Source organism: Excalfactoria chinensis, chromosome 1 (assembly GCF_039878825.1).
Source record: "Excalfactoria chinensis isolate bCotChi1 chromosome 1, bCotChi1.hap2, whole genome shotgun sequence".
Taxonomy (NCBI): domain Eukaryota; kingdom Metazoa; phylum Chordata; class Aves; order Galliformes; family Phasianidae; genus Excalfactoria; species Excalfactoria chinensis.
In genome coordinates, this window is record NC_092825.1 from 137,215,525 (window position 1) to 137,284,149 (window position 68,625).

At 43.5% G+C, this 68,625-nt stretch overlaps 1 protein-coding gene and 1 long non-coding RNA gene across 2 annotated transcripts; both read right to left on the reverse strand.

The window, feature by feature from the left end:
• Positions 1-903: 903 nt before the first annotated feature.
• LOC140247225 (uncharacterized) lies at positions 904-3,373 on the reverse strand. The gene is made up of 3 exons (XR_011902622.1): positions 3,310-3,373; positions 2,989-3,146; positions 904-1,538 (listed from the first exon to the last, which is right to left on the reverse strand). It is a non-coding gene; the product is annotated as an uncharacterized lncRNA (long non-coding RNA).
• A 23,201-nt stretch (positions 3,374-26,574) lies between these two features.
• Positions 26,575-59,401, reverse strand: RAP2A (RAP2A, member of RAS oncogene family). Its single transcript, XM_072348299.1, has 2 exons — positions 58,961-59,401; positions 26,575-30,623 (listed from the first exon to the last, which is right to left on the reverse strand). Exons 1-2 carry the CDS (start codon positions 59,272-59,274, stop codon positions 30,386-30,388), a joined length of 552 nt encoding a protein of 183 aa, XP_072204400.1. The 5' UTR covers positions 59,275-59,401; the 3' UTR covers positions 26,575-30,385.
• Positions 59,402-68,625: the final 9,224 nt, after the last annotated feature.

A 68,625-nucleotide genomic window follows, 5' to 3' on the forward strand; every position in this document is an offset into this window, starting at 1 on the left:
TTTTCGAGGCTGAGGTGCTTTAGCTTCTGCATAGTCCTGCTCATGCCTTTCAGTCCTTGGAGTCACCTTGCTGCTGTACTCTACAGATTTTTTCAAGTGCTGCAGTGCTGTTTCTTACTGAGTGGAGAACGCGGCTGACGACTGCTTTAAGGAGAGGTTGTTTTAGTTCCAGAGTGGCAGCACTGAGACTCTGTTTAGATTTTTCTTCTGGTGTCTTGTCTTTGGCTGCAGCCATGCAGAGAGGAGCTGTTTACTTATTTTGCATGGCTCCCAAATGTCATTTAAGCTTTATTAACAGGAGGGTTACTACCTCCCAAATTTCTAATTAAGGTCTTCCCTTCAGTCTATTAGCAGTGCTTTTGTGGACATATTCTTTAATTAGTTCTGACTTTCTGACTCCAGTGCAAAGTAGTTTTTAACTACTGTCTGCAATGCCCACGAGTGTTGAGTCAACCTATTAAAAATTAAAAATCAATTTTAAATTCAACCTATAGAGCTTCACCAAATGAACCCGGCACTATTTTGTCTTATTTTCATTATTGTGGCACCTGATAGTCCAGGCAGTGACAGCAGCTATACAAACAGAATGTAAAGGCAACTGAGGTGGGGAGAGGGAGGAGGGCACACGGGCACCATGTATTTGGTAGGACAGGGATGCTGGAGGTCCTAGTTTGCGCTACCCACCATGATGGGGGCTCACTAGCCAGTATCTCTGTGGGAAGGAGAGCCCTACAGATACCACGCTCTAGCTATGCTGCCCAACAGAAGCATCCTGTCTGTTCATAGCCCTTAAAAAACACATCATTAATAGGTACAGGACAGCAAAAGCTTCTAGATAACGTTTCACCTTAAACTCAGGTCACTTGTAGCTGGGTCCATATTTACCTTCTGAGAGCACAGTCATGGCTTCAGAGCACCCAGTTCAGGTCCATTTCATGCTATGGACCCTGTTCTGGGTGTAGACAGTAATGGGGAGTCAACCTCCATCTAATCCCAGCTAATGGCTACCAGCCACCAAAAGCTGCCCACGCTTTTTCCTCCTCATCCTGCTGGGTGTCCTTGCAGAAAAATCTTGTGTTGCCAAGGGACTTTAGCAAGGACACAGCTGAGCATGGGCAGAGTGAGAGAAAGCCACTCCTTTGCATGGGCATTAGAACATGAGTCACTTGGAATGAGGAAGAGGATGTCTGCATTAAAGGGCTGATGGAGGTTCATCCTCCGATTAATGAAAATTCCAAGGCACAAAGCTGTGGTTGGGCTCTTTGTTCATGCTGCCACAACTGGCTCTACACTGGTTCAGGAATCTGCTCAAAGCCACTCGCAAGATCAAGGCCTTTCTTTGTAACCTGCTGTGACCAAAGACAGTCTTATTTTTATAAAGTGCTTTGCATCCTTGTAGCCATGGCAGGCAGAACAGATTACTGCAGTCCACTGAAAGCTTCATGTGAAAAACTTTGTTGTTCCAATATTCACCTTAGTGATCAGTCTTGGTTTTCCGAGTGCATGATTATTAATGTAGTCATTAAGAGTATTTCCTGCTGTGTAAAAGCAAAGGAACATGTTAGAGCAGAGAGTAAAAAAAAACCACACCAACCCAAAAAACAATAAGAGTATAAGGTGCAAAAACATCTGCAAAAAATAGGTCAAGAGAAGTCTAATTACAGTGAGTTTTTTGAAAGAGACTCATTTATTATTTGGGGTATTTATTTTTAATTAAAGAAATACCTCACAGTCTATTAATTCTACGTTAACTACAAGTAAGTGTAGTCTTCATAGTCTGAAATATAAGGATTGTGTTGTGCATATCATTTTAGACATCCTGAAGCATGTTAGTGCTCCTTAAAAACGGTAAGCTATTCACAAATATTGAACTGTTTGTCAGGATGTAATACTTAACTGGATAGACAGACTGCTGCAAGAGTGACAAAAAATAATATGATCTAAAACACCTTCTGAACCATGACAAAATTCCCCAAGTATTTTTGCTATCAACAAGTAGAGTCTGAGAGGTAAAAATTACGCAGTACCAAATTATGAAATGCTGGGAAAGAAGGCTTAATTCCAGGGCCTTTACTGTAATTTTGGTGGAATGCTTTCAGCTCTAGGATCAGGGCCAGAAAGGATGGAGGACTTTCAGAGCTCTATTAATGGATTTGAAAAGGGCATAAGGAAGAAGCGATCAACTGCATTTGTGTCTCGATTTCAACTGGGATGAGTTGATTTTCTTCATAATGTCTGGTACAATGCTATGTTCTGGTTATAGGAGAAAAACAATGTTGATAACATACCAACATATTAGTTATTGCTTTGGTTTTTCAGCTTCTTGTACTGTCCTGCCAGTTAGAGGGCTGCAGGGGCACAGAACCAGAACAGCTGACCTAAACTGAACAAAGTTTCTCCTTTATCTGATTCTTTCTCCCATCTTATTATGGTGGGAAGAGTGAGCAAGAGTCTTTGTTAAGCTACTTGCCACAACAGTTTGACACTGGAAAATATTTTGGGTGAAAGAGTGAGGCTAGGGCTGACTGGGTATAAGGGAAAAGAAAATTATACTGTGAGGATAATAACGCAATGGGACAGGTTGCACTGACTGGGCAAGCAGTCACCAACCATGGAGGCTCCCAACACAAATGGGACGAAACAACCAAGTCCAACACCAGCGCTGACCTCAGCAGGAGGCTGGATGAGAGGTAAGAAGGCATATCTGAAGGTTGAAGTCACTCAGTGCTTCAGAATGGATTGGTCCACAGCCTGCAGTGGACATGGTCGTGCATAGAGATCCCTCTGTACACTCCAGCGCTGTTAGTTAGGGGTTCTCCAGTTCCAGTCATCTCAGAACAAGCTGTAGATCCCAACAAGGGCAGAAGAGTTCCATCCTGTACCAAGACAGGGCTGTGCATGGCTGTCACCACATTTGGTGGCCACTACTGTGTCACCTCACATATTAAAGAAGCCAGGTGAAAGAGGAAAGCCCATCCATTGCCTCACCTTCCAGACACCCCAAGCAGTGCTGACAATTACTCCAGCATAGGTTTCCAGGAAGGTTCTTTTGGCAGCTCCATTTCCTCCCATCCACAGCAGAGCATCCCACCCACTCAGTACCATTCATCACTGGTGGATATCAGCTGCATTTTCCAAGGCCTTCCCTTGCAGAAGAAAAAACATGCCATAACGGAAATGGTTTGTGTTTCTAAATCACAAACATCAGGGTTGAGTTATGCTAACAGCTATCATCTTTATTTTTAGGATATGTAATCAATTGGGATGGTTTCAGATATATTTTAGTCAGACTGGCTTGCTCCAACTTACCTCCCAGATCTGGTTGCCATGGCATAACAATGATTTCTCTTCTAGCTAAAAATAAACCTTCAGCTACAAATGTATAAGCCACACACACAAACCAAAAGAAACCCACCACAAAACAACAAAAATAACCAAACAAACCAGAAACAAAACAAAAACAACAACCCCAGGGCACCTTTCCAGGCACTGGTTTGTGTTCTGCCCAACAGGGCACGCTTGGGCACCAGCTGTACTAACCCCTGGGCAGGCACCACACCTCCCCTGCCTCCCTCCTCACATATCTTTATGTGGTCTCGCATAAAGGGGTCAAGAACCTGAAACAGTGCAAACAGACAGTTAAAACTTAGTAAGGTAAATTAAGCCTCCATCTTTCCTCAGCCAAGCAGAGCACCCTGCCCTGCAAGGCTCTGCCTGGAGACCACTTGGTACAAACACAAGCAAGTCTACATCCCCTACCAAAATCAGTGATAGGGAAAGCCAGGGCTTAGGTACCCTGTACCAAACACCAGCCTAGTGAAGAAGAAGACAAACTCCACTGCACTGTTCACCTCCTGGGGAGGTGTAACCTCTGTCACAGCTGTGCTATAAAATTAAGCTAATGGGAACTGAAAGAGAAACAGCCACCTGTACACATCCCCACCTGATTTGAAGGTGATAATTTAGAGGTACAGCAGGCCACTGGGATGTTTAGCTTGCATAAACAGCACTGGTGCATTCAGAGAGGCATTTTTATTGCTTTGGAGTACCAGCACCTCTTCCTGCTTCCAGCAATGCTGCTTTGGGCTCCCTGTGGCATGGAAAGGGCAAGTTTGGCCAGGTCTGCCCTGCCCTGCTGTGTCCCAGCCCAAATGCATCTGCATGCCACTGGCTGAGCCCTGGCAGGGACTGCACCTGCACCAAGGCATGGAAGAGAGCGGGCAGTTCGCTCCACTCCTCTCTACCAAAATGAGGCAGAATATAACACAGAAGTCTCCAACGTTCAGTTAAAAGAGCAAGGCAGAAGCAAGGACTCCTTTTTCTCCCTGTGCCTTTGTGGAAGCCTGCTCTCCCAGCCAGACAGCCCATGCTCGCTGAGGCTCTGCATGGATTGCTCTCAGGCTCCTGTTTTCAACACCTGCCAGGGCAAGATTTTCAAGGATCTCTACTTGATTTTGTACACACAGCCTCTCAGTTAACGCCGCTAAGTAATGGGGGGGCAAGTGGGCTTCTACCTGCAAATGTGACTGGGGCTGGCCGGTTCCTGTCTGTGCAGGAGAGCCACATGGCCTTATGTACTGTGCTGCTCTCAATGGTGCTGTGCTGATATATGTATACAAAGGAAAAAATATGTGTCTATATATAGAGACAAAACTGTATATACAAAGTTGCGGTCCTCTTTTGTGGCTGCTTTCATGACAGAAGGGTTTCTGGTGGTGTGACTACTCGCTGGTGACCCTATGCCCTCAGCTCTCGTGGTGGCAGCCAGCAGGTGACCATGGTTAAAACTCGATAGGTCTGGAGCAAGGAAGGGTTTTTCCTTCTGGATGCTTGAGCTGAGATTAGGAAGCTCAGTGAGTGCTTCCTGGCCCACAGCAGGGGCAAATACTTGCAGTGTGTTGGGGTGCTCAGTCCTTTTCAGACAAAACCAGATAGAGAAGAAGAGCTGTCAGTGCCAGCTCTCAGTCTGTGGTGTGCCCTCAGGTTCACCACTGGTGTATGGTACTTGACCCAGTAGGCTCACCAGCTGAATTCCCTGTTTGACCTGTTGCTAATGACAACCTTTTAATCAGAAAATACTAACAAGCCCTACCTGTGAGAAGAGTGAAGCATTGCCAGAGTAGAACTGAACTGAAATCCCATCCCAGATTTGCACCAAAAGCCCAGTGTCCTCACAAGCCAGGCTGCTATTCTTCCCACAGTGTGGCCCTCTGGCTTAGAACTTGCATGTGGATAAGGACCAAAGTTTTTAGGCAGCTACCTAATTTCTAAGTGGCAGGTTCTAGGTAAGCCTTTGGGCATCTGGTTCCAAGGGGAGCCTTGCTACACTTCTCATACCATCCTGACACCAGTGCCTCTACCCCTTGAAGAGCTGGGCCCATCCACGCAGCCTCTGCCTCCTCCAGTCTCTCAACACCAGGAAGGATGTTTGCCATGCCCAGGTGTTAGCAGACCTTTGCTGAACATGTACCAGAAGGGCTGTGGAGGGGGCTGCCTCATCCCTTCATGGATCCTGCGGAGCCTGGGCAGCAGCCCAGCAACAGGGGAATTTCTGGCAGGGCTGGCTAGTCTTGAAATTGCTTTAGGGAAAGGCAACAGAAAAATGCAGATCCATTTTCTGCCCATGCTCAGCAAAACCATCTGTGCTGGGCTTACAAAAATGCTCCTTTGCTCTGAGTTTCTGTTTTCCTTCAGAGCTCACATTTTTTCCTTTTGCTTTACCAGGTCAGCCTGCAATTTAACATGAGCTTTAAAACCCCTAGTGCTGCTTTTAATGGCTTTCCTGGATCATATCTCCTATCTTGTGTTCTATTCCTTCCCTTGCTCATCATATCCATGGTCTTTCCTAGAGTTTCTGTCTCCCATACACTGCAGAGTTCCCTTCCCCATTGCGGTTGTTTATCCCTGGCTCCTCATCTGGGAAGCCAACTGTTTTCAGGACCTGCTTTCAATGGATGAGGTCATCTCTCTTCACAGTGCTCCAAACCTGAGTTTGTGAAGAGAAAAACCTTTCTGTTGATTATCAGATCAGCACTGCCATTGTTCAGGCTTTTATTTTTATTGTTTCTTTCTACCTTTCTGCACAAAGAGAAGCTAAACCCTCTCTGATGCACTGCCTGCTTCTGCTGTCAACCGCTGGCACAGTCATGAGTTTCAGTGCAGCCAGCGGGATTTCTCTGCATTCAGCTAAATGCAAGTGCACGCATTTGTAGGCTTGAGAACAGAAAAAAAAAATGGCAGTCTCTGAAAACTCCTGATAACTTATGGTATAGTTGTACGCTCCATAACATAGTCCTTCTGGAAGGTGAAACAAATTCCAATGGGTCTGAAATGGGGTCATGGAAGCTAAGAGCCCTGCCTGCCCTGCTCTGAGCTACCCATTGGTTTTTGCTGTCTATCCAACCAGCAGACCCAAACAGCAGGAGCATCTCAAAAAACAGCATGTGAATGGTTAAAAGATCCATCAAAGCTATTTTATGAACCTCCCACTAGGTAAGCATTTATTCAATCCCTGTTGCCTTCCAAGCTTTACTGTTATTCCATAGGAGAAATAAATCCTGTAGAGGATAAAAATAGAGTAGAGTAGAGTAGAGTAGAGTAGAGTAGAGTAGAGTAGAGTAGAGTAGAGTAGAGTAGAGTAGAGTAGAGTAAGATGGGATGGGATGGGATGGGATGGGATGGGATGGGATGGGATGGGATGGGATGGGATGGGATGGGATGGGACGGGATGGGATGGGATGGCCTGGGATGGGATGGCCTGGGATGGGATGGCCTGGGTTGAAAAGGGCCATAATGATCATCTACTTTTAACCCCTTTGCTATGCACAGTGTTGCCAACCACCAGATGAGGCTGACCAGAGCCACATCCAGCCTGGTCTTGAATGCCTCCAGGGATGGGGCATCCACAACCTCTCTCGGCAACCTTTTCTGATGCATCACCATCCTCTGAGTGGAAAACTTTCTCCTAATAACTAACTTAAACCTCCCCTGTCTCAGTTTAAGACCATTTCCCTTCTCCTATCACTATCCATCCTCGTAAATCCTTCCTTCCAGTGTATCAACTGCACTGCTCAGCTTGGTGTCATCCTCGAAAACAGAATGAAACTAAAGTCTGTTGGAAGCACAAATATTCAGTGCTTTGCTGTAGCACTGGGAAACAGAAATAGAAAGACACAGAAATTCTCAGACAAAGAAAATAAAGTGTTAAAAAAACCCAGGGGGTATGTTTACTTGAGTTCATTTTTCAAAACCATCACAGTTGCTTTTTCTGTAAGCATGGCAGTGAATGAAAAGATTCCATACGCTGGTGCATGCTTGGAGATCCCACTTTGCCAGCAATCACCGCATTAAAAAAACCTACTGTGTCAGGTCAGAAAGACAGCAAATGTAGAAGAGTCTCACATCGGCCTCTCCAGGGCAAACCCATGTCATGTGAGTAATTTTTTCCATGAGCCACTTGCTTAGTCATGCAGTTATGCTCCCTCTCCCTGTCCATCACCCAAGGAATGCTCAGCCCCTGGCATGTCCCCAGGACAAGGTTGCCCTTTGGTCAGCATGATGTTGCTGGGCCGGCAACATCACCCAAGCTGCCATGCAAGCACTGCACCTCTGCGGGAAATACCCCATTCTGGTGTTTTTGCCAATGGCCTAAATAGTCACAGGTAGATCTGGTTGCTTGTATTATTCTTTTTCCTTTGGTTTTGCTCAAAAGCCTGTATTTCTGTTCAAGGCTGCAAGGGATGTGCTTTCATTAGCCTAGAAGTGTCCTTTGTAAAATCATTTCCAGAATAGGTATCTAATGAGGTCAGGCAAAATACAAGTGTGTTCATGTGCTTCAATGTCTGTGACTCACTATGATCATTAGTGAGACAGCACTTGCTATGGGTGTGACTACACTTAAACAGCAGGTAACAAACATTGAATATATATATGTGTATATAGGTAAATATAAGTGAGCATGTTTATATATATGCTTATGTGTGTATATATATACATATATAAAATACACAAGTACATATTTACATGAAACAAATGTGTACGAGACAGGAGTTTGATAGCATCACAGTCAAAGGGATTAGAGCTCAGCTGCAAAAGCATTTGTTGCTGACTGCTGGTATTGTGAGTAGCATGGCTATCAGTTGGACATTTTTGTGCATTGACATAGCTGCCAAATTAAGAAAATTGCTGCTTTCCCCTGCATAAGTTTGTGCAAAAATGTCATAATGGGATGTTCTAATGACCTTCGTCAGATAGAAATGAACTGCACGTATCTGATGGCACTTGCACAGGAGATCTGATGCCCAGGGCTCCTGAATCAGCCATGCCCAGTCTGCTGCATCACTAAAGGTAATTTCTGAAGGACTGATGAGCTCCAGGAGACCTCAGCTCTGTCCATTTGTCTACCTTCATTCCTTGAAGGTGGCAGAAGGGAACAGGGCAGCCCCCTCCAGCAAAGCCCATGGCTGTAGTCGCTGCTGGTATGGTGGGATGGCAGTGCCACCAGCCCGTTTAGAAATCTCAGACATCATTAACACACCTGGTAGGTTAGGGAGGTTTCTTGGCCAAGGCTGATGTCTCAAATCCTTTTATCAGGAGGTGATGGTTTTGAGCCAGTCTTCTTCTGTCTGATGCAGAAGCCTGCCGCAGGGCAGAGCAACCCTACGTGGCCCATTGAAATAACCTTTCTACACAGGCATCTTGATGAGCATCATCCTGGCTTCAGCAACTGCTCAAGTGAGCACACACATTTTCCTGATCTCTTTGAGATTGGGTGTAGCAAAGCCTCTACTGTTAAAGGATTAAATGTACAAAAAGCCTTCAAGAGCAATGGTGGTAATTCTGAATGTTGCTGTGTCTGGAGCATGGAGAAGAAGTGAGAGGACATGGGAAAGCAATCCCGTAAAAAACTTTCTTTCAGCTGTTCAGATCTACTTCAGTAAGTCTTGTGTATGTTTATGGGTATTGGGATGGAGACGTCTGTACATTTTTTTCTATTCTGAGATCATGCATCATTCCAGATTAAAAAAGGGGTGTTTTGAGAAATAGCCTCAACAATACTATTTATTTATTTATTTATTTATTTATTTTTGGTGTGTGTGTGTGTGTGTACTGCTCTTCCTTGATCTTGCAGTCTCATCTTTATTAGTAGATGTAGTGCAAGACTGAAACCTTAATTCTCTATATACTTATTGGCTACAGCAATGCTGTCTGAGAAGAAATTATGGCCATGCTAGGAAGGAGCTGCAGAGCTCAGAAATAATTGAGTGATGTAGCAGCAAAAGATCACACATTTTGGCCTGCGCTTTGCTAAAAGAGGGCCAAACTATTTTGGCAGTAATGTTCAATGAGGTGTGGGAGAGTCAGGACAATCAGCTCATAGCAGAATTGCTATGGTATACTGACAGTCTCTGTGCTGGAAGTCCTGTTTTCAGTCAAGGTTTTCCTGCAAAGAGTTACAAAATGTGAAGAATCTTTTGTTCAGACTGAGATTATTTGGGGCAATTAGCAAAAAACCCCAGATTTCTGCCTGGCATTCTGTATGCAGGAGTGGGGTATCTGGGTAGCCGGCACAGGTAAGAACAGAGCGATTGGGCACCATTTTGCTTCTTTCCTTTCCATCACGTCCAGCATCAATAGCTGTGTGACTCTGCCATACCACTGCACTCACAGAAGACCTACCACGGGAAGAAATGTTTATAGAGGTGCAATAGTCAAATGAAGCAACATTTCTGCATTAAATAAAGTCAGATTCATAAAACGTTGTCTGCCAATGGCTTCCAAAAAAGCAAGAAAAGAAAAATCACTCTTCATGAGCTACAGTAAAAGGGAAGAAAAGTTTGCTAATATTTATGTTAGTCTTGAATTTGACATCTGTGACTTTTTTTGCTGGCAAACACCAAGACTGTGTATATCAACAAAGCCATGCAAAGTTGAGTTATTGAGCACCAAAAATAAAGATAGGCTCTGTCAGTAGAGCTGAGCTCAGACCTTCCTACATAAACTCAAGGCTGTACAGTTGCTCAGAGCAGTGCATTCACCACCAACACCTTCCTCCCCTGTCTCCAGGGTGTAGTAGTCCAGGGAGAAGCAACAGCCTTGCTCCCAGTTTTACAACCAGCAACCTGCAGCTATCCCACATCAGCTGCTAGAGCCAGTAGGTTGGCCTTTGGCCATCCCTTGGCACAAGCTACCTTTTAGCCCTCCTTTCTACAAGTCTTAAGTTAGTGGATGGAGTGCTGGGCAACTTGTACCAGTGAGAGACAACCCTACACGTGGCAGGAAGTTGGAACTGGATTGCCTTTTAAGGTTCCATTCAATTCAAGCCTCTCTATGATTCTACTGGTTCCTTCAAAATTTGTTTTACATGATTGTAAACCTCTGAGGATGGATTAACGAGTGTGTAAACAGCTTGGATTGCTCCCTCCCTCTCATTTCCTACAATTGCTGGATTCCCGTCTTACAGTGTCTATCTCTGATTTGATAGATCAGAAAGCCTTACTATTAGACTGGCAATTTCATGGGCCAGTTCCCTCAGCATTGGGAATTGAGATTATCTGGTGTTTTTAACTGGAATATATTAAACTCTGAGTTTAGCTTCAATCTGCAGCAGGGTAATTTCCATTTCTCTAAACATTTCCATTAGTCATCCTGGCTCTGACCCTACAGTCTAGATAATTATTCTTATTGAATTGCGCAGGCAAGCTAGTCTCTTATTTTTTGAGACCTAAATAAATTGTTACTCCTTTTAACCTGAGCAGGAAACTGAATGTCAGGATCTCACAGATAATTTCATTTAGGAGGAGAAATCAACGGGAGAAATTGAGTGGCTTCGATGCAGTTGCTCTTGTCTGCTTGCAGGGTAAGTCCAAGATGAAAGGCTCAGACAGGTTAGAAGCTGGGGACTGCTGTTGCAGCAGCCCCCTCAACCCAACAACTACAAAACCCAACCACTAAAGAGCCCACACAACTTTTTGTTTGTCTTTGAGAAAATGTGCTCTTCTTAGCATCTTCTTTCCAGCCTCTTAGATGAGAGGTTTAGCATAGCTTAAGCAACCCTAAAACCTTAGCTTTCCTCCAGTCCTCCCCCTTGCTTCAAGAGTAGCCCATTTCTTCTTGTCCTGGCTGTACATGGTGTTTTAGCACTGTTAGAGAGTTCTGGGTGTATGTGACAGCTCCTGAGGACTCTACTGTTTATTTTTGATCCTTGCAGGTTTTCACAAGGCCTGATGCAAGATGTTTCTCATGTTAACCATGAACAGTTTGACCTCAGAACAAATGGGTATGTAGACATGGTGGTTGTGTCTTCCTGGTCTTGTCTATGTTCCTACCCGCAGCAGGGCCAGTCCTTCGTTCTCTGTATTCCTGAGCATGCTAAAACTTTTTTCAGTAGTAGTTTTTCTTTCTGTCCTTTTTTTCTTTTTTTTTCTCCCTCTGTTCTTTTATACACTGACATCTCTTTTTGAAATTATTTTCTCTCTCTCTCTGTTAAAACTAAACACACTAAATGGGAGTGGTAAAACAAAACATGTGGCTTCCCCAAGTCTCACCTCCTCCTCTTGTTCTGAAACTCTTCTTTTTCCAGGCCTGACAGCACTTATCCCACTAGACTTGTGGCTCAAGCATGCATGTAGAGCCCCTTTGCTCCTGGAATGAACCCTTCGCCTAGAAAGGCCTGCTCTTTCAGCAAGGCCTTGGTGGTGTTCAGTTCATGCCCTACTGCTAGGCGGGATGATACACGTGTTTTCTTTCTCCTGCCTCCCTGAAGAAGTGCAACTGCTTCTTTCCAGTGTTATTATTAATAACTTATAAGAAAATGCTGATTATCTGGGGCGAGCTAATCAAGCTGAAATATAGATCAACTATGTTAATCCACTTTCATTTAGATTTTATTGGAGTTTACTTCTGCTTCAGCAGTTAGCTGCTGAACTTGAATATTGCCTACTTCAGCCTGTGAGCAAACTGCAGTGAATTTGCCTCTGGTACCCCCCTGGGTTTTAAAGTTTAAGGCCATGAGGCGGGTGAAGGTGTAGGTGTAGAGGGATCAGCATCTTGGCTGGGGTCAGCTAAACACACCTGTCTAAAAGTAGATGACTACTGATGAAGCAAGTATCCACACCCTCACTGCAGTTATTGGAGCCTGGAGGATGGTTCAGGTGGACAGACTGAAGTGTCCACTGGAAGGTGGGAGGAATGAATTTAGGAGTCCACCACCTGGAACTGAATCTTGCTGTTGGTGGTCAATAAAACCTTCATCATTTCCCAGGGTATTCCAATGGGTGGAACTGCAGGCTGGGGAGCATTTGCTGTTTCCTTTCTTTTAATCATGCAGCTCAGTGTTTGAGGAGAAAGCCTGTGTGTTAGGGTGGGGATGGCATCTCTGTAGGTGTGTGGTCCTGTTCCTACCTCCATGAGCCAGGGCGCAGTGGCTTCATGCAGCTTCTCCTCCTGTCCAGGTGAGAGCTAAGCCACCAGGGAGGTGCGTGTTCCTTGCATTACTACCCTTCCAATCTATCTCTGTCCGAAAACCAGCTTCTGAACCACAAGAGCACAGGCAGGAGGGCTGCAGTGTTTTCTTTTCTGCACTGCAGTGCCAGCAAGGGTGTCTCATAGGGACATTTATCCCTGATTCTGACATTCAGACATCCATTTACTTGGAGACATGAACAGAGAGATTTTGATTTCCACAGTTTAACCTTCTTTAACCTTGATTGTCTACTAACAAATCCCATTTAAGTGCTGTTCTTTTTATTTTAGTTGCTACCGCACAGGAAAAGGTTCATCAACAGAGAATACTCTCTGCTTGTGCCAGGCCTTACTGAAGAAAAACAGTCTCAGAGCTTGGGTTCCATTTTTTTTGTTGTAAAGGGGCTGGATCTGCATGCTATGAGTCTCCATGGGGCAAATTCACCCCATGGGGAAGCTGTGACTGGCACATTGGCATTTTTGTGTATAAATTAAACTGCGCTGACTGCAAATCTCATAGAAGATTCTCACTGAATGCCTGTGCATGGCATGGAAATTGCCACTGGTGTCAGGGCAATTTCAGGAGGAAAAGAGGTGTCCTTTGGAGTAGGATGTTCAAAGCCACATCTTCTGTTCTGATGGTTTGCCTGGGGCAGCCCAACATGGGCTGACAGTCATGTTGAACACACACCAGTCAAAATGCTTTCACTGTCAACACCTCCTATTGTAGGAAGAGACCTGGCTCCATGCTGAGCACCAGGGCAGAGGGCCTTGGGTTTGTGATGTTCCTCATCAGGAATACTTATATATGCAAAGCAAGACAAGGGGTGGTAGAGGAGGCAGTGGGAAATGGAGCCAGCTGCCTCGCATATGGAAAGATTTGCCAAGCTCCCATGGTTAGATTTAATAGCTGGGTACTTCATGTAATTTCTGTCATTACTTCTAGCGGGATGATTTGATGGCCAGGGCTTCATTTGAGTTGCCTAAAACATTAACAAAAGGGAAAGTGAAAACAAACAGGAACGTTGTAATAAAAATGATGAGGATTTTTGGGGAGGCTGCCAGGCACATTTTTCCAGTGGTGCAAAGTTCTCTCAATTAAAAGCAGCTCATATTGTCTATTCTAAGTCTGAGACGTGAGGCTGGAATTAGGGGTAGAAGCAGGTAACTAGGTTCTGCTCTAACTACACAAGTTGCTGGGACATGAGTCAAGTCATCCTGTTATGTCTGAACAGAAGAAGTGATAGCACTATTTTTTCATTCAAAGTTAATTTCCTGCTCTTGAAAAATGTCTCCTTAGGTATCTTTCTGAGGTATTTTGGAGATGGGAATGGAAGGGTACAGAACAGGAGCAAAGAGGCCTGTTCCTCTTACAACTTCAATGAATACAGCTGTGCTATGCAGAGGGATACTCTGTTCAGGGATGCCGCATCCCCAGGCCAATACATAGAATCATAGAATCACAAGGTTGGAAAGGACCTACAAGATCATCTAGTCCAGACGTGACTTCATTCAGCAACAGGCTGCAGTGAGGTGGAGGGACAGCTGGTTGAGCAAAGAGCAACAATGTAGAGAAATTATTTGCCTGAGAGCACAGCAGCCCAATGTGAGGCTCAGATGCGCCATTTATTTGGCAGGCAAGGTCAGTGATATCTTTTGCATGTGGCATTTATTAGAATAACTCCCAGCCAAGCACAGCATCTCTTTCCCAAGGTGCTGCTTTTAAAACTTTAGCTGCATTTTCTACTCTTGTCAGAGATCATTTTGTGGGATGGGCCAGCAGTGAGCTTTTCAGATTCACGTGTGCAAATACTTGCGTATCTTTTACTGAGCTCTGATACTGCATTGTTTCAAGTTTTCTTGCTCTCAGACTTTTTGCCATTCCTGGGAGTCACTCACAAATTCCCCATCTGCTCTCAAGGTACAGGATGAGGGGATGCGCAACCCAGGAAAACCTTCACATTTTTCGTGATGCTGTATAGTTTCTCCCTCTCCCTTTTGCCAATGCGACTAACTCATGACATGTCTATTCTGTCCCTTTGGTGGAGATCTGTGTGGGGGAAAAGGCTGCAATGTTAGGTAGGGCCACCACGAAGTGGGCACTACATGGGGATCTCTGACTTGGCTAGCCACCAGCTGGCAAGAGGATTTGGTCATTAATAACCACAGTATTAAGCACAAAGCAGCACCATGCTTCCAGAACAAGATGAAACTCTTGGCCTTTCCTTAAAGGATCCAAACCAGTCCTTGGTGGTGCTTCTGGAAGGGGTGCAGCTCTCCTTCAGAGAGCCTGACCATGTATCTGTGCTGTTGCCAGGCAAGAAAGGGAGATTTAGACTGAATATAAGAAAAACATTTTTTACTATGAGGCTAGTGAGGCACTGGAACATGTTGCCTAAAGAGGTGATGGAAGCCCCATCCCTGGAAACATTAAAGGTCAGGCTGGAGGGGACTCTGTTCAACCTGGTCTAGCTGTAAGTGTTCCTGTTCGTTGCAGGGTAGCTGGACTGAGTAACTCAAACAAATCTATAATTCTACAATTCTAAGGTGGTCAGATAGGGCCCAGCACTGCTCCTTACATCAGCGTGCACCATCTGTTCATCTGCCTGCACAGGGCCATGGGCAGAGCACTTGGGTCTTCTGCCCTGTTTCCAGCAGCAGTTGCAGACTTCTCAGTAAACATCAGTCTGTGTATCTCCAGAGTCCCTGCATGTTGCTATGCCCTTCCTCCAGCTTTCCCAGCAGTACCATTCTCTGATGCACTCTGTATTTTACCAAAATAACCTGTATTCTCACCATCCATTTAAGTGTTGTCTCCAATTCAGTGTTATCAGTTCCTCGACTGTGGTTGGAATAAACTCCACTGCCTTGTATTGTGCTGCTTTCCTTCTCAACGTTGGAACACAGAGGTGAATGGGCTCTGCAGGACCTATGTTCACTATCACGTCTCCACCTGTCAGCCCCCTGTGTCAGTCCAATCTCTAATTCAAACAGTTCTCAATTTTCCACTGCTGACACCAGAGCTTTTATTTATAATTGATCCTTATTGGTCTTTTGTCTGACTTACTTTGCTGTTTTGATGGCTGTTTTGAAATGGCATGGTAATAACTCAAGTGGAGAGCACAACTTATTTATAAAGAAGCTTGTCAGCCTGTAGGTTTTCAGATTTCTATCTTTTTTTGAGGGCAGGTTACCAAACACAGTAGAATACAGTGATGGATCCAAGTGACTTGAATTAGTCTGGAACGTATGGTTCGTGTGAGATGGGCACTTTCAAGCCATCCCTTTCCTTGTGCATTTTGAGGAGTTTCACTTGCTGCTGTGCTATTTGTTTGGCTTCCCTGTCTGGCACCTGACTCTCCTCCCTCCTGTGGTTTTTGTGGAGTTAACAGAATGGAGATGCATCAGGGGAGGGTCAGGTTGGGAGGCAAGGAAAGTTCTTCAGCAGAGGACAGGAGGCATGGAACAGGCAGTGGGCACGGCCCCAAGTGCTGGAGTTCAAGGAGCATTTGGACACTGCTCTCAGACATAGGGTTTGATTTTAGGTGGTCCTGTGTGGAGCCAGGAGTTGGACTCAGTGATCTTTGTGGATCCCTTCTGACTTGGAACGTTCTGGAATTTTATCCTATGATTCTGTTTATTTTGCTGCCAGCCAGCTCAGCTCCAGTGCTGCTCTGCTCCAGGTCATTAACGACTCTGTTAATCACTGCTGCCAGTCCAGACGCAGAGCCTACCCAATTCCTCACCTCTTGCTGCATTAAAATGAATCATTTTCCCACCTCCATTGTCTCCTGCCTATTTTAGTTGATAATCAGAAGCATCTTTTGCCTGCTCTTGCAGTTCCAGCGTCTTGAGTATCTTCACCCAGTGAGTGGGATTGACAGGTCTGGCAGTGCCAGCAGCTCTCTGCCAGCAGGCTTCTGCTGACTCAGTCTCAGTGCTGCCAGTGCTTAGGAGGGCACACAGCCTGGCACAGGGCAGGGTGGGCAGTGGCAGGGGGATGAGCTCCTCAGCATCTGTCTCCTTGAACGTGTCCCCCATTCAGCTCTAGAGGCAATATTTCCTGTTTACGGCCAGATAAATAACCCAAGGATCATCCTCAAAGGCTCAGTGACCTCTTTATTTGTGTTGATGAAGGTGAAGGGCAGCTCGAGTTGGCATCCCACCCACATGCCCACAATTCCAGATGATGCATGCTCACTGCCTGCAGAGATGAGGGCACCCCAAGAAGACAAGACTACAAGATAACCCACAAGAGAGAGAGAGAGAGCTCATAGACAGGTGAATTTTAAGTGTCTGCACAATACGCGCTAGAAGTGAATTTCAAATTCATGTTAAGCATTGGCACAAGGAAATTCTTTCTAAAAGCCATGCTCAATCAGGGAATAGATATACTCTGCAACCTCACATCCCATCAGCACAACTGGGGTGACATGAATCTCAATGAACCACAGCAAGTCTGGCAGCAAACAGTGAGCGAGCATGGGCTGGGCTGGGCTGCTCACTCAAAACCTGTGATGTGAAGTAACAGATAACAGCATAGTCACCAGAACTTCTCACTCGTCTAAATAGGAGATAAACAAACCTCCCTTTTTCCCTGTGACCAGGCCCATTAAATGACCCGCTGCTGCTGCTGAGAGCAAAACAGTATAGTTTCTTGGAGCATGCCTGGCTCTGTATTTCTCTAACTTGCCTCCCAGGTCTCAGTTTGCTCCAAATCAGCACTGCAGACACATTACACCTGGGATGCAGTCACAGCCAAAGCCATAGTGCCCATGGGTTTACTCAGCAGTCATAGCCGGTTGATGATGATGATTACTTAATTAATTGGTAGCATTCGTCAAATAAATGGACCACAATGGTAAGTATCAGTTAATGCACAGCTGAGATTCTACCCCACAGAACCCCCTGGGGTGTGCTGCAGCACTGATCACTTAGTGATGACACTTGGTCTGATCTTTCTCTTCATCAGCTTCAAGGCAGGTGGGTATGGAAAAAGATGGATTTATTTTTCTATTTCATTTTCTTGGAGGCCATTTCAGACAAAGCGCTTTTTACCAGGGGATGGCAGCCAGCATCAGCCTGAACTTTTATTTTTAAATGTTTTTAGCAACTTTACAAAGTGTTTGCCTATAGGTATGTAGAGGCCAGTGGAAACTGCCTGCTTGAATCACCTCAACAGGACCTTCAGAAAAGCTCTTAGAACCAGACATCCCAGATGGTGAGAGCAGTCACCTCTGCTATTGCCTCTTTGTTTTCCTTTAGGATGGAGAAAGCATTTAGGGCTTTATTTATTTATTTATTTTCTCCTCCTCTTGGGTTTACAATGTGTTGCTCACTGCCCCAAAAAATCAAGGATCAAAATGCATGCAAGGAATGCATCCCCTCTTTGCTTCCTCTTTTCCCATTCACTGAGCCTGAATGTCAAACCAAAACCAAGTGTTTGTATTTCTCAGCCATGACAATTGTGAGCAGAAGTGTGCTGGTGTACACAGTGATGCCATTCTCCACTTTTGACAGCTGTTCTTTAATAATGCTGGCCAGTTTATTAAGCCCAGGCCCCTGTTTTCCTGGAGTCCTAAGAACTGACTCTAGTCAGTCCATCCCTTTCCAGAAGACTCCTGTCCCCATTTAAGCATTCAAAATGATTTGTGTCTTTCCCCACAGACAGCACTAGTAGGACTGGAATACAACTGATGTTCACCCAGACTGTTTTCACAAGTACTGATCTTAAAGAGCTGATTCTTACATCACTAGGAAGAATAAGACTGAAGATGGAACGACTTGTTGCAAGCAAGACTACGGCAAACTTAATTTCCCACCTTGTTGCCATACACTCATCCTCAGAAGCGGGGTGGCTCTAAAGCTGGTTCTTAACCTGGCATTTTTTCAAGCCCCTTTAGTTTCAGTTTAATTCTTATTGTTGCCACATTTGTGCTGATCGCAGGAGGGAATGTATCTCAGAGATAAGAGGTAGGGCTCCTTTGGGTGAGTAACTCTCTGAGACTTCCCACGAGCATAAAGAGAGGCTATAACTCACTCATCTTACTCAGAAGTTTAAAGATCGTTGCCTGACACCATACCAACATAGTCTATCAGCTCAGAAGCCAAAAAGCCATATGACTTCAGATAAATTTCCCTTCTAGAAGCGGCTGGGCCATTAAAACAAAAGACTACTGGTGATAAAGGTTACATACATGCCCAGATAAATTGCTGTTGGATCAAAGCATCAGCAGGGAACAAGATTTCTTATTTGCCAAGCCTGAGCACCACAAGTATGCAGAGGTCTCCCTGCCCTAACAGGGAAGAGAGGTTTAAAGCATGAGCCGTTTGAGATGCTTTGACCCAGGGCTCTGAATTTAACTCACCTCAGAGACACTGAGCTGACTGCCATTTTTTTTTCCAAAGACATTTTACAATGGTGGTACAGAAGGAAGAAGTTGGGAAAAAAACCCCACCCAAAACAGTCTTCTTGGCTGGAAACTAACCCCACTTTAGCTGCAGATCAGCTACTACCTACCTAAAACTGTTCAGCAGATGTTACCAGGGTGTTTTACCTTTCGTCACACTTTCAGGATAGGCCTTCAAAAGCCTGCTTTTACCATCAGCGGTTCACTGGTCCTGGCAGAGTGCGTTAAATGCTGCTGCACTGCAATCACCAGGCAGGGAGCAGAGCCAAGTTCTGCTCCATTTTAATTTGTCTCTTTAGGAGTTTCAGGAAGCCTTCCAGTCCTCGTGGTCCTTCAGTTAACTGCAGGAAATACTCTGGACTCATGTTGGAACAGCCAACACTGGTCGGCAAGTGATGGCGTTGCATTGTGTATGTTGAGGGAAATACCTTGTCCTCTGAACAACGTTGAGATAGATATGTCAGTAGGGAGGTGTAGAGAGGGGGAAAACAGCCTGCATGCTACCCTAACACACAGTTTGCTGTCATGAAGAGGCTGAGGGGAGGCCTATTGGCAGCTGCAGCTCAAACATTATTTCTCACATGGATTGAAAAGAATGACCTAGTGATCTTTGGATCAGTCAGAAAACAGGTGGTGTGACAGAGACTGTTCTGGTTAAGGCCTCCTACCCAGAAGAGATGTGATAGCAGTAGCAGTTCAGGCCCATACTGACACGCAGATGCTCAGGAACAAGCACTAGCAGATTGATTATTCAGCATACACTGGTTTTGCAGTTTCTGATGGACACTTTGTGCCCAGCCCATCTCTGTGAGGAACAGCACCTGTAGAAACATGCCCACCTGTGACCTGCATCAAATCTTAGCTGAAGATGGTGAATCCAGCAGCTGCTGCAATGCTAATCTGGCTTTCTTGGTGCTGGATTCACATGCTTCCATTTCCTGTGAAGGGAAACCTGTATGTGGATGAGAAGGAACTCTTTACTATTACCACTCGGTCCAGAGTGATCACTTGCTTCCAGAATCTTTCTTTGCTGGATCAGAGATCTTTATGGATTACTTTGATATTGCCACCTGAAGTCAGTGAGCTGTCAGAACCCATTGTTTTTTTCCCCCTGTAAGCCTTCCCTCTCCTTTCCTTTTTATTCACATTCACAGGTGAACAGCAGAAACCTCATTTGTGGCAATTAGGAAACCAGGATTGGACCTGGATTATTTTCTGTCTAATTTTCTGGTTGCGTTTTGGTGGTGTTGATTTTTAATACTTTATGCCAAGGCCTCATCTGGAATAGGCTGTGTCCAGTTCTGGGCTCCCCAGTACAAAAAAGACAGGGATCTCTTGGAAAGAGGCCAGCAGAGGGCCACAAAGATGGTGAAGGGCCTGGAGCATCTCCCCTATGAGGAGAGACTTAGGGAACTGGGTCTGTTTAGCCTTGAGAAAAGAAGTCTGAGAGGGGACTTGATCCAGGTTTTTAAATACCTGAAGTGTGGGAGCCATAGTGGCGAGGCTGGTCTGTTTTCAGTAGTGCGTGGGGACAGGACTAGGGGCAATGGGCTGAAACTTCAGCATAGGAAGTTCCGCATGAATGTGCGCAAGAACTTCTTTATGGTGAGGGTGACGGAGCACTGGAACAGGCTGCCCAGGGAGGTGGTGGAGTCTCCTTCTCTGGAGATATTCAAGACCCGCCTGGACGCCTACCTGTGTGACGTGGTGTAGGAAGCCTGCTTTGGCAGGGGGGTTGGACTCGATGATCTCTAGAGGTCCCTTCCAACCCCTACAATTCTGTGATTCTGTGCTGAAGTGCAGAACAAATGGAATATTTTAATGAGGATACAGCATTACAAATTTTGCTAAAGTGCTGTCTTCATTTCATGGAAAACTTTGCCATTTATAAACAAGCAAGCAACATGTATAATTTTAGTGAGGCATAAGCTCTTTGTGCATCGCTGAGAGCAGACCGAGTGGCTTCTGCCATCAGCTATTGCTTCCAGAACAGTTTGCCAAAGAATGGCTGCAAAGTGCAAAGCCAAGAAAGAAAAAATCAAAGGGTGAAATGGGAGAGGAAACTCTTTCCTCTTAACTGAATGAAGTTGCTTTTCACCTAATAAAAATGAAACGTGGGAAGAGGATGCCCATCCAGTGGCAAAGGTAACTTGCCTAGGGTGAAGAACTGCATAACCTTGATAATAAGTAAAAGAAGCCTGCCTTATCACTATTCTGTTTTTCTGTATTGACAAATCTGAAGGCTTTTTGCCTATTTTTCTAGACAAACCTCTGACAGTGTAACTTTGATATCTGGATGGGGGGAAACAATATTTGTTACTCTTCAGACCGTTTGTAAATGGGAGAAAGGACACAGAAAATGAGCAATTTGCTTTAGATCTAAAGCAGTGTTGAGGGCCTTCTCCCCACTCATCTCATAAAACCCAGTTCTTGGTAGACGGTGTCCTCCTGCATGAAGGATACCCACCTGATGGGTTTACCCTCACTTTAAAGACAGAGACTAGGGATAATCAGACAGTGGAGCAAGTGAACAACATGTTGGGCACCCACACTTAATGGTCTCTTAAGTATTTGAGTGAGCAGGTTCCCAGAAATCGCTACAGTTATCACCTTTATCAAGAAAAGATCCCTGAGTTCATTTTGTGGGAAGGTGCCAACTCTTAAGAAGTCTTCTGGAAAGCCTTGAAATCTTCACAGCTGTATCTTTCTCTGATAAATTAAGCAGAGCTGGCGGAATCTTCAGTTATTTCCTTCCATCTTAAAATACAAAACTAAACATAAAATCAATACTGCATTGGACTCACTGTGAGTGTTGTCTTCCCCAGAACAAATTTACAGCAGAGCCAGGAAGAGGAAAAATGTAAGCTTTAGCTAAAAATTGTTAGAGAAGCACGCAGGTCTTTACAGCATCCTACCTGCATCACAGCAACATCGGTGTGTTTCTTGGGTGTTCATGGAGCATTTGAGAAGCATTTTGTATTGACAGTCATCATCCATTCACTTGCTACCACTTGGACACTTGTCTTCCATCTTGCTTTGCGGAATCCCACCTTCTTTGGGTTGATCAATTACTAGTGTTCCTGTAATTAAAATCTCACACTTCAATACTGTAAAAGTTAATTTATCATCGTATTACTTTCAGAAAGCAAGATTTCCCAAGTAAAATTATCCCAATGCCCTTTGAAAACTTTTCTAGAGCCATCAGGCAGCTTATGATGTTCACACATTCAGACCAGTCCCCTACTGCTGGTGTTGGTGAAATCCTGCTCTGAATCCTTTCCTGAGGACTTCAGTGTCAGCAAACTCAGTTTCTGCTTCTTGAGCAAGATAACATTAAGATGCATGGTTGGGAATCTTCCCTGCTGAACAATCTCATCCTACTCTTTCCCACTCTATTTCTCAGCTCCCACCCACTGTATACAAATATATATTGCCATCCCCAGCAGCTTCACTGCAAATTCTTCATCCCAGCAAGTATGAGGCCGCCTGCACCTTGCCTTCAATCTCTTCTCATTCTCCCCTCTTCCTTCAAGGAAGATCAGCGTTATGCTACCAGCAGCAGGAACACTGAGGGCACAGCAAAGACTTTCTACATGACTTGTTCAAAGCACTGAAAGAGAGTGGGAAAAAATTGTTTTGCTCAGCAGTTTCCATTCCAGGATGAACACTGTCATGCACTGCACAAGGTGTCTTGTTCCCAGAAGTTTCTAAATACATACTACAAAGGGCCAAAAGCATAGCCTGTAGCAGCTGAAAAATTTGGATTACAGCTCAGTCCTGTTTTATACTTTAACCACTTTTTTTCCAGAGGCTTACAACATGGCTATGCTAAGAAATATGTCCTGAGACAGAATTCTTTAGGGCAGTTTCCTTATGGTTGAAACCAAAAAGGTGCCAAATCGTAACAGACTGTACTCAAGAATTTCACACGTGCAAAATGATGCATTTTCCTTTGGTTTATCATGAGAAAGAGCTGAACCATTTTGCTTTATATTTAAAGACACAAAACCAAATAAAATAAACCATAGTAAAGATAACCTTGAGAAAACAGGAGCCCTGTTAGTTTGGGGAACAACAGCAAAGTGAACATATTTTCTCATACTTGAAAGTATCAGTTGGCCTGTATTCTGTTTTGTCATCTATTTCATCTGCAAGAACAGAGGGTGAACAGTAAAAAGAAGCATAGGCAGTAAGCCCAAAAGCAGTGATCTAGAATCATTGAATGATTTGGGTTGGAAAGGATCATCCAGTTCCAACCTCCCTGCCACAGGCACTGTTGCCATCAAGCAGTAGATCAGGTTGCCCAGGGCACAATCCAACTTGGCAATAAATACCTCTAGGAACAGGGAATCCACAACCTCTCTGGGCAGCCTGATTCAGCACCTCACCAGACTGCCAGTAAAAAATGTCCACCTGCCATCTAATCTAAATCTAATATCTTCCTTTAGTTTGAAACTGTTCTCCCTTGCTCTATCACTATCTGCCCATGTTAAAAGTTGATTTCCCTCATGTATATAAATCCTCTTAAAATACTGTCATGCTGCAATGAGTTTTCCCTGCAGCCTTCTTTTTTTCCAGGGTGAACAAGCCCAGCTCCTTCAGCTTATCGTCATAGGAGAGGTGCTCCAGCCCTTGGATCATCCTTGTGGCTCTCTTCTGGACCCTCTCCAACAGCTCCACATCTTTTCTGTGTTAGCGGCCCCATACTTGGACACAGTACTCCAGCTGGGGCCTCACTAGGGCAGAGTAGAGGGGGACAATCACCTCTCTTTCCCCACTGGCCACCCTTCTGATGGAACCAAGGATACCACTGGCTGCAAGTGCATGCTGCTGGCTTGTGTTAAGCTTTCCATCAATCTAGTTTAAATTCTAAGTTGCAGGATGAAAGAGTTTTGCTTTTCTAAACTGTGTTGTACAGCTGGAGCAATATGTTCACATGTCTCAACTACTTGAGGATAACATTGGTCTTTTGGTTATTAAATTGTATATGGACTATAAAAGAAGTAAAAATCCAAATAGTCAGAATCTTTCCCATCAGCATCTCAAGAGGTAGCTTTGTATTCCTTTCAGCTAGAAGAAATTTTGCACAGAAGGCTCCATTTATGATCCTGTTCTTGAATATACTTATCTTGAAGTTAATACATGTTCTAGTGCAGGAATACCAAGTCTTGGTCTGTGATAAAGGCTGTACTCTTGTTCTATATAATGCTCTTAATCTACTTTCAGCATCTTTCCTGGGCAATCTTTCAGTTTTGAGTTTTTACCTCTAGCAAAATGCATCTCCACTCTTGCCAACCGCCCACCTCACTTCTCCATCCTTCAGTGAGGTTCTTCTGTGGCTGCCTGACCTGGCTCCCACTCCTTAGAAAAGCAGGCAGGCATGTTATCCAGTTGCTTTCAAACGTGGGCATCATACCGTGAGAACTGAAATAAATCCTCACTGATCCCCAAACTGTTTCACATTCAAGTCAAACCAAAACATGCTTGAAAGTATACAGAGAAATTACTTCTACCAGAGTAGGATGAAGATTTGCTGTTAGTGATTGCAGTACTATGTGGTGCCTGGTTTGCAGGAATATCTTTTCCCTGCTACCCACTTGCAATCCAGACTCTGAACGCAACCTCCTGTCTGAATGTCAGTATGGGCTCGTGTCTGCTCTGGGTCTCAGAGCTCAAACACTCGCTCCTGCTTCCATGCTGTGTGTTGGTGTCATGAGGCAAACAGGCACTAAGCCTAGTTAAGTTTGCACAGATACAACTCTGAATTACATGAGGTAGCACAGCCCTTGATGTAGGGCTTTTGCGATCACATTTCAAGCAGAAGTGCCACTTAAAAATGTTAAAAGATCATGTGAACTTTAAGATCCTCCCAGTTCAGGCCATTCTATGATTCTATTATGAACACAGTGTAGAAGCTGGAGCCAACAAGAAAAAAGGGGGAAGAACCAAGAGCTGCACATCTTTCTTGTGCTGAGGGCATCAGGTCTGGATGCAGTACTCCAGATGGGGCCTAATGACAGCAGAATAGAGGGGTACAATCACATCCCTTCTTTTAATGCAGTCCAAGGTATAGTTGGCTTTCCAGGCTGCAACTGCACATTGCTAGCTCACATTCAGTCTCTCATCCACCTAGTTCTTCTCCTGAGGGCTGCTCTCAATCCACTCTTCACCCAGCCTGTATTTATTGTCTGACCTAGGTGCAAGACTTGGCCTCGTTGAACACTGTGTGTATCATGTGGGCCCAACTCTCAAGACTGTCACTGTCCCTTCAGCACATCAACCACGTCACATAGTTTAGCATCACTTGTAAACTTGCTGAGGCTGCACTAAATCCCACCACCCTTGTTGCCAACAAAGATGTTAAATACTGGTCCCATTGCCAGCCCTTGAGGGACATCACTTGTCACTGGCTCCCGCCTGGACTGAAACTCTGAGTGTGACCATCCATCCAATTATTCATGTAGCACTAAGTTAGCACAGAAGTACTGTGCATACAGCACTACATTAAAATAATACCCCCAGTGTGAGAAGATAGACAATATTACATCTACATCCTGAAAGACAGATATTAATCAGGGACACATAGCAAGACATTCCTTTCCATTTAAAATACTTTAAGAAGCTTTCTCAGAGCCAACTAGCTTCCTGCAGTAACTAAAAAAAATAATAATTACTATAATTAAAGGGCTCGAAGAATGCATTTGTGAAGTAAGGCACCCAGATTTCTAGTTACTGAGTATTTGAGAAGTGCATATTTTGTAGACTCTTCTGGAACTCTTCAGAAGAGCCCAATGAGTTACTGCTGCCCCTGTATACACATCTTCCTAGGCACAAAGACCTTTATGTTAGTGGGACTGCAAGAACTCACCTGCGGAAGCTCCATTAAAACCATTTTACAGAATAAACCAGCAAATCGAAAGCACAAGATTAACATTATTCTATACTATTAAGACCTCTTATGATGTCCCAGCCTCAGGGGTCAGGTTCCTTATGGCAAACACAATATGGAACCAAGAGACCACCAAGCACCCACCATTACAGAAAACAGTGCATTTCAGTGATACTGGCATGACTAAAACGTAACTGCTGATCACTGCCAATTAGCCAGAATAATCCTGTTAGCATTAGCTCAACTATTCAATTATAAATCTCTTCAACGCTAATTGTATTTGAAGTCTTTTCTAACGCTAACTCCTTTTGTACCACGATGAAAGCCCGAGAAAACGCTCATCAATTAAACAGCTGATATAACAAACAATCCCCTTTTAACCCTGTACAACCTCACTGCTATAAAAAGAGCATATATTAATCATCATATATCGACTAAGGTCATACATCATTTTATCGCTTCATGGCAAACATTCTTTTGCCATGGCAAGATGCATATCTTAAACAATACCAATTCTTACTGACAGTTATCAGCACAAACCCATCTGAGAAGGCAGGAAAACAAAACCTTTGTTGTGGTTCTCTGTCAGGCATATAACTTAAATCAACGTGCACACCTATCTGTTAAAATGAAACTATGCTCACTTCTTTCTTAGTGCTATTTAATTTGTACAAGAACAGCATGTTGGCAAGAAACACTCAGCTGAATCCCAACAGAATGAACAGCACGTTTAAAATTACTGGGTTGCTTCAGTAAAGCTTTGGGTGGACCCTGGGTGACCAAATCGGAACGGACAACAAGAGGAATCCAAGGGAGTTTTCATTAAATAAATTTATTTGTTAAAATAATTTAACTCCAAATACAACTGCTGAGTTTGCATTGAGTTCTATGTACAGTTCTTGTTTTATTTGAAACATCAAGGTTTTAACAACTGACATTGTTACAAAACAAACTGTTGCCCCATTTTTTTTTTTAAGTTGCCAGTTGTATCAGAGCTCAACAGTTATCTGTGAAACACATTAATTCACCTCTGAGAAACTCCAAATCAACAGCGTTAAGCCTGGTTCCAGCACCCACCTCAGTCTTTCTTCAAACCCTGATCAAGAATCAACAGATGCACAACAATGCAGATAAAAGCCTTCCGCAGTCGTCAAAACGTTGGCTTTTGTCACGGAGTTTCACAATTAAAGCCTAACCAGTGCTTTGAGGGCACACTGGCAAAAAAAAAACAACATAAAGGAAAGGAAAAAAAAAAAATCAAAGTAAAAAACAAACATGCACAACCCCCCCCCCCAACCAAATGGCTGACATCTTTAGGCAACATTCTATACAGTAAAGCAAATACCAGTAGTTTTCCCACAGAGAAGTAATGGCAACTGTAGCACTGGGGTTAGGGAGAGAGGCGAGAACCCGAACAGAAAACCTCACTGAGTCCTTCTGATGCTCTTGAAAGGGGCAGAGAGAGAACAAAAACCACAGGAAAAAGCAACTATGTGTAACACTCCTGATTTGATTCCGTTTGCTCGGACCAGTTTCTTGCTTGTACTTTCAAGGGAAAGAGGAAACAGTTGCTATCACTATCATGGCTGGAAAGAATAAAAGTTGCAACGTTAAAAAAAGAAAAGCACAATAAAAGAAAAAATAAAAAAAAAAAGGAGAAATGCTGTTGTTGTAGAAAAGGACAAAGCTCTACAAGAACAGCCAAAGGAAAAAAGCGGGTCTTTGGAACAAACGATAACATTTTAAGGCATGTTGTAAGAAATTTTCAAAGATGGGAATTGGTAATGCTTTCAGGGTACAAATCAAACAACCAGCCTGACTCCCCACGGGGCGGCCACAGAAGCGCTGCGCGGCTCACACACCTACCTTCCTGCTACCCCTGGAGTCTGGAGAAAGTCTCTGTCAAGTGCAACTGTCATTGATTCAAGCTCCACTACCTTCACATTAGTGGAAATACAAATAGTGCATAACTACTCCCTCAGAATTATATGAAATAAACAACACTTACGCTTAACCACCCTCGCCCCCCCACGCACCCCCCTCCGCAGTACTGCGTGATAGCATACGCAGATCCAAGTTTCAGAGAATGTGAAAGCGTAATGCAAAAACAAGACCAGGCTCTATTTTCATTAGTATCTTCTGTTAGGAATTTCACTGTGCAATTTCTCTTCTATTAGAAGCCCATCTGTTTTATATTATCAGCTCCATGTTAGGCCATTCGTATTCTACTTCGTGCCATTTTCTTGGCCGATGAACGATCTACGAGGTAAGATTTTAACACCTCTGTAAATAACGTTGCGTAACACGCTCTTCTAAGTTTTATGGGGCTTTTAATTCCTTTTTGAGTGCTTATGCAGTGCATCTCCCACTGACAAGCTATTTTACAGATAGGTTGTGCTGCTCAATAACCAGATATCTGAAAAATTACAGTATCACCAATTCAGTATTTGAAATCTTGCTTAAGCATGTGGCTGAAACAGGCGGATGGGGAGGGGGGATGGGAAGAGAACATTCATACCATCTAGTTTAGGCATAGAAGTTGCGTGACTCAGAGGACCAAAGATAAAAGCCTAAGCTTTGCTATATAGTCAATGGAAAGAGGTAGGTGCCTCTAGGAGGGCAATTCAGAGCACCCAAAGCGGGCATTCAGATGCCAGAAATAAACGGTGTGAATATCTCTAGGAGAACAAAGTACAGTAACAAAAGTTCCAAAAGGTAGATGGGAAGAAGGGCTATATTAACGTTCGAGTAAGGCGTGATGTTTTGTGACATCTAATGCCCTTCGATGCATTGGTTGTAGAAAGGTTTTGAAAGATTAAGGGCAGAGATGGTCCGTTCTCTTTGATTAATATGATTTCCTTCGCTTACCATCCACTGAACTACAGTTTAAACGTTAAGAATGTATATGAAAACCTGCAAAGTGTGCTGTACAAAGTTTCCTTTGTAGAAGATGAGAGCGTTTTTAGGCAGTTCTGCAGATGAAGGCAAAACTCTCGAACCTAACTCCAATTACAGCATTTCTAAGGGCCATATACACACACACATACACACTCAACACACATACACACAGCCCAGCACCCCTGTTTTCACTCATTTAAACACAAGGAACTACACTGTTACTGCACAAGATTGAAAAACTAATGAACGCATGGTGTTATTTAGACCACAGGCTCAGTGACTCTGTATTTTTATGGCCAATTTTACCTATAAGAGATCCAGCTCAAGACAATCTCTCCAGCATGTAAAATCTAAACACTGTGATTGAAAACTTTTCTATACTTTGATTGTAAGACTTCAGAATAGGTACTTTTGTGCCATTAGTCATGCAAATGATAAATACTTCACTGCTATGAAACTAGCAAGCCAGAGCTCGAGCATCCTTTCAAAATAAAATACTTGCTCCCACCATTTAACACTCAAATAATTGGGGCAAACTCTGAATAGTGTGCCTCGGGCAATTAAAGAGCCATTTCCACACTCACTTAAGGAATCATAACTGTAACTATTTCAGCTCCGAACCAAATGATTTTACATGGTTATCCAATTTAAGCTTTCGTCATTAAAGCTGTGAAATAGCAAACTTGATTTTCAAAGGTTAGCTAGGGATCCCACCAGAGAACGTAGCCCTTAAAGGCAAGAAAAAACTGTTGTCTTTAACAAACTTAAAAATGCAGGATGTTCGTACTGTCCCATGAGGTTTCTGCAGAAGGGAACATATGGATGCAACATGGCTTAATTTTCCTTACAAGATGGTACTAGTTAATCTATTAAAGTTTTCCTTGTTAGTAAGGCTCAGCAATTTTTTCATCACAGTTGCTTCCTCCTGGTTCAGTAAAGTGATAAATAAAGATGCTTCCTGCTTTGTAAACAGAGGGTTTGTTTGGCTTTTTGCAGACCAAAACCTGAAGTGATCCTCCATTTTTGAGCAGCAAAACGAAAGATTTAAAACATTCCAATGCCGTACTGTTTCTTCACCTGTCACCTGCTTGCAGATCTTGCCTCTCACTTCACTCACTGATGCAATGTACTCTATTTCAAGATGTGGGATAAAAGTGTAGAAATGATAGCATCAATTTTGAAAAAAATCCAAACAATGTAGGTCTCTGGTAACCTCTTCCTCTAACACTGTCAGAAGTTCAGGTGAAATCAACACAGTTGAACAAACTTGGCCACAAGTGATAGCGCACGTCCCAAAGCACAGCAATTAGACGCTCAAAGACTTAGCTCTCCTTTTGCACTTCTGCTAGTTGCAAATGGTCTTCAGGGACATTCTCTCCACTGTTTTAGTTTCCCACCTCCAAGGTCTTCCAACTTCTTTGCAAAAAGTTGCTGTTGTTGTTGTTGGACACGATAACACGTATGCTCAAATGGAACGACCCTGTAGATCGACTGGCTATGCCATAACATTGCAGGTGCTCAAAGGGAAAAACGGGTGAGATGTGGTCATTGAACCCAATTATATTCAGAGTCAGTGATTGACTTTCAATGCTCAGCTCTGAGTTAATGTTGCTACTTCACTACAGATGTATTTCAAGTGACCCACAAACCAGGAAGTGAAGTAGACAGTTTTACCACCTTACAAAATTTCTGCAAATTTAAGTCCAGGTTAGGTCGTTTTTTAATGCTATTGTATATTACACGCAGAACAGCATGGATCATCTTTGTCTGGCTGTGCTGCATAGTTCATTTGTCTAACAATTTCCGCGAAGAGCTCATCCACCATTGTTTTACTTTTAGCAGAGGTCTCCATAAAAGGGCAGCCCCACTCTTCAGCTAAGGCTCTGCCTTCATTTGATGACACTTCTCTCTCGCTTTCCAGGTCCACTTTATTACCAACCAGAATTACGGGCACCTTCTCATACCTGCAGTTAAAAAACAAAAACAAAAAACCCACAGCAATAGTTACATTTCAGAGAAGAACATATTCAAATGTGTAAGCATCTATTTGCAAACAGTACCCAACATGAAAGATGTTTGGGCAATGAAATTTTTACACTGAAGAATATACTGCATTCTAGTGATTTATTGCACATCTTTTCTCCCACAGTTAAGTTTGCCTTCCACTATGAAACCTGTCTGGAGCACTTCCACACCGCGAAAACAGGTGCTATAATCATATTTTCCATGTTGTTCATTTCACTTAGGGTGCAAGAACAAGACTGAAATTCAAGTCTCTCTCCAACACCACATCCTCCTTCTCCGTGAACAGGCTGCATTTCTTGCTTCCAATAAGGGAGATGCATCATTCTCCCTTTCAAAGGTATATCTACTATTCGCTAATATATACAGAACTCTCAGGCAAGCAATAAATGAGAGAAAACCAAAGTGCCAGTAAAATTCATTTGAAATTTCAGGCAACCCATTTTCTACACACGTAAGTAGTGATACATAAAAACATGCATTAGCTAATACAAAAGATACAACTTTTCCTTGCAGTATTCATAGAGTTGTGCCAGTTACACAAGCTGAAAAGAAAAAGAAATACCAGACAGTACTATCACAGTTCCTTGGAGTTTATTACTTTGCACCACTGTGAGGAGATTCTTGCCTTTTCCTTCTAATTGAAACGCCTGTCTTTTACTATCTTTCCCCTCCATCCTCACGTGCATAAAACCCTTCTTCAGACACGGAGCTAAGCAAATGTTTAGTCAGGTTTTAAATTTACATATTTGACATAACAGAGAAGACAACACTGGGCCTATTTCCAAAATGCTCTCAACACCAGTTTTCTCAAAAAAAAAAAAAAAAAAAAAAAAAAAAAAAAGCAACAAGGATTGGGAGAAAAACTGATTACAGTTCTTAACATTTAAACCACATTAAGATCCAAGAGAAACAAGATGGCTCCCTCTTAATATAGACCCAACTTTCTACTTTGTGTTAGCTTAGTAGCACTGTTTTCAGTCACATGATTTGAGCAAGACCAAGCTGTGGACAGACAACAGTTATCGCTACTACCCGCAGCAGTTTATGATGTTATATATGCCACCTATATATCAACTATTTACCTCTTTCTTCCTGCTTCCCAGGCAGGGCAGCAGAGTGGAGCTGGTGCAGGTACCCCTACAGCTTGTGATAACCTATCAGAAATGAGGGAATTAAGCTAACAAGGCTCTGCATGGAAACAGAAACCCTGTGCTCCTGTTGACTCCATCACAAGGCTTGTGGGCTCCAGGTTGAAGGGTATAAGGACAGTGACTTCTTACACCACTCAGTATCTAAAATTGGTCCAAGTACTCCATAAGATGCAAGTGTAATTTTAAGCTTTTATTCTGCCCCTCTGCCAACTCTGAGCACGTCACTCAAATCTTGAGTCTAAGGCCATGGTCATTAACGGCAGAGGAATCCCCTCACTTTTTCACCATTTATCCTGTCCTCATTTAACCACCTGAACAGATGCAATCTATTTCTTACTCTCTAGATACACAGTATTTAGCACAATGATACCTCTGGAACTCTTAAAAGAGCTAAGTTGCCATTAAGTAACAAAACACACAAAAACATCTTGAAAATCTGTCCTCCCGCATTTAAACACGTGATAGCACAGTCTTTAATTACACGGATGGTGTTCAACAGATAACACAGCAATTATTTCTTAGTCTTTATTATCCAGGTGTGTGAATTATTTGCTGTACAGTCTTAAAGTTCTTCAGTGGAAGTGGGATTCGCTGTATGCCATGATATCTAAGGGCCCCAAAGTGCAAACTTCCTTCTACTTCTAGATATTCTCTACCGTCTCAATTGTACAAGTGAGAAAAAGGAAGAAATTCAAAGCAGTCACTTGAGAAGCATTCTGCAAAGTGGATGAGCCAGAGTTAAAACAACATCACTTCTCGTCCTGCACAATTGCTCCAACTTACTGAGAAACATGAGGGAAAAAAAGCCCACACACTTGTTGCAGATTTACAGACAGCTCCACTAAAATATTGAAGTGCTAGGAAAGGTTTAAGAACCCTAGAAAAGCTGGGCAACTAACTAAGGACCTAAGGCACTATTTTCTATGAGTGCTCAGCGTCTGAGAAGTGAACGGACGGAGATACAAATTTTGTACTGGAAGACACAAAGAGGAACTGATGAGCTGACAGGATAGATATAAAAAAAATAAATGTATTTACTTGCACAGGATCATCTAGGAGCTTCTACACAGAATAGACAGAATCACTTCTCTGTATTGTGTTTTCCTGCCTTTACAGCTTGTGTTTGCCTTGTTCACTGCCTACCTTCACCACTTAAAAAGAGAATGAAATCCTACAATCGATAGTCTTAATGTATCTTATAATCCACATTCATACTTCCACTTCATAACGTTAAGTTGTGTAAAAGAAAAGAGATTCTGCAAAATCCTCCTGTTGCCTTGTCAAATTCCTCCTCAAAAGGCAAAAATAAGTTTGGCCCTTGTAAAATACATCCTGTATTACTTTCATTTTTGAGTAGTCAAATTTTCAAAGCAAATACTATATAAAATATATGTAAATTCAGCGTGCCTTTTAAGATTTATATGAATTCAGAACATATACTATGATATATGTATATATACACACACTTTATATGACTCTTCATAAAGAACACAATGAAAAGCCATTATTCATCATCTAGATGAATGCAAATTGGAACATCACAGGATTCCAGTCCATGAATACTGAGCAGAAGACTTGCTGCACTACGGGTTTATTAGCTCTATTTCAGTACCAGCCCTACTAGACCAGATGTCTGTGTGTTATATTCTCCACATACCAAGATGATGACAGACAGACTGTGTTGGATGGTGCCATCTCAGATGTAGTAGGTCCTAGCAGAAACTACAGGGCTCCATATCTGCCCTGCTGACCTTCAAAGGCTCTACGGCCCCAGCTTTTGGTAACGCCACACAAACCCTCAAGCTTCCAGAATTTCCTGCCTCACTCCAGATCCTGGGCAAACCTATGTCTGCTGAGCACGGACAAGCTTCTTGGCTCAAGGCTGTCTTTACTGCTGGTCCTTCTGCACCAGGAGGTCGCAGAATCACAAGGGTTGGAAGGGACTTCTGGAGATCATCTTGTCCAGTCCCACAGTCAAAGCAGGCTCCCTAGAGTAAGCCGAGCAGGTGGGTTTTGGATATCTCCAGGAGACTACACAACCTCCCTGGGCAGCCTGTTCCAATGTTCCATCACTTACACAGTGAAGAAGTTTTTCCTTGTGTTCAAATAGAAATTCTTGCATTTCAGTGTGTGCCCATTGTTCCTTGTCCTGTTGCTGGGCACCACCATCCTCTTACCAATAGTCCCAGGTTGCTCAGCCTATCCTCTTACAGATGATGTTCCAGGTCCCTCATTCACCAAGCAGTCCTGGTTATCTGGAGAGGTCCTAGAGGACTGAATACTTGATAACATGACTCCCATCAACAAGAAGGGCCATAAGGAAGATCCAAGGAACTATAGGTCTGTCAGCCTGACCTCAGTACCAGGAAAAGTTATGGAGCAAATAATCTTGGGTGAGATCACATGGCATGTGTTTGGCATCCAGGGGATCCGACACAGCCAACACAGGTTCATGAAAGGCAGGTTGCGCCTGACCAACATCATCTCCTTCTAAGACCAGGTGACCAGACTGGTAGATGATGGAAAGGCTGTTGATGTAGTCTACCTAGACTTCAGCAAGGCCTTTGACACGGTCTCTCATTGTATTCTCCCCTAGGTAAATTTCCAGATGACACCAAGCCGGGAGGTGGCACTGATGTGCCCGAGGGTAGGGAGGCCTTTCCAGAGGGATCTAGATAAACTGGATCACTGGGCTGAGGTGAATGGGATGATGTTCAACAAGGCTAAGTGTAAGGTCCTGCACTTTGGCCACAATAACCCCACAGAGCTATAGGCTTGGAGATGAGTGGCTGGATGACTGTGAAGAGGAAAGAGACCCAGGGGTGTTGGTTGATGCTTGGCTGAACATGAGCCAACAGTGTACCCAGGTGGCAAAGAAGGCCAATGGCATCCTGGCCTGCATTAGAAATAGTGTGGCTAGCAGGAGCAGGGAGGTCATCATCTCCCTGTACTCAGATCTGGTGAAGCCACACCTCAAGTATTGTGTTCAGCTCTGGGTCCCTCACTACAAGAAAAACACTGAGGCACTGGAATGTGCCCAGGTGGTGACGGGGGTCTTGAGCACAAGTCTTGTGAAAAATGGCTGAGGGAGCTGGGATTGTTTAGCCTGGAGAAGAGGAGGCTCAGGGGAGACCTCATTGCCCTCTACAGCTTCCTGAAGGGAGGCTGTAATGAGGAAGGGCTTGGCCTCTTCTCCCAGGCAAGAAACAGAACCCAAAGAAATGGCTGCAAGTTGTACCAGAAGAGGGTTAGATTAGACATAAAGTAAAACTTTTTCTCTCAGAGAGTGGTCAGGCACTGAAATGGCTGACCAGGGAGGTAGTGGAGTCGCCATCCCTTGCAGCACTCAAGAGGCATCTGAATGAAGAGCTATGAGATATGGTTCAGTGGCTTTTGGCAGCTACAGTAATGGGAGGACAGTTGGACTGGATGATCTTGTAGGTCCTTTCCAACTTCGTGATTCTACGATTTTATGGTCTTCGTAGCCCTTTGCAGGACTATTTCTAGAACAAGTTCCCCATCTTTCTGAATAGAGGCTAGAACTGAACACAGTACTGCAGATGTGGTCGCTCCAGGGCAGAGTAGAGAGGTAGGATCATCTCCCCTGTTCTGCTGGCCATGCTCTAACGCATCCCAGGATACCATGGGCCTTCTTGGCCACAAGGGCACACTGGTGGTTCATGGCCAACACGCTGCCCACCAGAACACCCAGGTCTTTTCTGCAGCAGGTCAGCCCCTAACCTGTACTGATGCATGCAGTTATTCCTCCCCAGATGCAGGACCCTACCTTAGCCCTTATGAAACCTCATTAGGCTCCTCTCTGCCCAAACTGAGGGAAGGTACCACTTGCCATTCTCATTACTTTGCAATGCCTGAGTTTCGGCATGCCACCAGGATGGTGTGTAGCCACATGGCCTGCAACAAGGAAGGGCTATTTGTCAAATGCAGCAGAACTACATGATCTAATGAATTCTGAAGGAAAGAAGAACATCTCTTCCCCCACAGGCTTTTCTCCCTGTGGACTGTAGTGACCCAACACAAAAACTGCTTCTTTATGAAAGGAAAAAGCATAAGAAAGAGCTGTCCTGCAGCATTCAAATAGAAGCACAGGAATTCACAAATCCTTCCAAAAGCTTCAAGGTGGATCTACCCTACTGACAAACACAGTCCCAGAACAGACAGAATGCTCTTTATTCTATTCAATTCTGTATCAACATCCAGCAAATTCCATCCCTGCATATACCTACCAGATTTTGTATGAGCAGAATAAAAGAGGCTAAAATCCCATTACCTAAACTAGAGTCCTCAAAACCACAGAAATTATTGCAGCTGCCACCCTGGGGTGTGCAATAGGGCACCTGTCCCCTGCAGGAGTTGTCTACCTCTCACATTCCAGGGTAGCCTCTTCCCCCACCTGTCCCCTTCACATCAGAGAAGCGGAACATTGCTACCTCTCATTCCTGGAACAGAAAAATCCAATTTTCTCTGCACTGCTGTAAAGCTTTGAGCAACACTGATCTTTCCTAATGAAAAGGATGAGGGCCATGTGCAAGTGAGAACTGCTGCCTGTTCCTCTATATCAGTGCAGTGAAGTATGCATTCTAGGGCAAACATCACAGTGGAGCTTAAAGGAAACACTCAGATGTAGCACAGGAAGACTGGACTTTCAAGACCTCCTCGGGAACAAATTTTTGCAAGATCAATTACATGTATTTGCAGAACATGCTTTAAGAACAAGGTACTTCATGCTGCTCAAAAGACTTTGCCAACTTAGGCTCTGATATGATGGATGTCAAGCAGCATCAACTCCTGAAGGTAGAACCCAGCTGAGACCACCTGCAGCCCAGTGAGAGACACTGGAGCAGTCAAATACCATCAGATCTAGAATGTCACTACTGGCAACATTCAGTCCCCGCTCCACAGAACGCAACCAATATGTATTTATCAGTCCCAGATGACTTAATTCAGTGCTATAAAAAGCTCTACCCTGGTGGTATCCATCTACATGAGCTTCTGGGACTGAGGCCAGAGTAAATACCTCGGTTTTCCCAAGGATGGACACTGCAGTCACATGGAACCAGGAAATACATAGACATTAAATGTTTAATGCAACTCAGTTATGCACCACTGACCACACAGCCTCACAAGCCACAGTGATAAACAGTTTTTATATTTTATCTTAGCTTACATGGCACGCACACCCACGTTTCTGTTTAGATTAATACGTACACTTTGAGTAACGGCTTAATTAACTTGTTAAACATTTAGAAAGTCTCCAGATGAATGGTATGTAAATGACCCGCGCAGATTTTTACCTCGCATTTTTTTCTACCTCCAGCTTTATTCAGAAAGGGAAAAACATAGGCAGTACCCAACAGCACATCTGAATCGCTTTCACATTTACCAAGTACTTCTCACGTTTCTGGTAAGAGCTGTCGCAGGATCAAGATGAAAAAGATGGTGTGAAGTGAAAACATAATAAAATGAGGAACAGAAAATAAGAATTGAAAAGCGTACACAGAGCTGACTAATAGATCTAACTCCCTTAAACTGTACTAGAGATTGCCCAATACCCCCTAAAACTGTAAAGTAAATAAATAGGGTAGTGGACCAGTATAGGAGAAGACATAAAGCTCAGAGAGGTTCCCGCTTTTTAACTCATCTTCATGAATCACTGTTTCCTTTCTAGGATTTTTGCCTGAGCTTCACATGAGAGCCAAACACGTTCAACCAAGATGCATTAACGTTCTGTATAATAAGAACGAATACAAAGAAAAAAAACCTCCTTGAAGACTGCTTTTATGACTACATTAATTCCCACTGAATGCTATAGAAAGGTATATGGACTTCTAGATTTACATGTTAAATGCCAAGACCACCAAAATATATCTACCCATGATAACATTTCCTAATCATCAAAACGTGTCTTCAGTTTGAAGCCACATTTGTTACCTCCATAGGGAGTATGTTCTTTTTTCCCCCTCTCCTCCTTTTTTTTGAGGGTGTCTGTGGCACTTTCCCTATTATTTCAAAAAGAAAAGCCATTGAAGTGGTAAAGATAATACGGAAAATGATGACACAAAGAAAATCAGAATGTCAGAAAAAAATAATTCTTCACTACAGGCTTATAGAGAAAAAAAAAAACCAACGTGATAAGAATCTTGCCAAAAGACACAGTAAAACAGTTCTGGGCAGTGTGAAATGAAGTACTATAAATAGCAGTTTAATTTATTATGCTGTTTACAAATTCGTATGTATCTATTACTAAACATTATTTTGTAATGCAGCTTGCAAATTTTGCCTGCCTGCAATAAATCTGTCAGAACTTGAAGTCCCCTTGTCAAGAGAAAGAATTTATTCCAAGACATTTTCACAGAATCACAGAATCACAGAATTTTTCAGGTTGGAAAAGACCTAGAAGATCATCTAGTCCAACCATTACCAATACTTCCCAGCTAAACCATATTCCTCAACGCAACATCCAAACGTTTCTTGAACACTCCCATGGTCGGTGACTCTACCACCTCCCTGGGCAGTGCATTCCAATGCCTGACTACCCTTTCTGAGAAGAAATACTTCCTAATGTCCAGCCTGAACCTCCCCTGTCGCAGCTTGAAACCATTCCCTCTAGTTCTATCACTGTCTACACGAGAGAAGAGGCCAACCCCCAGCTCACCACAACCTCCCTTCAGGAAGTTATAGTGAGCTATAAGGTCTCCCCTGAGCCTCCTCTTCTCCAGGCTGAACAATCCCAGTTCCCTCAGCCGCTCCTCATAAGGCCTGTGCTCCAGACCCCTCACCAGCTTCGTAGCCCTCCATTTGCTTACCTTAAGAAATGTAGCCAGAGAGGACACTACCCTGTTTCCAGTTCCCCAGTTTCCATTTTTTTCCCCCCAAATCCTCGTGTTTTGATAGTTTTAAGAATTTTAACATCATAGGTTAAATCAACAGCACACGCCCAGTCTACAGAACTCTATCTTTTCCCCAAGGATTTCTACAAATACATGCCAATGAAGATGTGCTTGCACCTGTATACATAAATCAAATATGTCAGGAGATTATATATATATATAAATCTAAAAATAAGTAGGTTTCTGCAGAGTTTGAGCTCTCCACAATACAGAAGTTACTGCAGATGCTCAGGTAAATCTGAAACTAACAGCTGTAAAACCCCCACAAGTCTTCCACAAACAAGTAATTCCAGTCTGCCAATTAATTGCATTTAATATTCAGTTTCGTAAGCTATATTGCGTAAGGATTTAATTACTTAAGCAACAACTCACACCTAAAAAGTCTTAAAATCATTTCTATAAATGAGGAGATGTTAAAGAGGTTATTGGAAGTCCCACTGCAATTAAGTGGCTGAGTCATGAATCATTTTGCTATACAGAACAGTGTATGGCCCAATTGCAGGAACAGGGATCTACATTTCATTCAAGGCTTTGACATGAACTGTATGTGTAGCCTTCGGGAAATGAACTCTGCAGATGGGTAGACTGAGGATAACTGTATACAGTCAGGATAATTGTACTTACTCACTGGATGTCAAATTAAATAATAATTGTAAAATGGCTCGAAGATTAGTATTAGCGTCATAAATAACCACCACACCACAGTGCTTTGGAGAAGACTTCAGAAACTGTTCTTGAACATGAAACTTTCTGGAAATAATCAACTCAACTTCAATTAAATACATTAAAAAACCAATTCACTTCACTGGTTGTTATAGCCTGCTTACATTTCCCAACATGGTTTTAGAGTTCAGCCAAATCTAGCTTTGGTGAAACTATCTGACAGGATCACAACTGGTATAGAGACCAGTTAGTATTAGAGGAAACAGTTGTCTTCCAACCAACAGCCAAAGAAACAAAAGCCAATATAATGAAGTGCTCTATTTGCTTCTCAGTTGTTCCAAGTGCCTTTGAACCAAAGTTCACTATTTCCTGGCAGCTCTCAGCTGAGAACTTGCAAGGGACACAAATAGTAAATGATATTACCCTTCACCATGTACTCAAACTGCACCTAATAAACCAACGTTCTTTTGCTACATCAGCATGATGCATGTCATCTACATATGTATGCTTGGCACTGAAGAATTTTCCAAGCTATTTCCAATCACTTCAGAGAGAAATTCTTATTCTCAGAGGATTGATACATCTAAGATCTCACATGGGAACAGAGCAACAACAACCTCCTTCCAGATGTTCAGCTTGCTCCCACAGGTCACCACAGATAGCATCTCTGTCTGTAGCTCATTCACTTGCTTAAACTGTAGAGCCCAGAGTTTAAGCAAGAAAGCCCGGAAATTCATTGGCCTGCCAACACACCCCAAAAGGAGAAGAATTCAATATTGAACCATTTCTAAAGAAAAATCACTGATGATCAAGACCTTTGGAAGGCATCCTCCTCAGCAAGTTCACAGAAGCCTCTATATGTTTTTAATTACATCCAAAGATATCCAGTTCCCCCCAGGTAAGGCTCTGGCATAGGAAGGGGCAGGCCAGCAGCCCTTTTAGTACTGGGGCTGGCAACAATGAGCCTACACCACAAGTAACACCAGTTCTCATCCACTGGCAGTTCAGATGCCTGACAACCTTAGCAAGCAAGAGGTTAGCTTTCACCTTGAAGGAGTGTACCTATTCCTATTATCTATCACTGCAATTCATATCTAACGCTGCAGTCAACACTGAAAAGACTCTAAGTGATACACGGCACCTATGTGCTTAACGGTAGGTTTGCTATGAGTATATGCATTCAATATTTTAATCCTTGTGTTCCCCCTTTAGGCCAAAGTTCTTGTCCTACACAACCAAACATCAACATCATCTTACTGAAATCCTGAATTGCAGTCATATTTAACAACCCAAACACAGGAATTTTAAAAGTAAGGATTTTCTATTTCTTGGTGGAACTTAAGCAGCAATAGCCACAGGTACAAAACATAAAGCAAGTGTTTTTATCTGACTTTTGTTCATCACGACCAGTTCTCTTGTTTCTGACATGCTTCCAAAGCAGCAGGGAAAAAAAATAGAATCAGAATATCCTACAAACTGGAGATTCCCACAGCTACATCAGTTCCGTTTAGTTACTGTCCCATGCTTTAAGAGACAGGTTTATGTGGAAAGAAGTCCATTTAACTCAAAAACTATGAGTGCATAAAGCACAGTATGGTTGCTTAAATGCAAGGCTCTTGCTTAAAATTTCCAGATACATTAATTCTAAACATCTAATCTTTCAAATAACGCCATAACTACCTGTAGCAATGGCACAACACCTTGAAAATTAGGCTGTATATTGAAGCATTTTGAACTTTGGATCCATAACTGAAAATTACTCTTAATGACTGTATTAGTGTTCTGACCTTAAATGTTTTCAAGCTATATACCATGTTTCTGTAATAATGTTTAATGCAATGAGCATGACTGGATATGTCAAGGGTTTTGGTAGCTGTCAAATGTACAACGTGAAGATACTACAATTAAACAGAATTAAACAGAAAATCCTACAATTAAAGAGACTAGAGCCTATCTTTGATTTGTACTTTAAACTCTTAAAAAAAAAAATGCAGTTCTTCAAGATGACCATTTCTTCACTTTCCAGACATAACCACTTAGAATTACATTTTACCCTCTGACCCTCAACAGAAAACACATTAGCATCAAGTGAGTGCTGATGTGCCGTAAGAGATGTGGGCTCAGTGCCATACCCTGCTACAGGCTTCCCACTTGACATCTAACAAGTCCCTTGAACTCTGTACCTCCAGCCTCCACCTGGAAAACCAGACTTAGCCTCCAAATGCCTATGGCACGTAACTACTGTTGAAGCCTTCCATCCTTGGTGACAGAGGTCATCCAAGCATCCTGATGAACATGCTGGTGAGTTTGTTCTCTCCGAGCAAGGAACATCTTGCACCCTAGCTATTCTCAGCAGCTCGCTATATAACAGCACGAATCTTTGGGTTCTTCACAAGTACTGAGAACAGATACTTTAGAGCAGATACATCCAGCTTGCCAGCAGAAACAGAAAAGCCACTAGATTAGGCATGCATCATGGCAAGAGCAAAGAACGTCAGCATAAAGTTTGGTAATGTGTTGGAATAGGCTGACCGGGGAAGTAGCAAACACATCCAGGAACAGCAACTCCAAGATCCAGGCAGACATGGCAGTGAGGGACACTGTTAGTGGGTATGGTGGTGATGGGTAGATGTGATGATCTTAGTGGTCTTTTCCAACCTTAATGATTCTATGGGGGAGAATGCCAGCGATGTTGTCTCACATCAGCTACACAGCCCGGAGAGGAAGCCGCAGAGCTTACAGTATCTTAAAACACAAACAGACACAGATTTCTCCTCTTCCCTGGTTTCCCATGCAAAACTTTCACAAGGTCAGGAAGTCAGTTTGCTCTGAGGGTAAGGGAATGCATACAACCCTTTGCAAAGGAAAGGAAAAAAAAATGCAGATACCTATTAAAAGCAATATAAGCCTCTTTCACATCATAAAGCAAATCTGCCGAGTCCAACTGTTTTAGACTTTTAGTTTATTAAATTGCTGTGTTCATAAAACTTAAGTGACCCTAGCATGCATTACCATTTATCTAGCAATCCACACTTTGTCACAAGACGTTTCTCTTGGAACTGTATTCCTTAAGATGCAAACCTTCATAAGAATTATGGTAGGATTTAAAACATACTATAAACTCACTGCATAAGGTAGCACTGACAAGAGAGGAGGACAGAAAGTCACCAAATGGATTTGTACCAATTCAGATATATCAAAGTGCATGGCTGTAGGTGGGTTAGAGAAAAAGCTTTGAGACAAAAATATTGGTAGTACTTGAACTGGGAGAGCTGAATCAGCATCTTGCCCTTATGTAAAGCATGGAAACCAGCAAGAAATATATGGTAACAGAACTAGGTCTACTTTCCTACAGCTTTAGTCAATATGTAAAGCTAGTTTTTCCTTTTGTTCAGTTCTCTCTCAACTATTTTCCTCTCTGGTCTCTAATTAGGGTTGAGCACATGCCACAGCTTTTGCCCCACAGGCTGAGCACTAACAGGATCTCTCTCCCAGCTACAGCTCAGCAAGAACCTGAATCATTATTTGGATCCCTAATCCTCCCCAGACATCAAACTGTAGCATCACTGAGGGTGAAAGGGATCTCAGGTAGTCTCCAGTCCAATTCCCTGCTCAGACAAAGGTCTGCTAGGAGATTTTGACTAGCCTATGTGCAGTACATATAGAGTTGGCTGTTGCAAACCTCTAGCAAGGAACCTTCCACAACCTCTTCTGGAACTTGCCTCAGCACTTAATTTAGTTCAGCTTCACCACAGAATTCAAAGTTTATTGGCCGGTAACAGAGGAAGATGAAACAGACAACTGAGCTGCATAATGCTGGTTTCCATAGACAAAGGGTTGAGAAACAAATGTCAAAGCTATACAGCTATTAGTTTACGTTGAGGGATTGACAACCATACCTGTAGAACTCAAGGTGAGTGTATATCCAATCACTCTGAACGCAAAGTGACTTAAATAGATTTTACAGAAATTAACTGGAGCTCCGTGCATAAGTTAACAGCAACTTCAATCTCTTTTCCTTATTACATATGTAAAGGTTATTAGCAAATAGACAAGGTAAAAATTTTGGCTAGCATAAATGATCAAATGCATAAGCCCTTCCAAAGGGCCAGTTGATCACAATCCTGAAAAGCATTACTTCACTCTTCAAAGTAAATATATTACTTTCATCCATTTATAATCACAGATGAAAATCTCACTGCAAAACTTATTTAAACCATTCTAATAGGATTTTTTCTAGCTCATTAGAATTACACTTTTACAGCCTTCAAGAATAGGCCTAACAATTAATTCTTAACCTTCTTAGTAGCATCACCTGCTCCCAAAGGATTACAATTTAGGAACATCATGCCATTCCATCCAACTAAACCATGCAGCCTCTCAGTATCAAGGCAACAGACTTTTTACTCCAGTAAATCAGAGCTGCTGGTTTTTACCACTGCCCAGGTATACAGCCCAGGAAACAGATGCAAGCCTGGATCACAGAAGTCACAGATTGGAGAACAGCCCATATTAGAAAGGGCCTCAGAAGATCATCAGGTCTGACCTTAAATATTTATCTTACATATATAGTTCATATCTAACCAGATATGAATGGTGTTTCTACAGTGCCTTTTGATTTTCCACGAATTTGACTTATTGCAGTTACCTAGCTTCAAGTCACTTAAAATTGAAGGAAAAGATGAATAAATAACTGAATGAAGAGGCAAACAACCTGATGAACTTCTGCTCTCTCATCAATCCTCATGTTCATCCTCAGGCAGATGAATACCACAGTGTATGTGATGTGACACAGCCTGAAGAGCATTTGAGTGTCTAGTATGAAGCAGAGGCTTCCTTGTTACCCTAGTAACCACAGAATAATACAGCTTAACGTCCTTCAAGCTAATAAAAATATCCTACAAATGCTCATAAGGAAACTTTGAAAAAGAAATGTTCTGTTGAGACAGATTTCCTTCACAACAATGCAATCACATTACAACTCTGGGTATTATTTGTAAGATAGACAATTTTAAGGAGACTCTAAGCGAGTGTCAACACCAGAACAGAGAACCAATTTAGGAGATAATATAACTATTACCAATTTGTCTTTTTACTTCAGAAGCAGCACTATGTTTTCATATCTTTGTGATTATAATCAAGCTTTCTTTTAAAGATATATATAAGATTGTCACCAAGGAAAGCACACCGGGAACTTATGGGTTACAGACCCAGTTATTTCACTGACAGATATTCTGGAAGCCTCTTCACTCCTGCTCGAGTTTCTACCCATTACCTCCTAACTTGAAGAAAAAAACCACACCAACATCTTGCCATGACCTCACAGTTGGTGGGACTTATCTGAAATAATAATTTATTTAATTACTATGAGCCCGGTTTAGATAATTTGAACATTCTGAAGGACCACCTGGGATGAGCTGAGCAGCAAGAATGTTTCCTATCCAGAGTTTCTGGATAGGAAACAACTCAATATTAACAACTCAATATTCAATTTAGAGAAAACTGATCAGCCCATTAAGTGAAGTTGTTTCTTCACCTAAGCTTTATGTTTCAAGTTTGGGTTCATCTTCAAGTATTGAGTAGCTTCTCCCAACATACTATGTCTATTCTGAGAGTATCAGCATGATCTACTCATAATCTCCCTTCTATGTTAGAATCACATCTTAGGGTCATATCACAGAATGGCCTGTGTTGAAAAGGACCATAACGATCATCTAGTTTCAACCTCCCTGCCATATACAGGGCCGCCAACCACCAGACCAGGCTGCCCAGAGCCATGTTGATCAGAAACTTCTGACATAATTTTCTTAGGAAGTTATTTTGTTCTTTTTACAATAAGTTTCAATTACAGAAAAAATAAAATAAAATCATCTCACAAACTATTTCCTTCTAAATCAACATCCTGAATATACTGGACCATTCTAGTGTTCAGGATTCTTCTAGGAAGAAATCAATGTCTATAAAATTACACCAGATGTAGGAAATCTGGTACATAATGTGGAAAAAAATATTCCTCCTTATGTGCATTTCATATCTCATATTTGTGCAACTATTAAAATGAAGTCAGCTAGAATGAGGAACTCGGGTATGCTCAAGATCCCAGATGTTGAACTATTTATATTATAATTCATGCACAAATGTTAATTTCTTTGTGTTTTGTCTAGGTTAAAGAAAAATTAAGCTTTCCCCAGATGAGTTTCACTAACATGACTGACAGCCATTTCATTTGCTACAAAAACACTCTGTGGTACCTATACCACCTTGAAAGTGGCCTTATTCTGCACATGTTCTACCCTATTGGGCCACGTCTCCAGCAGGAAGACCAGCTGCCAGGCCTCCATCATCCCTCAGCTACCCATGAGGCCACATCGCCAGGGCTCTATCTGCCTGGCTGCTCAGCCTGGTGTCACAATCACCAGCACTGCCATGGCTTCTATCAGGCAAAAAGGTGGAGGACTCAGCTGGCAGGAAGGGTGGGCTTTGCTACATTACAGTGAGAACAAGTGCAGGAGAAGGGAAAATAAGATAACTTCCACAACAAAAGTCTACACCTTTCAGTGACAGCTTCTCTTCAGAGAGAAGGAAAAAAGAAATAAGGCAGGCGAGCCAAAGTCATTTCTTTAAGACTGTAAATTCCCACACAGGCACCAAGTTTGTACAGCTTGAATTAGTGAGGAAAACGGTTAGGTTTATCTGAAGTGAGATCAAACAATGTGGCTTTACTAAACTCGTTCAGAAAGTTACTTAGTGATGAAAATCCCATCCAGAAAGAATGGTAATTTGTAGACCTAACCCTCAAGAGTGGTAGTCATAATGGTAAGAAACTACTTGAGAAAAGGCTGGATTCCTTTTGAGGATGTCTGTATTTAAAGAACCACACACCCAGTGTCCATAACACTTTCCTTGTTGAATTGCTAATCGGTAACCAGAATTTCTGGAAAACAGTCCACTAATTGTTTTTCTCCACATTAAGTTGCCCTATGCAGAAAGGCCACTTCAATTAACACGAAGGTGTGTGGGGTTTGAAGCCCAGACTTTTCCCAGTCCTTTTAATCTAACCGCGTTTATTGCTGACAGATAAAGTCTTTCAAAGGAAGGTGTTTTGATCATCTTGGAGAGAAGAATGCAGACTTCAATTACTGACCCAATTATCCCAGTGAGGAAGGCAACACAACTGCTTAATTTTAGAGTAATAAATGATTTCCAAGGTGTACCTTTTCAGTTTTCATCCAAGACAGAGCTTCCCACTGATCCTCTCTGGAAGGCTGAGCTACCAGGACTGGAGTCACTATTTGTGAATAAAAGTTAACTGCGGGAGTTCAGAACACATTAAGACCAGCAATCTACCACCTCTGGGCAGCATGTTTTACTCTTGAATATGCATATCAAATCTAAAAAAAAAAAAACAGAAAAATGCTCTTTTTTTTTTGGTATACATTATCTAGATAGAGTTGCTAGGGTTGGAATGGGATAAAGAAAAAAAACACCAAACAGGATATTCTGCAATAAACAACAAATCATTAGATGAACAAGCTCCTGAGAATCTGCATACGAAGTACTGGGTAACTGATTTAAAACATGTATATCCTATTTTCTCTCCCATGGTGAGTATACAAGGTAGCACTCCTTTTCAGAGATGAAAACTTTGTAACCCCAGCCTTCCTCCTAATGGGCCCACCTCAAGCATAGGGCTGCACCATTGCAGGCCACAGGTCACCCTCTTTCCTTCTTCATCGTGTGTTCCAGAGCAATTCTGATCTAGAAGACTGAGTATCCTGACCTCAGCTTTCTTTACAACTCATTTGCCTTTTCAGAACAGTCACATTGTACACTTTAGTAGGAAAACTGAACAATGTGGAAATGTTTGATCAAAGAGTTATAGAAGTGGGAAGAGGCAGCAGCCAGGAGGGGCTAATTTTCTATCCTCAGATCAGACACCACAAGGCTAATCGTGAGCTTCTTGCGATAGAATTCTGCAGTAGATAAAGGTATTTTGAACATACACTTCAGGAGAATGCTTGTAGGTTTACACTGTCATCCAGTGTCAAACATCACGTCCCCTTGAAAACGGGCCCTAAGGTTAGTTACATATTCACACAATGTGTCCCATCTATAAAGCACTATCACTGACCTGCAGATGAACACAAGGGAACTACACGCCCAACAGTGCAAATCAGGAAGGTGGAAAGAGCAGCATCAGTCCACCAGGAGACCGTCCAAGGACTGTGTTTGCTCACTGCCGTTCTTGAAAACCACCTTATAGCACAGGTGCAGAGCAAGTCCGGCAGTTCTTTTGTTTGCTGAATCAGAGGTCAATGCGGAGCCAAGCATAAGGCCTGGAGGCAGCAGGGCGATTTCCACAATAGCTGCAGTCCTTTAAATAAAAACCGGTACTTGGAGTGGTAATAGGAACAGCACTCCTCACCAACAGCTGCTGACAGACTCATCTGATGAGCAGATTTAGCATCTGAATGTGGCTGCTGTGAAATGTGGTTACAGAGAACACCAGAAGTGTTAGAAGAGGTTCGACTAAAAACTGCTCAATGGTAAACAGATTACTCAGAGGTTTGCAGCAGCTACATAAAAAAACAAAAACAAACCGTAATACTTCAGTAAGCAAAAGAGAGTACACAGATGCTGATGGGAAAGATTTCAACATACCAGATGAAAGACCATTAAATATCCAAAGAGTACACGAACAATTATGATCTGATCCACGATGTCACCTTGTAAAGGCAGAGAGTTCTTCACACCTACTCCCGTCATAATCAAACCAGATGCTGACCCTATCAAGAAGCAGCAGACTGGCTTCTCCACAACCTGAACAGAATTGGGGAATACTTGGATCCAGTCAAACTCCAGAACATGCAGTCATGTCTGCGTTTTCTGAAACGTGGTCAAGGATCAGAGACCAGCAGGCTTCCTCTTACCTCCCACAGCCAACCTTTAACAGCTACTGGAGAAGCAGATGATACTGAGATTGTCTGCTGAGAGTCCACAGCTTTAATGTTAAGTAAGGCTGCAGATAACCAAGCTGGGGAAATACAGCAGAGAAGGACGTGAAGACTAACCTAACATGCTTCCTCAAGCTCAATACTTGACATTAAAAGCTGTGGCCTCTCAACAGGCTACCTCAGCATCACCTGCTACCCAGTTTCTTCCTACAGGAGTCTATCATTCCTCAGACAGTATTTGTACAAGGACAGCCACACAAGTAGATTCTACTCCAAATATAACTTTATAATCCGCAATGTAACCTGTGCATAGAACTTGATTTTAAGGAAGGAAGACATTTGAACAGTGGTAAATATAGTCTTGTGGAGGATGTAAAGCTTTGGTTTATCTGAGGGACTGACAACAAATCTCAGAAGAAACAGTTTCCAAAGAACAGAGAGAACAGTGTGGACTTTGTAATCAGGTCTCTGTTCTACTCACTGTTCTATATTGATAAAATATATGCAAACCGTGTTTAGGAATTACCTTGCTCAGAACATAATGAATGAAGCTGATCTGAAAAATCATGAGACAAAGCAGGAGGTTCAGCTTGGGGAAGGCTCTGGAGAGACCTGACAGTGGCCTTTTGGTATCTGAAGGTGGTGTATAAGAAAAAAGGGGACAGACTCTTTAGCAGGGTCTGTTGTGGTAGGACAAGGTGAAATAGTTCCAAAGTAAAGGAGGAGGGAGTTAGACTGGATATAAGGAAAAACGGTTGGTTTTGTTTTTTACCATAAGGGTAGTGAGGTACTGGAATGGGTTGCCCAGATAGGCTGCAGATGCCCCATCCCTGAAGACATTCAGGTCAGGCTGGATGGGGCGCTGAGAAACCTGATTGGGCTGTTAAGTATTCCAGTTGGGAGTTGGACTAGGTGATCTTCAAAGGTTCCATCCAAATCAAATGATTCTATGATTAAGAGAGAAAAGCATCCTGGTAGCAAATATTTCAAGGCTTGAACATAAAGTTGACATATATGAGCTCCCTGAGACTCCAGAAGAACTTAAGTAGGTGCATCTCAGAGTCTGCTCCACAGGATTCCTGCTTACCCACTTCAGTTCCTGCAAGGCAATATCTAAGATTTTCTTCAAGTGACCTAGCTGCTTGAAGGCTTACAGCTGCCATGCCCCATTAGCCACATACTGGAACCACAATGCTTACCTGAGCTCTCCTGGGATTTATAGATCAGGCCAGCAAGCAGTTCAGTCCCTCAGGAGGCCTAATTGACTAAACACCCATTTGTGAATCTAGTAATGCAACAACGTGGAAGTGCTCACTAAAACCAACAGATAACACTTCCACACAAAACCATGCAAGTAACAGGAAGTCGTAGCAGTGCAGTTTCTCTCATCTCGCAGCAGTGCAGCAGCTGCAGCTCTGATGAAGGACAGGCACCTTTTTTAGTCTCAGGAGCTTCTCACTTGCCTTTTCCAAGAGAAAGCTACAAGCAAGGGTAAGGAAAATGCTCCAATCTTCCCGTTACACAAATACATGAGGACAAATTCACAATTTCCAAGGGAACGACAGAAAAAGATTAAGTGTACAGTACAGACAGTAACCTAAAGAAAAATAGCAGGGACTGAAACAGAGATTTCTCAGTACTGTTTATTCACTTTATATTAAAACGTCACTGTAAAAAATCACAAAACCAATCCTCTGAACACCAAACAAGATACCAAAGGACTCCTCTTATCCAAGGACCACAGCATTTCAGATAAAGGTCAACTGTTAATCTGTGATGGTATATGGGTTTCCCATCTTCCTCCCATACTGTTTGAACTTCTGTCTTTTAATTAGTGAGAGGGCCTCCCTCTGAGGAGTAAGTAAGGAGATGGGTGTTTGCTCCAACAAGACCGCACACTTCTGTGTACAGCAGGTTCCTAAAGAATCAGCACACAACAACACCAAGCTCTTTTGCAATACCCACTTCTCATGTAAGTTCCTCCCTATCCATAGGGCCAGAAAAGGGAAGACTGAAACTGGAGAAGATATAAAAACACATTGTCTCCAGTGCATAACATGTTCAGTAAAATCAACATCAGGAATCACTGTATCTGTTCTGGTTTGGACAATCTCCTGCACATTGAGTACAATAATGAAGCCACCCTCATCCTTGCCCCCAAATCCCCCGCTGTATAGAGAGGAAGTTATCTGTTGAACGAAGCAGATGGAAGAGGTTTAAGTGGTACCAACTGATCCCCTCTCCCCCTCAAAACTTAATAACATGCCAGCAAAAGCAATGGAAGAATTCATTCCAAATCACTGCTGGGATTTCAATTGGGGAACGCAGCATTACCCCAGCAGAAGGTGACTCATAGTTCTCTCTTTCAGGCATTGTAGGGAGTAACCTGCATGTCAGCTACAAAGAATCTCACTGTTTCTGAGACTAGCAGAGCAGATGCCTTCCTCAAGCAGTGAGATGCAGAGCCCGGATTTGATCAGGATCAGGAGCATTTGGACCAGTTAGACTGTTTTGTTTTTTCTGAGGCTATGGAAGGCATCTGAGAGAATGCTCCAGAAGAAACATTTCAAGGTGATCATCTTCAGCTCTCCAAATTCTTATCAAAAAGAAACTGAAATCCTAAAGCTAAAAACAACAATTCCCCCCTGCCACTCCCCCCCCACTTCTGACCCTTTTGCAGCAAAAGAGGAGCAAAATGGGAGCAACCTGGAGATAGAAGATGACTACCAGGAAACTCTTCATGACATTAAGTCCTCTTGGCAATAGAATAACACACACAGCCTGAAAACATACCTTCAGAAAGAAGTAAAAAAATACACCAAGAAAACCCCCCAGTATACAAGTTAAGGACTGCTGTCTGGTAGCTCACAAGACACACCTGCAAGATTCTGTACTATGTCCAAATGCAGTAAAACACAGAGGTGGGTGGAGGAAAAAACAAAGATTCTGCCCCCCCATGTGTAAGCTTTTAGGACAACGGCATAGAAGCAAAACCTTTCAGAATCCTTGTTTTACTCTGACAAAACCAGTGAGCTTCTAAAATTTAACACTGAAAATATTGAGAGGAAATTGCAGATGAAAAGCAGTTCTTGAGAACAGATTTATGCATTTTCTAAAGGGATCTTATCAAGTTCACGTCTTATTTTCGAAAGAAAAAAAGAGCCTACTGATTTTCTTGCATATTTATAAAATGTTTCAAGTAAGACTTTGTGAAGCAGTTAAAAAGATGTTATAGCAATGTGAGAAACTGCAAGCAGATCTCATCAGAAGAAAGTAGGTTGATTAGTCTTGGCTTGTGCTCTACCCTGTGAAATACACTAGGAGTAAGAGGGCAAATGGCACCCACAGCCTCCTACCAAAATGCAAACTAGCTTGTCAAAGCAAGCTCACACACCGCCCAGAGGTGATCTATGCGGCTATTTCTTGAAAGCACCTTTTTCTTGCAGCTCATCTGGAAACCGGGACTGACTCCCTCACAACATGCAGGGCACTTCAAGTTCAGTGCCCTCATCCAATTCAGTGAGATCCAAATCATTTCCAGCTCAAATTAAATTGCAGTGGAGTCGATACTCACATGGGAATCTCCAACGCTATTAATCTTTGGTTAAGGTGGCTCGCTGCTAAGCAGAACCACAATGGGAACCTCAAGAAAGAAACACAACTCTTACTTTACAGAACTATTTCACCACAGACAACTATAGCAATTGATTGCTTTACTTTAAAATGCTTTGATAGTGTTTGTCTCATTATCCAGATTTTTTGCTATGGCAGCAACTATATCTTAAAAGATGTTGAAGGTCTATCCGCACAACTTCAGCAATCATAGAATCACAGAATGGCCTGGGTTGAAAAGGACCTCAATGTTCACCTAGTTTCAACCCCCCTGCTATGTGCAGGGTTGCCAGCCACCAGACCAGGCTGCCCAGAGCCACATCCAGCCTGGCCTTGAATGTCTCCAGGGATGGGGCATCCACAGCCTCCTTGGGCAACCTGTTCCAGTGTGTCACCACCTCTGTGTGAAAAACTTCTTCCTAATATCTTACCTAAACCTCCCCTGTCTCAGTTTGAGACCATTCCCCCTTGTCCTGTCACTGTCCACCCTCGTAAACAGTTGTTCTCCTGTTTATACACTCCCTTCAAGTACTAGAAGGCCACGATGAGGTCTCCCCAGAGCCTGTATGTTTCAAAAGAAGCTAGTCAACAATAAATACACATCTTCTACTTTTTTGCCCTTCACCTGACACTATCTAGGGTAGTTTTCACCTAACCAAGGCAGTTAAGCATCACCAGCATCAAATTTAAAGAGCACAGCATCAACTAGCTGAGCTAGCTCCATGACATAAACCATAAACGTTAGAAAAGGATAACACTCCTATCACACCGATAATTCTGTTGTCTAGACTAGGATTTAAGACAACACAGCTGCTGAAACACAGCCCATTGACAACGAAATGCAATGGAGTTGCAGCCATTGTTGTAACTGCACCTAGACTGTACCGTTTGCCTTAGAGCAGCAGGAACTGGGGACTAACTCCATATTGGAAACTTTCGAGGAGGAAAAAAGAAAGCAGGAAGCTAATGATTAAAGAAGGAGATAACCACAGTTCTTGTTGCCTTAATCATGCCAATCTCTGTACAAGCCACTACGTGCCAAGATAATTTAGCACTGCAGTCCTATTTGCTTCCCCTATTCCCACTCGAAACATTATCATCACATCCCACCTACACAATTTACAAGGGGGTGGGAAAAAAAAATTAAAGACGTTTGAACAACACTTGCAATATTTGCGAAGTTTAATAAGCAGTAACTGCAGGTGTGCTCTTGGCTGCACAAAAATAAAACAATCTTAAATCGAATTAAGGGGAAAACAAGAAGAATGGATCTAACAGTTCTGGGGCAGACGCTTACTCGGGCGTTTCAAATTGTACTCATCTTAAAAACTCTCAATTGTCATAGAAAAGCCATTTTTAAAGTTTCAGGCTGAAGAGAACGCCTGCTAACAGAAGAGATTCGGCTGAACGAACTGGTACTCGGAATGTTTTATTTATGACCAAAACAACAAAATGTGTTTCTTCCATATAGTAGCCAAGTGAAGAGCACACAATCATGGTTATTTTGAAAGAAAAGATGCGAGTTACTGCCAACTGTGTCGGCTATATGAAAAACAGTACTTAGAGAATTATTGTTGTCTACATATCAAAGGCAAAACAGAAACTCTGGTAAGCAATGATTTTTTGAGAGAATTTTCCAAGCACTCACTGCGAAATCTGTCAAAACAGCTTAATGAAGAGCAAGACAGAAGATATTCAGCCCCAAGCATTAACACGTATTATTGCACTAAACTACGAAAGCCATTAAAGCCACTGTTGCATTCAGTCTTTAACACATTACATAGCATTCTTGCAGCACAGACACAATCAAGAAACACCGCATGACTGAAGACAAATCTTGCCCCATACTGTTTCACTACTTGACCATTTTAGCTGTCCATACATATTCACACACCTCCACAGCGCCATAAGCTACAGCAGCAATGAAGACCTGAAAAGAGAAGGTGACCCTGCTAAGTGACAGAAGCATCGTTAAGAGTTATTTAAAGAAGATACACTGCGATCTAAACAAGCACCATCTAAAAACATATAGAAAAGGCATTTGCCTACCTGGCATTCTCAACGGAAGTCCAAAGAAACACCCAAAAAAGCAGGAAGGGATAAGAGAGAACTCAAAGTATCATGGAAGCGAGTGGGGAAAAAATATGAACCAAGGGAAGACAAAGCATGAAATTCAGTTAAAAAGCTTTAGCAGGAAAATACTAAAGGCAGTATGTTCCAAGGACGCGTGAACACTTTAAACATCTGACTTTCAGACTAAGTTGAGCAACTTCAAAATCATCTTCTATAGCTTAAAATTGTGAGCTGTCAGATGGTTTTTTTGGAGGACCGTCTATGTATGAATTCCCCGCTTGAATCAAGAAACCTATAATTTTGTCTGACAGAATTATTTCATTCATTTCAACTTAAAACAAAGGCGGATTGACTTAAAGAAAGAAAGAAGTCTGGCAGTTATTTAACAAAAACACAAAGAAAAGCTAAAAGTTGAAGTTTCAGATGAAACAAATTTTAGAGCAATGCCCTGTATCCTGCAGTTGGGTACTCCTCCCCCTGCAACCAGTTGTGATGTCCCTTCAAGTTGAAGCAGTGAAAAGGGCTGCTATGGGTCTCCTACTGTACTTAAAATACTTTAAATGCAGTGTCTGAAGCCCAGATCATGTCAGAATTCTACCCAGTTTCCCATGTTTTCTCAGAAATAGGTGCACTCATTAAAAAAATCTCTTGATCTGTTCTTGCAATAATGTGGTTTCACCCAACAAGCACATAAATAGGTGTCAGCTTGGCCTGGCAGGCTATGGAGAACGTAGACCATGCTTATTACCTGCTCTGCCTTTTCCATTTGAAGATGAATAATCAATTCACTACACCAAGATCACAACAAATGCCTTCTTGCTAGAAAGACTTAAGGATTTCAGTCTCTTCTTATTTCTACCATCTTTGCATGGATAGCATCTATGAAAATCTCTACGCATTTGCTTTGTTCATTTGCAAATAGTGCTTCAGAAGAGCAGTGTTTTCCAAGTTTAAGTCCCACTGGGTGTTTACCTATTTCTTCCTGGAAGGCCGGAACCTGTTTGCTGTCAAATGTGTTATAGCACTGCTTCATGAATATCAGTCTAAATGGAACTTCCATCAGTCAAAGAGAAATACACAGGACTTCATAATAGCTGGGGTTGCACCAGGTGGTTATTTCCAGAACCTGAGGTTGGACCAGAAGATCTCCAGAAGTCTCCTCCAGCCTTAACCATTTTGGGATTCTGTGAGCACTGGTAAATTCAACCTAGTCCAAAGAATATTAACTGAAGCAAAGAGCTAAAGAACAAAATAAACTATTTAATCTCTTCAAAACTTATACTGATTGACAGCCATTTTTTATCATCATATTATCTAGTTTTAACAAGGATATGGACCCCAATGTGCTAAATGATCATTGAGTAGAAAGCATTTAATCTTTACAGCATTTGGAAAACAACGTTTTTCAACTAGACATTTGAGCAATTTGTAATTCCAAGTATAGTTTTCCAGACTTAATCACCATTAAGTCACTTAAATACATCAATTATCATTGACTCAAGATGCTGATTTCACAATTAATACATTCCAATAACCACTTCTCTCATATGCTTTAAATTGCCACACAGAATCCCTAGACCAGGAGGCAGATTTTCATCCTGATGGTGAACACTGCCACAAAGAACGCTCAGTTTAGGCACGTCCTTGTGATATTTCTTCTTAATATACCTACGCTGTTCAGCCTGCGTTTTCAGTCAACCTAAATTAATGTTTTCTGGTCTTTGTTTCCTAGAGAAGAAAGCGGTAGATGAATTAAAATTTAATATTTACTTGTTTTCCCACTACTTGAAACAAAGCATTTCCCAAGAGTATCGCTACAAGTATTATCTAGTAGATTCTCCAAGACACGAACACAACAGTCCCGTCTTCATAACACCAGTCGGATGTCTAGAGAAACTACAGCAATAGAAGAACAGCAAACCAAGTGGGTAAGGTGGTTATTTCTGTGCTTTAGTTTCTGCTTGAACAGAAATGAGAGCACTTTTCTATTCCACGGGGTTCTAGTAAAAATGGACATAGTGAGCTACCACATGAAAAATATGATGCTGGGGTATGTGCCATCTTCCCAACGCTACCACCTCTCAGCGTTTGGAAGTATTCATCCTTAAGAATTGGAAGAGCCAAGGTTTAAGAGACAGACTTGGCACAAGCGGGATCCAGAAGCTGGTATTAGGTGCCTCAACACGTGGGGTTTGAAAATGCATTTCAAACTGCATTGCGAGTAGGAGTTCCCAAACCAAGCTTATCTATCATCACCAGTGATAACTGCTTCAAACAAGCACAGAAGTGCCCTCAAGTTCCCAAATCCAGACAGCAAACCTATGCCTTTGACTCGCTCTGTACAACTCGATGCCTCACACTGAGCCACCACACATCCTTCATTCTCCTTTTCTGATTACATTCTTCAACATGCAAAACAAGGCTGCCACTGCTTCATTTTTTCAACAGTTTCTTTCTCCCCATGTACTTGTGCTAAAGCATATCTTCCGATAAGCATGGCTGGCTGGCAGCACTGCAAGGACAAGCTGACTGCAAACGTGATTGCTTTGTACATCACAAGCTACGGCCAAGTCACTTATCGGGTAGGAACTCCTGTAAGAAGCAGCACCTGAAGGAGGAAGACTACCAGCTATGATTCTGTACCACCACAATCTTCCATCCAACACTGGTAGCATGCTTAGCTATGGAAAAACTCCATCCTACAGCACAGGAAGCACTTCTAAATCCTTTCCCTTCTGCCCATCTTATGTCTGATCAGAAAGGGCTGGCAGTGCACCCATCTACTCAAGCACTGACAGGACTTCTGCACTGAAGGTAGTGCTTTGATTCATCCCCAGAAAGATCTGGACAAAAATATTATGTTAATTTGGAAAAGGCAGTTTAGACTTAAACCAAAATCTTGCACTAAAGGACTTTCATTACCTGTTAAAGGCAATGGAGGCACCCTCCACTCTTCTTGCTAAAGCTGTGCACCACACCTGAAAGGGATGCAAAGCTCCCACACTAAGCAGTACAAAAAGAGCTAGACTTTTAGTTATGCCATTAGGAGACTTCTCTGGAAACTGGGAGACCTGGATTTCAATCCTGTTTAGGCCTATTAATGCATTGTTTTTTTTTAACATTAAATAGCCATTGAGTAGAAACTACAGAGGCAACAGCTACCTTAACTGCTTCTAACCATTCGCTTCAGAGTTGAGTGAAGGTCTACATCTTCCTCTCCCTGCTGGCCCTGTCAACACATTATTCATTCCTCTAATGTAAAACAACTTCATCAGGTGGAATGAAGGCCTTCCTTCGCTTAGTTTGGTCTGGTATGTGGTTAGACCAGGGAGGCAGAAAATTGAAGCCTGTATCTCAACTTGAAGAGGAAATTTCACCTGGCTTTTCTACTTCACATGGAAAGTAGCTCCCTGCTTATATAAGAACACAAGGATACCTTCATCAGAAACCAAGAGCAGGGACAACATGTAAAATATAAAGATACCCACAGGTTATGAGACCTCATTGATCCGTTCTCAGGTCCGCTGATAACTCAGAGATGGTTTTGTATCAATATAAGCAAACACTTGGTTTTTCTAGGTACGCATCCTGCAGAATCCCTGGGTAAATCAGACTGCGATTACCTGCCCTTCAGTAAGGATTAAATGTCTTTGTGCAGCTGCATTTTATATATAAGAACTACTTGCACAGGTGCATATCTTTGAATACGCATTCTTCCAGTTCAGCTCGCACCCCTGTTACTGGTTAAACTGACAGTACATCACATCTCATACATTGCCTGCTAGCTCCAGCAAGCTCTGAAACAAAACAACAACAAACCCACAAACACACCGTGAGGTACGTTGGCTAGGGAGCGTCTGGTACACTTTCAATGTTAAAAAGTGAATTAGAAGATGTGGTTTCTGCAAGTCAACAGCATCTCCCTTCCAACCGCAGCTCGCTTACAGGCATCAGGACTGGCTAGAACCAGGATTTCAGCTGTTTTTTGGTTACTTTGCATACAGGAAATCTAGAATTAAAGCGTTGCTGGTATGTCTTTCACCAGGAACCTCGCTGCAAGCCAGAAGTTGAAGCCTTGCGGCACAAGACACAACAGAATAAGAACAAGAGTGGCATTCAGACCTACCCAAGCAGTGCTGAGTCAATGTAAGTATGGAAGTGGCAGTCACTTTCTATTCTGTTTCAGCATCTACAGATGTCAGTTCGGGTCTGAGCACGGCTGCAAGCCGTGAGAGCCACAGCACTCAGACACTGACAAAGCACGGGGAAACCAAAGGCTAACGAGCGCGTAACGCCTACCTTCACTACTTGCAGAAAAACCTCTTCTTCTATAACGTTTGCATGCATGGCAAGGATCGCAAAGGTAAAGAAAACGAAGTTATTTTGAACTCAATACAGAAAATACGTTGCATCAGTCTTGACACCCCCTACGAAAAAGTTAAGGCACGTATCAGGGAAGCAGAAAGTTGCAACCCTCCCGAAGGCCTGGGCCCTGCCTGCCCTTTTCCCTGCCCAGTTTCACCACAGCGCAGCCGGACGCACGGTGCCGGCTCTACACGGACCACGCGAGCCCGGCAGCCGCAGTCCAGAACGCGAAAGCCGTGCCGGCGGCCCGTTCCCCAGCTGCCTCCGGCTCCCGCACCGCTCCCTCCCCGTCGGGCATTGGCAGCGCCGTGCCCGCGGCGGTGCTCCCGGCGGCATTCCCTCGTCGCGCTTCCAGCCCTCCGCCCGCCCGGCAGCGCAGCGCCGACAGCGGCGGGGGCTCCGCCGCGGGCCCGCACCCGGCACGGCGGCCGCGGGGAAGCGAGGAGAGCGCGGGCCCGGCCTGCGGGCGGCTCTCCCCCCGTCCACCCGGCCGCGAGGGGCACGGAGGCCCCCGACCCCCCGCCCGGCCCCGCGGGGACAACGGCACCTCTTGACGCGGATGATCTGGTCGCGCATGGGGCGGATGTCCTGGAAGCTCTGCTGGTTGACCAGGCTGTAGACCAGGATGAAGCCCTGCCCGTTCTTGATGTAGAGGTCCCGCATGGAGGCGAACTGCTCGGTGCCCGCCGTGTCCAGGATCTCCAGCACGGAAGGCGACGCGTCCACCTCGATCTCCTTGCGGTAGAAGTCCTCGATGGTGGGGTCGTACTTCTCGATGAACGTGCCGGTCACGAACTGCACCGTGAGCGCCGACTTCCCCACCCCGCCCGAGCCCAGCACCACCACCTTGTACTCGCGCATCCTCCCGGCGAGGCGCGGACCGCCCGCCAGCCGCCGCCGCCGCCGCCCGACCCGCACCTGCCGCCCGGCTCCCCCTCCTCACCCCCCCGCCATCGGCCGCCCCCGCCCGTTCCGCGCCGCTCCCGCCGGGTGCTGCCGGCCGCGGGGCCGCGCTCCCGGGCTGCGGCGCTGGCTGAGGTGGGGCGCCCGCCCCGCCCCCTCCTTCCCCGGTCGCCACGGCAACAGCCAACCGGACGGCGCGCGCCGGCGCGCGCGGAGGGGCGGGGCGGGGTGGAAGAAAGAGCGGGGTGGAGGGAGTCACGTGGCCCACCCCGCCGCTTCCCCCGCCCGGCGGCGCCGGCCAACGGGAGAGCGCGTTGGCGCCACGTGACTCCCGGGAGCGGCGGCCGCTCGGCGGGCGGCGGTTTCCTCCCGGCCCTCGCCCTGCGCTGTCGCCTTGGAGACAGCGGCCCCGCCCACGCAACCCCCCGAGCCGCTCCGCGGGCCGGCTTCGCGACACGCGCTTCCCGCTCGACCAATCGGCGGCCGCGCCGCTGTCACGCGGCGGGAGGGTTGAGCCAATGGCAGGGCGAGGATGGGGGCCGAGCGGGGCGGGGTCGGCGCTGGGCGGGGTCACGGCCGGAAGTGCTGATCGGGGGCGCGTGGCGGCGGGGTTGGGGTTAGTTGTGCGCTCGTCTCCGCTGTGAGGCTCCTGCCAAAGCAAAGCCACAGCCATACACATCTGTGTGATTAAATACGTCCCGTAACGAAGGTATGGAGAATTCCGACAGGGCTCTCAAGATCCGTTTGGAAATGGCACAGTAATTGGTTAGGAAAAGGAACCGGTACAGAAATACGCCCAGGAGGGTTACTGGAGCAGAGCAAAGCTTATCTATAAGAATAGATAAGCTAAGGAAGCTGGGGCTGTTTAGTCTGAGGAAGAGGAGGCTGAGGGGAGACCTTATCGCACTCTTCCAGTACCTGAAAGGTTCTGAGTGAGAGTGGGGCAGGTCTCTTCTCACTAGTGACAAGTGACAGGACGAGGGGAAATGGCCTCAAGTTGCGCCAGGGCAAATTCAGGTTGGATATTAGGAAGAACTTCTTTACAGAAAGGGTGGTTAGGTACTGGAATAGGATCCCCAGGGAGGTGGTTGAATCGCCATCCCTGGATGTGTCTAAGAGCCGTTTGGATGTGGTACTCAGGGATATGATTTAGCAGAGGTTTATAGAGATGGGGTACTGGTTAGGCTGCGGTTGGACTTGATCTTCAAGGTCTTTTCCAACCTGGGTAATTCTATGATTCTATGAATAGATTTGGGATATTTACCTGGTAATGCAGCAAAAGCAAACATGGAGGACGGCAAGGGCAGAATCAAGGAGTGGCCATTCAAGCTAATAAACAAGGTTGATAGAACAGCGTGGATCTAAATGGTAAATATAAGTGGAAAATGAAGGTGTCATCGGACCGGGGGTTTGGCCTTACATTCAGAACAGTAGAAGATGGATCTATCTAACACGCTTTGTAATGTGCTGTTTCAATATAGGAAGATTATGTGCCGTCGTACAAAAAATGGATTTCCATATCTGTGCAAGAGGAGATTTGGCCCTCCCTTCTTACGCATCCCTTAGACTAGAACATTTTCATAGAATGGCCTGGGTTGAAAAGGACCACAATGATCATCTAGTTTCAACCCCCCTGCTATGTTGCAGGGTCACCAACCACCAGACCAGGCCGCCCAGAGCCACATCCAGCCTGGCCTTGAATGCCTCCAGGGATGGGGCATCCACAGCCTCCTTGGGCAACCTGTTCCAGTGCGTCACCACCTCTGCGTGAAAAACTTCCTCCTAATATCCAACCTAAACCTCCCCTGTCTCAGTTTAAGACCATTCTCCCTTGTCCTGTCGCTGTCCACCCTTGTAAACAGTCATTCCTCTTCCTGTTTATATGCTCCCTTCAAGTACTAGAAGGCCACGATGAGGTCTCCCCAGATCCTTCTCTTCTCTAGGCTAACTTATCTGATGTTCACTGTTTCTCAGGGAGAAGGTGCTGACTGCTGGTTTGTGGTGAGGGGGGTGATCAGAATGAAGATGCAACAGGAGTGCTCACACCGAACAGATTCGCGCCAGCTGGTCTGTCTGGAGATGGTCAAGTTTCGTAGGCAGTGAGGCATTTTGTCACTTAATGATAGTGGGATGATGTGTGCGGGGACAAAAGAATCAGAAAAATGGGATGCATGGGGACAGCTTTTTTGGCTTGGAAGATGGTAAAGGAAGGGCAGAATGGGCAGGGGGAGAAGGTGCTGGATGCCCAGAATGGGTGACTATTCCTGAGGATCTGTCACTTCCCTGATGAGGCTAAAAAGCTTATCATTGCCCTAGTTTTCTAGCCTTCTCCCTTGGTTGATTCTGATTCACCTGGGAAAGATGACAATGTGGAAATTTCAGCTGGTAAGTGCAGGAATTTCTGTGCTAAAAACAAATGCAGATATTAGTTCTGTGTAGTTATTTTTAGTGAGTTTGAGAACGTGGGGCTGCTTCGGTACTGCCAGTTCTTTCTTTTATGCACATTGCTTATCCTTGCACTGTTCTCTACCAAATAGTTGGATGGAAAAAGAAAAAAAAAAGAAGTACGTTTCAAAGAAAGAGAAACTTTTATGCCACCAAAGATTGAGCTAGACAAGGTTTGTCCGGGCTCATATCTCCATCCACATCTGATGAGCAGAAGCAGACAGGCAGTCTCCTTTCCCAGCATGACCTCCTTTGCAGCTTCTCCAAGCAGTCTCAGGAGTTATCCAGTCCATCTGTGCCATGTGGCTGGAATTCTGCTGCCTTCACAGTGTTTAGAAACTTTAGGCTTCAGACAATTTTATTGCTCCCTTCTCGAGTCTTTTATACCAAGCTATCGTATTTCAGACTTCAGCAGCCTGTGGCTAACCACACCATCTTATGATAGGCTGCAGTTTCTCTATAAATATTTCCTATTTTTACTCAGCAAACAACATTCTGTTGCATAAGTTTTGCACTAGCTGCTGTGGCTTCTGACTAGTGTACAAGAGATGGACAGGGCCTTTAGATCTATTTTTGTTCACTGCAGGGTAGTAGAATGACGGTGACTTCCCGTTCTTGCTTACTGCCATATTTTTACACTTATCTGGCAATGCTGTCACCAATGGATTGCATCTAGCCATGTGTAATTTCAGTATTTGAGGAAGTGTAGCCAGCATTAACTGCTGAGGATTGAGATCATATTTAGTTTTCCACCTAATGCTTCTTGCCAAAATGTCTGATTAGAACTGTCCATACAGCTGTTACCAAACTCACGATACAACTAACTAAAGTGAAAGGTGGATGACTGTGCTGCTTGTTTGTTTGTTTGTTCGTAAGGAAAAGCAAAGCATTTAAGTTTTAAGGTTGTAGTGCTTGTGTTCTGCAGTAGTAGAGCCAAAGTCTTATGAGGAGTGGCTGAGAGAACTGGGATTGTTTAGTCTGGAGAAGTGGAAGCTCGGGGGAGGCCTTACCACTCTACAACAACCTGAAAGAGAGTTGTGATGAGGGGTTGGTCTCTTCTTCCATGTAACTAATGATAGGACTAGAGGTAATGGCAAGCAAGCACACCGAAAAGGGGGATCCTAAATCATCAGGTAGGATGTGCTGGCAGTTCTTTTCCCCTCATGTTAAACTCTGTCTAGTCTTCATTTAAGCATCTTTGGAATCAGGGAGACAAAATTAGAACAGGTACCCGGTGTACCATGGGGTGTAAACAGACCCAGCCTGCTTGCTTAGTCTCCCCGCTCCTCCCAAATCCACACCACCTCTCTGCTACACCACTGTTGTAGCCTTCCTGGCCTTGTGCTGAGCCACTGCAGCCCCGTGAATCAGTGGAATGCTAATCCAGACTAGAAAAGCAAATTGTGAGATAGTTGGTAGCTGTCAGGGACTTGGACAGGACAGAGGAACAGAGTTAACTTCATCCACAGCTCAAAATGGTTTAAACTCGCACTTGTGGCTTCCCACGAGATGTTTTTTTTGTTTTGAGAAGTAAAGCAAACCAGATTACATTCTGGCAGAACTAGATTGAATTAATGTGTTCTACCATACAACTGGAGGGGACAACAAGTGTGAACGCAATTAAGTGTGGCTCTGCCAGCAGATACTCATTAAGTTGCTGTAGCTGTCACTTCCAATTGTGTGCTCCCATCCTCAGGGATTTTACTTTATTTTTTTAAGCAATTTGAAAGGCACGGAGACAATAGAAGTAGGCATACCAAAGTCTCCTCTCAGCCATCATTTAATTTTCTAATCAGAAAGGAGCATTCAGGCTTCGGTCCCATGGGCTTGTTTCAGAGGATGACCGGCTTGGTAGCTGTGCACATGGGGACAGCTTTCTGTTGTTACCATCTTATTAATGCCCTTTCCTGACACTGTGGATTAACTGTTTGGAGGAAGGGGATCACTCACCAAGGGGTAGGGCTGATGGTTTTTAACTTGTTTGTGAAGCCATGTATCCATCCCTGTCACATAATAAGGTCGTCATATTTAATTGAAGACGGTGGTTAAATTTAAAAGGGATAATTGCTCCTGGCCTGTTTTTATTGGGAGTGAAAATTTGTATCGAACCATTCCCAAAGCACTGAGAAATCTAAATGGAAATATCCTGGCTTATCTTGTGACCTGATTCTTCTTGTTTTTAGTGGAGTTTTGGTGGGCTTCTGCTGGTGTGTTAATGCATTTTACAGCAAAGAGTTCTTTTACTTACCATAAAAGCAAACAAGAAACCTTGGCGATGTTATTAATTTTAATGAAAAGCTTCCGCTACGTGTCTTGAGTTTTGTTACAAATACTCATGTGCCAATAAAGTTCAGTTAAATAGCTGGCATCCATATGTAGGTTCAAAACAGGGGAGTCAGCTTCAGGATATAAAAAAACCCCGGTGAAATAAATTAAAAACATCTAATTTATTATTCCATTTGACTCTCTCTTTCTCCTTATGATGTTTAAAAATAATTCAATCACAAGATTTAAGGGAAAGTGGAAATAATGATGATCTGTTTTTATTAAGGTACAAAACTCTTGGAGTGTCTATGGCAAACAGAGTAGACGATGCTGTCTGAGTCAGACATGAAAGGAAATGTTTAATCCCCCATTTTAATAACCAGAATATAAGCACTGGGGCCTTGTATTTCACAAGCGTTAGATTTTTGTATGTGTCAATAAAAATTAATATTGCACTTATGGTAGTATTTTCCTTGTATATGGGTATTTTGAGCAAAACATTCAGAACTCAATTAATCTTTAAGGTGCTTTAATTGCTCTGAGTTACGCAATTAAATTAAGCTTTCCAACCCACTTTTCTTGTATTTATTTCTTAAATAAGCATTTTCTTAAATAGGGCAGTATTTAATCACCTCAGATGTGATCGAATCATAGCTGACGTAATTTTGTACATGTGCTCAAACTGGTTTAGTACTTTTGGTGCATGTCAGAGCAGAGGTGTTTGTTCTGGATGTTTGGATCTGTGTTGCCTGTTCTAGGCAGGAAAGAGCAAATAGTATGCAACCACTGCCCCAGGTCCTTGAAGAGGAGCAGATGTAAGAGCGGACCAAGGTGGGTGCTGGCTTTTGGCCAGTGTGAATGAGATTGGGTATTCCCAAAAAAGACTCAGCAGCCAGAGTGTGTGCAGTTGCTGACCTCCTCTCTGCATGCAAGCAGATGGACATATGTGCCCAGATCATGCATCACCCACCCTCCCTCATATCATGCTTACTTTTCCAATCACAAGTTGGAAGGAATCCCCAAGGATCATGGAGTCCAACTCCTGGCTCCACACAGCACCACCCAAAATCCAAACCCTGTGTCTGAGAGCAGTGTCCAGATGCTCCTTGAACTCCAGCGCTCGGGGCCATGCCCACAGCCCCATGCAGCCTGTTCCATGCCTACCGCCCTGTGATGCAGACCCTGTCCCTGACCCCCAGCTGCCCTTCCCCTGACAGCTCCATACCATTCCCTTGGTCCCTGTCACTATCACACAGAGCAGAGCCCAGTCTCTCAGATCTGACTTCTCTCAAGTAGATAGGAAGTAGCTTGGATGTGATATGAGGAGGTAGTTGTCACCTGTGAAGCAACTTGTCTCTTTCTAGCTGCAGGTCTTCTTCAGGAGTTCCTGCCTTGGGAGATCGTTGAGCCAGTCCTTTGGTTGGTGAAGCAAGAAGTTCTAACTTAATGCTTTGAAATCAGGAATTTTAGTTATATTCTTGATCAACATAGGAACTGCTTCAAAGCAAAGCATTAGGAGTCTGAAAATCATTAGGATTTGGATGCTTTTTAATACTAACTGTTGGATTTGCCTTTTAATCTCTAGATATTATTGCTTCATTACTTCATCATATAGTGGGGGGTGGACTCTTCTTGCAGGTAACTAGCGATAGGACCAGAGGTAACATCCTCAAGTTGCTCCAGGAGAGATTCTGTTTGTGGATGTAAAGGAAAATTTCTTCTCTGAAAGAGCAGCAGAGCACTGGAGCAGGAACTGTTCAAGTCACCATCGCTGGAGGTGTTCAAGAAGTGTGTAAATGTGGCACTGAGGTGCATAGCTTTGTGCGTGTGGTGGTGATGGGTTAACAATTGGACTTGATGATCTTTGAGGTCTTCTCCAACCTTAATGATTCTACGTTTCTAACATGTCTTTTTTTAAACAGGAGCCAGAAGTCTCATGCTCTTGATTTAATTGCTGTTTCTTTAAGAGGACTCCGTATCATAAGTATAAAATCAGAAGTTGTGGCAAGAGGGACTATGAACGAGGTAAAAATAGCTCAGTAACCATGCTGAGTGTGGTGAGTTTCTTGCAGAGGAAAAACAAAAAGGAAGTGGCTTTGTGAGGTATACAAAGTCCACATCCTCTTCTGTAAGTCTTCAATGCTGTACAAGAATGCAACCCTGTGACTACTGCTTTCTAGCAAATTTTCAGGGCTGTGGTATACCGGGAGGCCCATCCTATAGGTGGGAGATATACATGTGTTACTTTAACAAAGAATCAGTTAGTTTCTGTGAGGAAAGTAGCATTAAGAGTTAACTTTGGCCTCTTTTTGCATTTCCTCTTGGGACTCTGTTGTGGTCTGGTATATTTTCCTCATCAGGCTTCATGTTGTTTTCCTTGTCTTTTTAACGTAGTTTCCTCACAACCGATCTTCCCTTTGGCTGTATTTTTGTAGTATTTAACTCTGACAGAGAAACTGAATTACAGAATTCCTACTCTTCCTCCTCTCTTCTCACCATATACACTCTCAGTGCTTTCTCATCCAGTCAGCACAAAGCCTTTGAGTTCCAGAGCAGCATTGCTCCTCCTCTTTCAGTCACTGCTTGGAGGGTTATTGATATAGCTTGAGGAGTTGGTAGACAGGAAAAAATATAGAATTCCATTTTCCTGTTGTGATTGCACTTACCAAAAAACATCTGGATGTGATTGGAAGTTCAGCATTTGCAAATTTTTTTGCTTTATCAAATCCTGATGTCTCAGCCCTGTAAACATTCATTGCTTTGTGCAGCTGTTGGTTTTCAGAATCACCTATGAAGGGTGTTGCCTTGACCCCTTATAGAGAGACAGCACTGTAGATCTTGCTTAGGAATGTCATGATCACTTCCATGAAGACTTGCAACTAAAACGTGCTGGAATTTCCTTACAACCATTGAGAAGGCTGAAGAGTGGATTTTAAGAGCTGGTGAGGTTTGTGCTCTGCGGTGAGGCAGTTTAAGGACATCAGGGTCGGTCCTGATGGACACCTGCACAACTGGTTCTGAAAGACTTCAAGGGGTCCCGCGGCAACCCAAAGTGTGTTGTTGCCTTCACTGTTAGTTTAAGTTCCAACTTGAATCTCATTTTGTGTATTTTAAACCTGTTAGACCTCATCCAATGCATTCAGCAGGCTAACATGCACTCTAACACAATCTCATTTTTCCTTTGGTCTTCTCCAGAATCTCTGATCAAATTTCCATCTTCTTTGGAATTTTTCTTACTAAAGCATCTTCTTCCTGAAGCACAGCATCCAAAACTGGACTTGCTATTTGAGCTGGGCAGGGCAGCTGCTCCTGCTGAGCTGGGCAGGAGGAACTTGCCTCCCAGGGAGGGTGGGAGGTTTGTACCTACCAGTGTAACCTGAAGCTTTTCTTCAAGGCAAAACCATGTCTGAGTTGATCGGTGCTAAGCTTGTGATCTGTAATTAGCCCCTCCCGCTCACCTCTTTCATGACAAAGTTTTGTTCAGCTACTGATACCTCGCCCCGATTTTGAGAAACTGATTGTTCATATCTAAGGGCAGTACCTTGCGCTTGTCTTCACTGCATTGCATCACAGATCTTGCGCTATTTTTTCCTACTCTTGTCAGGTTCTAATTTTGTCTTCCAACACACTTGCAGGTCCTCCTCAGCTTTGTAGCATCCTCAAATCTATTAAGCATCATCTTTTCCGTGTAGTATACCAATAAATGGCTAGTTGCTGGACACTGCCCTAATAAAATAAGCATTCATTATGTTTACTCTTCTTACATAAGAAACTACATTTATTTTATTGAGTCCAGTGCATATTGGATGCATCTCTGTGACCACAGAAATGATGGTAGAGCAGAGAACTAAGTTAGCTAGCATAAATAGCACACAAATACCCTCTTAACTTGAAAATGTTAATTAGCACATAATTGGGACTGCCTCATCTGATTCTCTAGGTACTGTTTTCTCTTTTTTTCCTGAGAAGATGCTATCTACAAACACTTGCTGCCTTTAGATATGGCTGCACCATTGATCAATCTTCCACTGAAAAAATTATAGCTCAGGTAAAACTTGTGATGGTTCAACTCTTCCATGGGCTGAGACACGATTCACCTCAATGGCCGTATCTCATGCCAGGCAGCTGTTAGCAAAATCTAATTGTTTAATAAAAAAAGCCTAATGAATAATACACGCTGCCATATAATTTTATTGCACTTACTTTTGCTTCCTAAAATGTGTGTTGCTGTGACATCAAATGTGCTCCTTCATCAAAGCTACCAAATGCTTAAAAATCAAACACTGGTGTTCCTGTAAGATAAAAAAGAGTTTTAATTGGCCATTCTCACCCAGTTTCATCTGGGAAAGCATTATATAATATGCAGGGGGTAGATAACCTCAGAGAGCACATAAATATCCAGTGAGGAATTGCACAAAGCGGTGGTCCAGAGAGATGTTTTCATGCGTATAGCATGCACCAGATGGGAGCTATGCAGTAAATCAATACCAGATTGAACTGGGAAATCACACTGAGCACAGGCTAAGAGCCATTTCTGTCCACGCCACCTTGATGGGCATCTGCTGAAACACCATCTCAGTGGCTCATGGCCTTCAGTGT

Bases quoted from the DNA above. Each gene is read 5' to 3' on its own strand.
- RAP2A (XM_072348299.1), bottom strand. From the start codon at position 59,274: ATGCGCGAGTACAAGGTGGTGGTGCTGGGCTCGGGCGGGGTGGGGAAG. The intron at 30,624-58,960 runs GTGCCGTTGTCC...TTTTAACTGCAG, and splicing joins CAGATCATCCGCGTCAAGAG to GTATGAGAAGGTGCCCGTAA.